This window comes from Cupressus sempervirens, chromosome 7 (assembly GCF_028749045.1).
Source record: "Cupressus sempervirens isolate cs-2001-9-10 chromosome 7, ASM2874904v1, whole genome shotgun sequence".
In the NCBI taxonomy this organism is placed as follows: Eukaryota; Viridiplantae; Streptophyta; class Pinopsida; order Cupressales; family Cupressaceae; genus Cupressus; species Cupressus sempervirens.
In genome coordinates, this window is record NC_143124.1 from 713,521,538 (window position 1) to 713,593,626 (window position 72,089).

The following is a 72,089-nucleotide window of genomic DNA, read 5'->3' on the forward strand; positions in this document are numbered from 1 at the left end:
ACATGTGGACACGCAAATCTAACATAAGCTATTTAAAGGTGGAAGCTAAGGGTTGAATCTAATTCTATCATTACAAAGTGAGCTCTTCATCAACATTCCTTTGTTTCAAGCATCTAATCACTACATGACACTAGATGGAGATACAAGGGGATTATGAAGATAGGTAGAGTACTTTAACCTTGGGGGCTTGGTATGCTTTATATGCTATGTTCATATCTAATCTTTGTCTCTTTATAATTTACACCCATTTACATGCTAGGGTTTTACTCATAGAGTAGATTCTTAGCATTTTCTAGCTCTTTTCTAGATCTATAATCTAAGTTTTGCAAGCACTACATAAACACACAATAATTTTTCTAATAGCTATTCATGGAGGTGGAAATCACCAAAATATGGGGGTTGACTAAGGAAAACCCCTTTATAGCCACTCACATACCAATTATGTCACATATATGTAATTTATCAAATTTTGGACTAGAGATCCAAAAATGACTTGTCAAGACCTTCCTAAAGAAGTTGGGTCAACTTTGCAACTATGTCTTGGGAACACGTCTATATTACCATAGTGTCTAGGCACTTTACCACCAAGTTGATTTGTTCCTAGAGATTGAAGAAAATAAGGTTTTCTTGATTTTCTATCGTAATCAGAGATCAATAGTCAGAAGTTTAATCAGAGTTTTAGATCCATAATTTTCAAAGAAAAAAGTACATTCCCTTACACATTTTGAGGTAAGTACTTTATCATTTATTTTATCTTTTAATATAGACCTATTTTCATAGCTTAATTGGTTGGTTGCATATATTTGGCACCTAGATCTATCATACACTTGTTATTAAATCAATTGGTTCAATTTATTTTCTCATTGTTAATCTAGACACACTTTACATTGTATGAAACAAGTCTTTCTTGCGTACTTCTTTAATATAATTTAGATTTAGTATTGAAATCCATATATCTAACTTGGGTTTTGTTAATCTAACTTAGGTCATATGGAGTTATGTTTGGAAGCTCCTATTTCTCTTATATTGAATGGCTTAGGGAGAAAGTGTTAAACTTTTCTTATTTAGTTTTCTTTTGTAGACTCATTGATGACATTTCCCTCCTAAACAACTAATGTCTTTTTAGATTACAAAATCTAAAAATACACATTGTCACCCTATATGAGATCATGCCACCATCTATGTACACACGATAATATTTTAAAATGAATATATACTTTACAAACATGGTTGATCTTTCTTAGAAGTAACTCTAAGGACAATAATAAACCCATTATTTAACTTGATTTATATTAAAAATAGCTCAAATAATATCTAGAACCATTCTATTTTTATATGCATCAGTTATCACAGTACATCATTCATCTTTTCTCTTCTTCCATGTTCAATGTTATTGTGTAGTCAATTTGAAGGATATTTACATGTGATAATATCTATTATGTGCATCGATTTTAATGGCCTACATGTTCCAAATTGTTGGCCTAATATTAGTAAACTTTCTCTTGATTTAAGAGAAGTCACAAGTTCTAATCTAGATATTTTGGCTTTGATCTAGATATTTTGGCTTTGATTGTAGCACAAATAGGTGCCTCCTACATGGTGTATAAGGTGGTAGAACCATATTACTATAAGTCATTTGTAAATTTACAAATAAATTGCTAGATATTGTGATCCAAAAGAGGATCCATTTCCATTTTCATCTATGTCCTTGCATCCTCCTCTACTTTCTTATTACACCAAATTGTATATGGTTGAAAAGTATAGAAATTTGAAACCCTACATTAAAAGTATTCATCCACTCCCCTTCGCATTATTTTAAGTATATTCATAAAGTCACAAAATTTACATCAATAAAAGATGAACAAGACCATATTAAATGTGAAGACCAAAGCCCACAACTACAACTAAACATATCCTTGTCTAATCATGTTACAACTTCCTTTATTATCATGATTTTGTATATCAAGTTTAGATGCATAAAATATTGTAGCATTATGTCACATTCAACAATAAACTTAATACACTACTAAGCTAAATCAAATAAACATATAATCCCTATCCCCTTCCAATAGTACTTATCTAGATTCAATTTATTATTAATTTCTTTTGACCAAAAACATTCATATAAAATATTATTTTCTTCTTGAATTTTATATAGCAATTACTTTAATTTATAAATGACTTGTTCCATTGAGTATATGTCAACTTCGTTGGACATCTATGGTTTGTACGTCAATGCTATTTGAGAATGCAATATACTGAGATTTAAAAATAAAGAGTAAAATAATCTTTATACAAAACTAAACTCCGTTGCATTTTTTGTGGATGGATATACATCAAACTTTATGCTCAAAGGCAAAAGTCAAACTTTGAGATCAAATCATCTCACATTTAGAACTTCCTTGTTCAATTTTACATGGCTTTCTATTAATGTGAGGGGGTTCGCAAGATAAAGAAAGGGAAAGAGTTTTTATAGTCCATGATATCTCACATTTAGAACTTCGTTGCTCAATTATACATGAATTTCTTTTATGTGAGAAGGGCCTTGTAGGAAAAGGAAAGGGAAAGAGCTTTTATACTCCATGGTATCAGTTATATTCCTTGCACGAGGCACACTATTGTACTACAAATGAGGTGCACACACCTTGCCTCTTACAGGATTTGTACTTGTGACCTCTCTTTTAAGAACACATGTTCTCCGTTGTTAGACTGACTCAAACTGTACTTGCAGGACATAGATATCCTCCATTAAGTTCAACAAAAAATACCCTTACAGAAAGCTCTTGATAATCAAGCTAATGGATGGACATGTTAGCCCTTGGAGTGTTGTGTATTTCTGATACTTTATAGCCTTCAAGTTCTCTTGTAGGGGTGTTGCCAGTTTCAAGGGTAAAGACTCCATGTGCTACAAATGTCTCTTCCTTTTCTGCTTTAAAAGCCAAATATAGTATGGCAAACACATACAAGAGCATGAGGGGGAACACAATTAATGCTATAAATACTGTAGCCGCCTTGGGCAGATTATGTACCAGTGAACCTCCGAAACCTATGCTGAGATAGTATATATTGATGCATATAATACCTGTTCCAAGAACCCATGCAACAACTGCAATCTACAGTAAAAATAAAAACAGGGTACATTTCAGCTTGAAATAAAATGTTAAATTCAATTTTTTCAGCATTAGCAATGATGGTGATGAGCATTTTGTTACAATCTATTAGAATATCAGTTGGTCATTTTAGATTTGATTGTATGTATTTGTTGTATCAATGTTTCAGATTGAACAATCATTTTTAGATTAGTTTGTGTGTATTTTTGTATCAATGTTTCAAATCACACTCTGTGATCTATTATCACGATATTTAAGAATGTAAGGAGATCATGGAGTGCGTTCCAAAATGTTGATGTAAAAAAATTATAGTGTATTTTTTCCATCAATATTTTAGATCACACTTGAAGATCCATCATCAAATAGTTTAAATATGCAAGAAGTCATGGAGTCTGATGAACCTTCATCTCCTTGTACTCTAAAATGTTTTGGTGATAGATCATAGACTGTGCTCCAAAATATTAAAGCGACAAATATACACAATCAAAATCAAATCCAGTTACTGATACGCACTGTTCTATTTGATAGAAGTTTGTTTTAAACAATTTAATTAAGAAAATGGTAGCTTACTGCAAGTGGATTTTTGTGGGGTCCCATCTTTGTCTCACTGCTAGTGAACTTTAAAAGTGGGATCAAAGCAAATGGAAACTCAAATGACAAAATCATCTACACGTCAAATATATGGAGAGAGTGAGCTAACTTTATAAGGAATAACAAAATCTAAGGATAAATTTAATAAATAAACTGTAATTACATACAGAGGCAATGATAATTAGCTTTCCAGCACTAGAAGATCCACTTCTGATGGAGACTAATAATCTTGGTGTTATTGCAATGTACCATGTTATAAGATTACGCTTCCATGTTTTTATTTTGAGGTTCAAAAATCCCTACGTAAAAATTTCAAGCAAAAAATGTTGTATTTTTGTAAAAATTTGACAAAGATTGTGAAGAAGTTTTGTGCATTTTAAGAAAAGTTTGAAATCATCCGTTCAAATAATCATCACTTTTGTGATTTCCCCAGAAGGTGACGTAGGTCTGTCCATCCGTGCGGGACACGTGGGCTCTGATACCAAGTTAGTAATCGTTGCACCAAAAGCCTGGACTGTTAGTAAACGACACCTCCCCATGGTAAGGGGGCAACACCAGGACAGCCTCGCTGGCGAAGACCCCATACACGTGGTAGCAACAAACTGCATGATAGACCTACATCACCTTCCATTAGGGTGGCCCACTCTGGGGACATCACAGCCCACCACGCTCTGCAGGTCTCGACCTCGAGACCTCCGGCTCTGATACCAAGTTAGTAACCATTGCACCAAAAGCCCAGATTGTTAGTAAACGACACCTCCCTGTGTTACGGGGGCAACCCTAGGACAACCTCGCTGTCGAGGACCTCGGACACATGGTAGCAACAAACCGCACGACAAACCTACGTCACCTTCCATTAGGGGCCCACTCTTTGGACATCACAACCCACCACGCTCCACGGGTCTCGACCTCGAGACCTCCGGCTCTCATACCAAGTTAGTAACCGTTGCACCAAAAGCTCGGACTGTTAGTTAACGACACCTCCCCGCATTAAGGGGGCAACCCCAGGACAACCTTACTAGCGAGGACCCCGGACACGTGGTAGCAACAAACTGTAGGGACAGACCTATGTCACCTTCCATTAGGGGCCCACTCTGGGGACATCACAACTTCGTGGTAGTAACAAACCACAGGGACAGACCTACGTCACCTTCCATTAGGGGCCCACTCTGGGGACATCACAACTTTCCAATTTTAAGATCTCTAAAGGCGATATCCAAGCCGAAAAAAGAAATTTCAAATGTTTCAAATTGAGGATTTTCTGTAGATTGTAGAAATTTGGGAATGTTATGCACATTTTACCTGCATGACATACTGACCTGCATATGTTCCTATGATAGTTGAGCTCTGCCCAGAAGCCAATAATTCTGCACACATTAACATAGATACCTTTGAGCTCCATGCCCCAAGAACATTCTACACACATTAACATAGATACCTGATTTTTATAACTAATTTGAAATGTATATACCAATGTCAATTTAGCCCATGTTTCTTGAAAGTGGTCCTGTTGCAAATTTGCAATCACTAATCATTTATTAAATCACGACAACTTGATTCTTTAGCTATACAGTTAATTGCAAAACGGAAAAAGATATTTTCAAAATTAGTTATGATGTGTGGAAATGGAAACACTCATTTCTTGAAAACAATGGTTATTGTTGGAGAAATTCAACTGCAGAGCAATTCAGAAAAAAGAAAGGAAGGCAGGATCATCTTACTTTGAGAAGAAATGAAGATTTGTTGAGGTCCAAGTTTATAATGAGTGCAACGAACAGAGCAATCGCACTTTCTGCAACAAAATACTTGTATGCCAACTGCAAGATAGAAAACCATTTTTCTATTGTTAAATCTTCTTGTATTCCATTAAATTTGATCGAACTAAGACACAATAAGTATTTCCTTGGTTGGATAAAACTCACATTAATTGCAGGAACAGAACGAGGTACTTTCCGGGAGAGAACTAAGGCAGAATGTAGAAATAAGTTGTGCCTGCAAGTGCACATGAAGTTGTAAAGAATCAAAGGGGCCTTAATAGCTTAATAGTTTTGCCTTTCAACCATTAGAACAAGATTTCTGCATCTTTATGTTCATAGTTCATTGGTTATAAAATCTATGCAGCTGAAAATATTGTTGATAAATGAGACTACACCCTAATTTAATAATCAAATTAGGGCGAGCATCAAGTATTTAAATGAATAAGTGGCAGTTTACATGTTCTAGCAACCTATTTAGATCTTCAGTGCAAAAGCAGATCCAATGACTGCAATACAATTTGATAACAATTAGTATCTGTAGGCATCCAAAACATACTTTTTATACATGCATCTATCACTTGTTCTTGACTTGTTATATTGATGACAAACTAATCCATGCGAATATTAACCTTCAGGAATGTCAGCTGAAATAACAGCCACTTCAGCTAGCATCCACAATACAAAGTTTAGTTTCGTAGGATACTCTGCTCTGTAATGTTCGGCAAGATGCATGCCTGGAACATAATCAAAGTCCCATCATTGAACATAATATATATTGACATTAAATTATCCAAATTCACTATATAGTAGAATGACCTGTACTTACTCACTATATAGAGATTGAATAATCAAGGCAAAAACTGGTGCCACAAGAATGATCCAGAGAAGCTGAAAGCCAAAAGGCAAAAATAAACCATAAATGATCTTCTTCTATAATACGAAGCCGCTTATACTTCAGTGGTCAAGAGAAGGAAGGTGGAAATGTTTTTGGTTGTTTTAGGTCTAGTCCATGGTAAATAAGGTTTTATTTTCATGTTTTATGTTACTATTTCAAACAAAAAAAAAGTCTTTTGGTTTTCTATAAGCAATTTTAAATGTACCAAATTTATATTATGTGTGAAAATATTAAAATGATTTTTATAGGAAAGTTGGATTTTAGTACAATCATTAATGTAAATTATGTGAGATTTTTGTCTAAATGATTCTTACAAACCTTCAAATTGTAAAACTTTAATTCTTTTTATAATCTTTTAAAAATTTATTTGTCAAGTCTTAAAATTTTGTGCTTAGATTTTGAAAATGCACAAATTATCACTATGTTAGAGATGTGTAGATTTCATATATTCACATTTCTATTGTAAAAGTCCATTTGGTTAACTAAACCAAAGACTCATATTTACATTATTATCTTGTTACTCACCAAATTGTAACAGTTTCAAAAAAATGTGTGCGAATGTAGTGCCTGCCCCTAAGTTACATTTTTGCTATCATTGCCAAACTCTTTTAGGTCAGTTTTATGTTTGATGATTAGTAGTATTATTTTGAGTTTATCAGATATTGTTTTAGATTCAGATGATTTATGATGAGATTACATGGTACTCTATACTTCATGTATGCATGATGATTATTATGGTGTTTTTTAGTATTGATGATGTTTAGTTAGATGGATTATCACGTGTTTTCTTATGAATACTTACCCCATATTGCATGTGTATGGTGTGTGTGTCCATTTTCTTTATGTATCGTGTTTCTGATGTGGTTAAGGAAGGGAGTCGTAGTCACCTACTAGTTGGGATCTACACGATGCACCACTTTCTGCCATTGCTTGTTTAGCTTAGAATATTGTGTTTGTACATGTGTAGATTTTATGCAGGTTGCAAGTACCGGATATCGACTTCTTTGAATTGCTAGGATGAGCGTACCCTATCGCATTATCTCAATGGTAAGAGAGGGGAGATAAATTCTTAAGTCCAAATCCTAAACCTTTAAGCCATTTGTCCTAAAAAATTAAGACAAGTATCTAAGTCGATTACCTTCCGAATGCATTGAATGACATTAATTCGTGATTATAACCGTTTAGTTTGATTTTGTATGTGTTTTTCTTTGATGGATTTTCATATGTTGTTTTATCAATCCTTGGTGAATTTTTTATTAATTAAATCTAATTAAAATATTAAAATAATGATTTAATTTAATAAAAAATTATTATGATATTTTAATATTTAATTATATTTAATTAATTAGAAAATAAATTAAATAAAAAGAATTAAATTTGAAGATGAAAGTTATAAGTTTAAATTTTAGAACGTAATAATATTTATTTAATTTAATAATAATATATTTAGAGTTCATTTTTAAATAAATGCTAAATACTATTATTATTTAAGTTAATAAATATTTTATCAAATAAGGTTTCAAAAATAAATTAAAATATGAAATGATATTAAATTATTAAGAGTCTTAAAATTTCATAAAGAATGCATCAGATTAAAATATAAAAACTTAATTAAAAAGTGACAAAAAGAAATTAATTTATTAAAAGTTTCATGGTTGCATGATGTGTGCATGAGATTAAATTTAATAAATTAATTAAAAGAGAAGTCAAGTAAAAATTTAAATAAAGTTATTTTATAATTCAATAAATGTGCACTAAAAAGATAAAAGAAAGATAGCGAAAAAGTTAATCAGGAGTTGAAGCTTGGTGAGCAAGGAGTTCTCTCAGGTGAACGCACAATTAGTGCCCCAATTTTAGGAGAGAACTCCATATCATAATTTGGGGTTTCATTTTCGAAGGACGTGAATTTTGGGAGTGATTATTGGAAGAGGAAGAAATTTTCGAAAAGGAGAGGGTTATGAGAGGAGAAATTTGTTTACAATTTTCTTGAGCGTAGCGATTAGCATCAGTGTCCAGGTAAACACTTGTGAATTATTCGCTAAATTTATTATGCTCTTTCTTTCCTGTCTTCTTCGTGTCTGTCAAATGGTTATTTGAAAAATTCTTGTGACAAATGTTTTTTTTAAATTGTGAAATATTGGTATGCATGTTGACTCTTCCTATGTGTGAAGAGATCAATGAAAAAAAACTCAATTAGAAACCCTCATTCCATAGATGAAAGAGATTAGAATTTAATTTGGGAAGGGTTTGAATTTGAAAATGAAATTTTTAAATTAGAAATTTGATTGGTTAATCATATTTTTCTTATCAGACTAAAATTGCAAATGTTTTAAAATATATATATAAAATAAAGTAAATCAATTAACATGATTTTGTTTATACATATATAAAGAGGGGGTGATGTTTTATAAAAATTTAATTTAAAAAATAAATATAATAATAAAAATAATATCTATATATGGGGGGAGGCAGGGCCACCACCCCCCCACCTCCCAACACCCCTGGTCGGGCGTTGTACCTGCTATCATAGGTACTAGACAGCAGGGAAGCCGACGACTTAATCAAATGGTAGGCGCAGTTTAAGAAAGGTAAGAAGTTTTTTATTAAAAAAATTAATTTATGTTTATAATTTTATATGTTATTTAATAAACATTAAAAATTATATTTATAATTACTATTAATTTGATTAAAGGTTAATTAATATATTAGATGTAATTTCATATATGTAAATATTAACAAGTTTTAATATTATAAAATGTTAATAAATTTTTATTAGTTATTCTTTTATTAATAAACTAATGATAATTTAATATAAATTATTATTAATTAAGAGATATAATAATATTTATTTATTATCATTAAATTAAGTTATTATTAAAGTAATTTAGAATCATAAATTATGAATTGATATGAATATTTTATATATTAATTAATTTAATTTAATATAATTTAATTAGAATTAATTAATAATGGAGGTTGTTTAATTAAATTATAGTTTTACTTAATTATTATAATACTAATTTTTAATAAAATCGTAGATTATTTTCTTTAGAAGTCATTATGCATTATTTTAATAATTTAAATAATTATTTTACCCTTGGAGTATTTTAGAAAATGGACTTAAATCAAATGGGTAATTGGACTTTATATTTGAGTATAAAAATGGGGTAAATTGTAGGGGTTAACTGGTAAATTCATAGGTAATCATAAACTTACACTGAATGAAAATTTTACCTTATTGCTTAATCCAACTACATGTTTTCAATCAAACTAAACTATGGAACCTACACTCTATTTTTTGTTTGTTGTCCATGTTTTGAGATTTCGAGGTTTGACCTAGCTTGACTAGTCCTAGGATGTTACCAGAGGCTTGGGAGTCATGTGATTGCGATGCTATGCTAGTTTGATCTCAATCTTTTTAACCCAACCATGTAATGTGTCTGGTATGCTCTATGAGATGTTTTGATGCATTGATTGTTATTGCTTTCCAATGTTCTTGTGTGACACTGAGGTGAAATGTATGACCTACTTGACTTAACCATTTTTAGTCCTCAATCAGTTATATTTGAATTGCTTTCCAGTCACTTTGATAGGACTGAAGTGTTTGTTTGCTTTGTTCTTGGTGATGTCATGTTGTGACATGTTTGACTTAACTATTATGAGTCTTCAATTAGTATTATTTTGGGATGCTTTCCAATTGCTCATAGAGAACTGATGTGAATATCATGAATTATCTTTTGATGTTTTCCAGTCACTTGTATAGGACTGAGGTGATTTTATATGATTATTTGATTTATACTTTTATGAGCTTAGGGTATGTTATCTACTTGTAATGTCGGGAAGTGACTTGCAATGGAGGTCGGGGCCCTAAATGGTTCCTAGGGTAACCCATTGTAAGTTGTTTAATAAGTAAAAATATTACACTAAATGGGAATAAAATGAACCTAATAAGAGTCTTTGTATGTTCTCGCCCATGCCTCGAGTGCTAGTACAGACTAGGATGAGAGTAGAGAGAATGTTTGGTTGTGACCTTGCATCCATAGTACGCCTTGTTAGTATGAGAGGATACTAGTGGTTGCATAGGGATCACTAGGGGGTCAGGGTCCTAAGAGATTGTCAGGGTAACTCTAGTGTGATTCATGCAATGACACTTGCCCGCTTACATAGTAAGTTTCCTATGTGTCTTTGTGTGCCTCTGGGAATTGGATGTTGACTTATCTTGGAACCTTTGAGTTAGAATGCTTTTAGGATTCCCTGGACTTAGAGTGTATTTTTGATATTTGGTTTGATATCATGTTTGGGACTTGAAACTATTTCCTCAGCATAGTGGGAGTGGGCCATTTAGGTTCCACACGGTCAGGTGGTAGTGTTTTTTTACTCTTACCATTGAGATCCGTCCATAGTCATCGTGGCTGTTGCTTCCTTGTCTGCATTTCTTTTCATTCTTTCTATGTATAATTATGATGGATGTTTATATCTTTTATAATGGATGGATGTATTATGTATGGTGGATGGTTTCATTTATTTTATTGTACTTTGTATCATGGATCCGAGGATGATGATGTATTTCTATTTCTACATATGTATATTCTTTTAGCCTTTCATACCTTGTGACATGTACAATGGACAATTGAACATTTTGAATTTTATTTCCAAGTGGCATTTGGAACAAATGTATATTATTTAAATGGACTTTAGACTTTTAATTATTCTTTCATGTGGATGTGTTATTTATTAGACTTAGTATTAATTAAACTTAAATGTGACTCAACGTCTTGGGATCCTTTAAGAATGTAACATGTTATGTATGTTTATAGTTGATTGTATGTTATTGCTTCCGCTACTATGTGTTTGATGTGTATGTTATTCTTTCTTGTAAAAAAAAAATGTTTGGCAAACTTAGTAAAACATTAGGTTATTCCTTTTGGATCCCTTGGCGGGGTGTTATAGCAAAGAGGTGTCACTTATTGCTCACATTTATAAAAGTTACATATTTTGTTGCTCCCCTTTAATCATTCTCAACACAATTAAAAAATTTCCTAGGTTTATACAAAGCTGATGTACTGTGCACCAACCTGCAAGTCAGTTTACATTGAGGCACATAGAAAAAATAGCAATAAACAATTAGTTATTAATACAAAAACATATGTAGAAAGGTATCTAGACAGGTGATTAGACATTCATAGTAGGTTACGGTTTTTGGGATCAAGATGTGCTATACAAACTAGAAATCTAGGTCCAATAAATTTTCATAACTTCCTCCACCTTGGCTTCTGTAATAGTTTACAACTTATAAATAATTAGAAGTAAATATATTAGACATTTGATAGTATAAAAGGAAGGAAAAGTTGAAGTGAAGGGTGTCTTTAAACATCACACACTAAGGAAAAATTAAGCTAGGAAACTTTAAGTCAACTTTAACTATTTAGCACTTTTAGCTTAAAAAAAAAGCCTAAGTGTATTGTGTTTAAGTCACTAGGAAGTTGAAGAGATTGCTTACCATTGTGAGATAGAATAAGGAAAAATAAATTAATGTATGATCTACAAAATGAACATTCATGACATTCCAACTAACTCTAAAAGACTATGATGTGACTTCAAAAGTCTCACAAGAGACAAAATCAAGGCTTCGAGGATGGTGTAGAAAGAAAATGTATACAAACTAAAATTAACTTTTTTTTTCTAAAATTTCTTAAAATGAAACTAAAGATCATAGTGTTGCATTTCCGCATTCAATTTTTTAGAATTTATTTGCACTAGAATTTAGATCAAATTTTGGTGATCTATCTCTTCAAAGATCAAGATGTACAAGAGAGAGGTACCTAAGCTGAACAAGGAGAACTCCCCAGCATGGAAAAGGTTGATGAGATTGAACTTATTTGGTATTAGATATTTTACATCCTACTACTTGGAAAATGAATATATTGAGGTGCCTCGATCTATGAAAATTGAACAAATGAAAGAGAAGCAAACACACAACTAAATGATGATTAAACTTTCAACAACCCTCAAGTACGTAGAATTTGATGATGTGAGGGAATGCATTACTACTAATAAAATGTGGGACAAATTTGAAAAAATCCATGGTGGAGACAATATTGTATTGAGAGATAAGGAAAACATCTTGAGAGGAAAATTTGATGACATGAGAATTTAGGAAGGTGAGAAAATTGGACAGTATTGTAGTTGAATAAAAAAATTAGTGAATGTTATTAGAGGAACTAGAGGACATATAACTAATGAGATTGTGATAAGTAAGGTATTGAGGACTTTAATTCCTATATATGTAATCAAAGTATCTACAATTCAAGAATTGATATGTACACCTCATAATGATCTGACCTTAGATAGTTTGATTGGTAGACTTATTGCATTTGAACTGTCAAACTTTTATAATTATTCCCTATTAGTGTTGAATCTTCATTTAGAGCACAACTAACCCTTGATGTATCTAAGAAAAAAGAAGAAAAACAAGTATCTAGAAAGTGACAACGGATCTGATGATGACCTTGATGAGTTTGAAGCATTGTTGGCAAGAAGACATCCTAGAGGAAAAGGAAAATACAAAGGTAAACTTCGTATTATTTATTTTGCATGTAACAAAGTTGGTCATATTGCTACTAGATGCTTTGATAGAGATCTAACAAAAAGGAAAGGAAATATTTCAAGCACAAAGGAAGGAGAGATGAAAAAGGCAGTAGAGATAGAAGAGACTACAATGACAAAGGTAAGAAATATTGATATATTGTTGAAGAGGATGGTTCTAATAGTAATTCTAATAATCATGATGAAGAATTTGTTTATGCTACAATGAAAGATGATTCTAATAAAGATGAGAAAATTGCATTGATCTCACATGTGAGTAAAAATGATAGATGGGTAATGGACAGTGGTTTCTCACATCATACAACTGGTGATATAAGTAAGTTTGATAAGCTGGAATATTATAATGTAAGTAGCATTAAGTTTGGTAATGATGCACCATGCTATGTGAAGGGAAAATGATCAATTAAAATGAATGAAAATATCAAATGTGACAATGTATATTTGGTTGATGGTTTGAAATATAACTTGTTGAGCATAGCACAATTGATAAGTTTGGGTTATAGATATGATTTCCAAAGAAAGAAGGTAATTATCTATGATGCTATTGGTGAACTAGTTGGAAGTGGAGAGAAAATAAGAGATAATTTGTTCTATCTAGACCTATCTGAAGATACTTTTCTATTCACACAATGTGAAGATGTTTGGTTATGGTAGAAGAGGATATGCCTTGTAAACTTGAACAACTTGGCAAGCATTAGTAAAATGAAAAGAGTTAGAGGCTTATCAAGACTAAGAAAAATAGATAAAATGATGTGCAAACAATGTCAGATGGGTAAAATGACAAAGTCTAGTTTCAAGAGCAAGACCTATTGTTCTAATGATATTTTGGAGTTGTTTCATACTGACTTGTGTGGTCCTATTGGAATACATAGATATTATGGTGATGACTACTTTATTATGTTTGTTGATGACTTTAATAGAATGAGGATTATGATTTTTCTTAAAGAAAATACTTAATTGGTATCTTGCTAGAGTGAAGACATAAAAAAGAAAGAGTCTAAATTTTTTGAGATCAAATAGAGGTGGTGAACTCATTTCAAATGATTTCAACATATTTTGCAATGACAAAAGAATCAAGAGGAAAATGAGTGCACCAAGGACACCACCATAGAATGGTATAGTTGAGAGAAGAAATAGATCAATTATGGATTGTGCAAGAACACTAATGATGGAAAAAAAAATTTTAATGAAATACTGGAGATAAGCAGTTAGCACTGCAGTCTATATTGTGAACTGAGTTCAAGTGAAGAAAGGAACAAAAAAAACACCTTTTTAACTTTGGTATGGATATGCACCAAATGTGAATTATTTTAAAGTCTTTGGAACCAAATGATACATATTGAAAGATGCAAGAAAATGTAAAAGTGATGCAAAAAGTGATGATGGCATACTCCTAAGTTAGTCCACTAAGAGTAAATCTTATAAGAGTTTGAGTTCTAACACTAAATTTTTTGTGAAAAGTGCAAATATTAGAGTTGATGAATTTGTAGAGAAAATTCAAGAAGAATGTAAGAAAGAACCTAAAGATTACAAAAAGTTTTTCTATATCTATAAAGGTGAACCTAGCACCATACCTGAACTAAAAAAGGTGGTTGTCTAGCATCAGAAGTTAGACATTGTTGAGGTTCTATAGAAGAGTTATGTCAAACATCAATATTCTATCAAGCATCAGGCTATAAGAGCCAAGTCATAATCTATGACTCCTGACTAGTAGATAGAGGAAGTTGAGTTGTAGCTACAAATAATAGAAGATGTTGAACATGCAGAATCCAGTGAACAACAGGAGGAACCAAGACTTGAACTTGTATTGGAAAAGTATGTGAGATGCCATCATGTACTAGATCAAATTATTGGAGATAAAGATTTAGAAGTCATGATAAGAAGAAGACTGAGAAATGACATATGTTTATTAGGTGAGTTTGAACATAAATCTTTCAAAGACACTTTGGAAAATGAAAATTGGATTAAGGAAAAGAATGAAGAAATTGAGAAAATTGAGAAAAACAAGATATGGTTGTTAGTACCTAGACCCAAAGATAAGAATGTGATTGGTACTAAGTGGGTGTTCAAAAAAAAGATGAATGAGAAAGGTGAAGTCACAAGGGACAAGGAAAGACTGGTTTGTAAAGGTTATGCACAAGAGGAAGGGTTTGACTATAGTGAAAGATTTTCCCCAATTGCAAGGTTGGAAGAAGTGAGGTCTTTTCTTGCATACGCTACTTACAAAGGATTCAAAGTGTACCAAATGGATCTAAAATTGACATTTTTGAGTAGAATTCTGGAGGAAGAAATCTATATTGAACAACTTGAGGGATCTATTAACCCACAAAAAAAATGGTATGTAATTTACACAAATCTTTATATGGTTTGAAGCAAGCCCCTAGAGCATGGTATGAAAGGTTACACAATTACTTGGTGAAAATTGGTTTTTCAAGAACTAATGACAATATAATTTTGTATCTGAAAAGTGAAGTTGAAAACAAGATATTGCTAGCCAAAAAATTTGTTGATGACATCATATTTGGATGAAAAGCCTCATTGAGCAAGTCATTTTCTGATCAAATGAAAAAGGAATTTGAAGTGTCAATGTTTAAAGAGATTAAATTCTTTATTGGTTTGCAAGTTTATCAGATGAACAAAGGTATTTTCATTAATCAATCAAAGTATATCAAAGAAAATTTGAAGACTTTTTGTATGGAAGATTCAACACCAGTTGGCACACTAATGATGACTAGACACAATTGTCAAACAATGATAATTCTCCTGAGGTGAATCAAACATTGTATAGGTCAATGTCTGGGAAACTAAAATATGTTGTATACAAAAAACTTGACATTGCATTAGCTATTGGAATAGAGATTTATATGATGGAAATAAAGATAATACTAAGATACCTAAAAGGAAGAGAAGGCCATGACCTACAGTATAAGAGAAGTAACAAATTTGAATTGAAAGATTACACAGACAATGATTGGTAGGAAATATTGATGAGAAAAAAAGAACAAGTGGAGGATCTTTCTTCTTGGGAAGAAGATCGATTTCATGCACAGGTGAGATGCATAACTGTATTTCACAATCTATAACAGAGGATGAATATGTTGGTGTAGCAATGAATTGTTCAAACATTATATGGATCAATCAATTTTTGAAAGACATGAAGGAAGAGATCATTGAACCTGTTGTGACTTATTATGATAACACAAGTTCTATAAACATATCAAAGAATCATGTGATACATACAATGGCTAAGGATATTGAGATCAAGTATCATTACTTGAGAGAGTTTGTACAAGAGAAAGAAGTGAGACTAGAATATGTGAATACAGAGGAATAGTTAGATAAAATATTCACTAAGGCACTACCTAAGGATGCTCTTGAGTATCTAAGAGGAAAGCTAGGGGTCATTCCCCTACCTAAAGTAAACTAACTAGAGATGTTGTATTGCATCAAATGTTGTAAATTAGAATATCATAAATATTGATGTAGGAGATCATAATTTAGGAGCTACCTAAAGTTGTGAAAAGGAAAAGTAAGACACTAACATATCAGAGGATGAAGCTACAAGAAGTTAATGTTGAGATGGCATTTCTATATCAACCAGACTAGTGACATAACGATGTGTGTATGGTATGTTTTTGGCATTGTTGTCAAAGAGTATTATTGATCAAGTTACCATACAAAGTCAAGAAGGGAGAACATTATTAGACCGCAAAAGATGGAGATAAGTATTATCAAGTTACCATACAGTATTGATAGATATAAAGAGGGAGACATATGTTGCTCTCGCAAAAGAGTATGTACTAAATTAATAGAGGGAACATCATAAGATTGATTGAATGAGAATCAAAATGAAACTACGAAAGAGAGAAGCCAAACATAGAGGGAGAAGACAATATACAATATTGAAGTTTGAGTGGTAACTAGTGAAGTATGAGTGGTGTTTCCATCAATGCCAAAGAGGGAGATTTTTGGAAACTATAATTGGAGAAATTGTTATGTTGTCATTGATGTCAAACCTATTGGTAAGATAGAGTATCAAGCCTACTAGCTAGACATTTTACTAATAGTGTAGAGTGTCATATCATTTTAACGATGAAGAGGAATTGAAAAGAAGAGATTATGAAATGACCTAGTGAAAGGTTGGGTTGATATGTGTTAAGTATCTTGGAAATACAATGGGCATTTGATAAGTTAGTCCTTGACAAGATAACGTGTTTTTCAATCAATAGACAAGGAAAAGAAGAGAGTTGGATAATGCTAAGAGTTGAAACAAGTCATAAGGATAAGCTTGACCAAGTATCACTATTTCATGGTCAATGAAGGAACTAAAGCAGAAGATTAAGGAACTTAAGTCTAGAAGATGAGCAAAAATATTCAAGTTGAGTGATAGTTATTTCTATTAAAATTTATGAAGTGTAGAAGTGACAGAGTGTAGTAATGGCCAAGAAATCATGTTGATTCCAAGTAAGACATTATAGTAATTGCCAAGTTGCACTATGTTGACTGAGCTAAAGAACACAGTGATTACCAAGTGACAATGAAAGTTACAATTTGAGAAAGATTTGATTTTGAGGCCAACATAGTTGAAATTTTGAATTAGTTAAAGTGCATGGATTATAAGGACTAATGAGTTGTCATATTTGATACACAAGGAGAGTTTGATATACAATCAAAGACAAGGATTTGATTAGAAGTTTCTAGACGAAGAAGGTGAACAAAAAGGTAGAAGGATTTGATGAATATGACCTAATCCTAAGATCAATGGTGATGTTTAAGCAACAAAAGATTGAAATTACCTATTTGTGGAGGGATAAGGAATAAATTTAAAGGTTGGTTAATTGTTAATTTGTGATCTTAAGGAGAAGTTGTAAAGAGGAGAATAAAAGAGGTCAAGTTTGAAGATTATGTGAAGTGTCATTGCTTGAGGAGATGACAAGTAGATTAGTGATGGTGATGTTAATGGAGGCCAAAAAATGAACCAACAAAAGAGTGAATAGAGATATAAGTTTTCAAAGGGAGTTGTACTTTATAGATCAAATGTATTGTTATATTCTAACCATTGTATCAATCCAAAATCCTTTAATGATATTCTAATAGAATGTTATAAAGTCCTCTAAGAAGACCATTCCTAGCACTGATTAAATCATTTAACATGGTCATATTTAATAGTGTGTTGTATAACCTTTAACATGATTGGTTCTTATCTGAGCTTACTTCAGAAGAGTGAAAAATTGGTAGCATGTTACTTGGTGGTTTTTCTCAAATTGGGTTACCATGTTAAATCCTGGGGTCAAAGTGTTATTTTCATGTGTGGATGTTATTGTTTTGCATGATATATTTTATAGTACTTTATTTATTAGCAGACAATACATATAGAGACAAAGAGTTAAGATATTGCATGAAATGTTAAATTGTTGGTGATATGCTATAGAGACCAAGTGAACATTTGTGATTAATTAATTTGCTTAAAGTCATTAAAAGTTGAATTGGTAGAATTGGACCTAAGGGTAATTGATTCACCCCCCTCTCAGTTATTCTGAATTATTATAGCACTCTTGGGAAGTCTATTGTCATTTCTCATTCAATTTTGGTGATGGATATTTATTTTTGGAAGGATTAATTTATAAAAATTTTGGACAAGGAGTTTGAGTTGCATTGTTGAAACTTGTAATTGATCATTGTGGAAGTTTGAGTTGATTTTTCCCTTTAATAAATATTTTGGCATTCGATTGGAGTGCATTGGTTTGAAAATTTCATGAAGATTTTTTTGGAGTTTTTGTTGTTTATTGGAGGTTGAAATAACATCTTCATTCATTTTTCTTCTTTCTTCTCCCTTTCTTCTTTGCAAGACCTAGGTAGAGCTTGAAAGCCTCTTGGTTTTTAATTATCATCATTTTGAAATCTAGTTGATGTTGACAAATCATGATTTATTCCAACTTGAAATGGTGATTGAATTGTAAAAGTAACACTTTCAATTTGTTTATTTTTTTCTAGTTCCTTCCTAATTTTTAATAGGATTATTTTTAAGTTTTCATTATTAGTTTTATCTTTATATATATTTGGATCAATTGATCAAGTTTGCTAATAAAAACCAAAGATATCTCAAATGGGTCTCTACATGATTTTCCTTCTAGGACCAAATTGATACCCAAATTGAAGTCCTAATTCCATACTTATAGTTGCATATTTTGTTCTATATTTTCTAATCAATTATGTTACATAATATTGAATTACATTCAATAATACATTGATTATATTTAATTCTTCATTATTGCATCATTTTCTTTGCACTTGCACCATTTTGATTGGCAATTGTATAGTTTTAATGGTAGTTTAGGGTTTTGAAATCTATTAGACTAACCTAATGTATTCTAAAGGTTTAGAAAGCTATATAAGCTCTATTTTATGAGTCAATTAAGTCTAAGAGATAAAAGTGGTGTTTTTAATTAAGGAAAAGGAAGGCTTTTAAGGGACTAAAAACCCTTTACATGCAAATTTTGAGATGGGTCTAGAACCCCACAAAGGAGATACACTGCAAACTATTAAGCATTACAAAATAGTAGCCTCAAGCCAACAAACACGCAACATCTCAACAATAAAATTGGACAAAGCACTAGATGTCCTGAAGAACAAGATAACCAAAGGATAAAGTCTTATATTAAAATATAAGTATCTAGAGAAAGGAGACCTATATGGTTTTGAAGGTACCTCAAACTATACCATTGGGTTCTAATTTGGCTCCCAAAACCAACATCATAATTTGGCTCAAAAGATTAAACATCCAAAAACCAGAAAAAAAAGTCATGGGATTTTGGATGGTTCACCAAACTGTAATGGGATTTAACCTAACTCCTATAGCTGCCATGGGTTTTAGAATGGTTCCAAAAACCATAAAAATCAAGTGCAAAATAAGAAGTAGAGAGAAACTAGCTGAAAGAAAGGGTTTCAAGATAAACACCAAAGAACATCCCATTGTGATCATGAGGGAATTCCCAGAAGAAAAATAAATTTTGTATAATTAAACTTCTCTCCACCTAGATAGAAGGGGATCACACCTCTATAAGACCATCTAAATAAAGAGAAATACTTCTAAAACCACCAGTCCTCCCATCAACCAAAAACAAGAGAAAGCTACTCTTGGTGTTTTCCAACCTTACATACAAAACACATCACCACCTTCATAGATGATGAAACTTCCTTAATAGGTAATAAGGGTAAGAAAGACAACAATATAAATAACCAAACAAAGGAAAAATCATCCCAAAAAATTGACAACCCCCTTAACCAAAAATAAGAGGCTATAATGAGCCCTTGAAATTATGAACACTCAACTGGCCACACCCACAAAAGAAAAACCACATCTTACTAGTGGGGTAAACCCAAAGAAGGGAAAAACCTACCATCTTCTAGTTGATCTAGTCTAAACCTATAGCATATAAAGACTAAAAAATTCCTAGAAAAGAAAAGAATAACCTAGAATCTCTATTATTAATCTTCATAGGACCAAAACCTTTGAGAGGACTAGAATCACACCTACAAAAAGAAAAACTAAATTAAAAGAAAATACATAAATAGGGGAAATAAGCCCTACTAAAGGGATGGGTGTGCTACATGCTTCAACATGAGCCATCTAGGTAGCCACCACTACACAAAATGATACATTACTACACCATGGCTTGTCAAAGATCACCAAAACCTAGGCATCACTTGCACATGAAGATGCTCCACTCCAATAAATGTCAACTCTAGTAGTCATTATAGGTTAGAGAAAGCTAGTCTCCAAAAATAAACTACAATGATCCCTCTCACCAAAAATATTCCCTAGAAGAGAAGAATAAGGAAGTGGTATTGCTAGAGAAGAAAGAATCCTCAAAGAGGACAAGGGCACCAAAGAAACCCAAGAAACATAAAAAAGAGAGGAGAGAACCCCAAAAATAATAAAATCTTTTAAAACCAAAATAAGAAATAGGTAAACCAACCCAAAAGAATAGCAAGACCACCCACCAAAAATAAGACTCAATTTAAAATAATAGTTGCAATGCCTATCCACAAGGAAAAGATCCCCATTGCCCGAATAATAAATTTTATCAAAATACTCCAAAAATCCATAGTAAAGCATACAAAATTTATAAATGTGGTAGAAAAAGATAATGATCCATCTGCGATTGAGAATTTTCTACCAAAAATGCCTAGCACATTTCAAACTCTCATTATTTCCAAACCTCCTCTCACACCCATTTTACAAAATGTATTTGTATCGAAAGAAGTTATTTGAAGTTACAAAGAGATAAAATAATTTTGATTTCATTATGCTTATGTGTTTCCTCTTCAAGATCTAGCATCCATTGTTGGTCATCAAGGGAGGAGATCTAGATTTCATATTCTTCCTTCAAATACATCTATATCTATGGCTTCATGAGTTGGTATTGAAAAATCCATTTCATTTGTGGTGATTTCCTACATTCACAATTGAAGACTTAGCATCAACACCATCTATCATTGCAAAAGCCTTCCCAACAAGGGTTTCATCAAGCGAGGTGAATTATTTATAGGTTGTCTTTCTTCCTCACATGTTTTATATTTCATTTCATTTCAAGGTTCCTCATCTAAGGCTTGATCAAGGAAATTATTTTCCCAGCAAAATGACTTTTTTTTTTCTTATGTGCAAAATCAAGATCAGAGTTTTGGATGTGGATCTAAGTATCCTTTTCATAGAAATCTCATGATGGGCATTGATTTTAGGCACAATTCTAAATAAACCTAAGCTAATGTGAATGTCAAATTTAACATATACCCTCCATCATGATGTATATGTTGACATAGGTTGATCTATACCTAGCACATATCACTTTCTAGGTTTTAGATTTAGGCTATGTTTTGTCACCATTGTTTCTAGAATACCAGTTCTAGGCCTTCAAAGTTACTTACTCTTCATATTCTCCAGCTAGTTTGTATTCTCATTCGCGCATTTACATTTTAGATATGAGGTCTTGCATAATTAGGTTTTTATATGTGTTTCTTGCAATTAAATAAATTAACCCTAAGAAAGTTAATCAATCTAGCAATCAATTCAATGTAAGCAATTTAACTTCATGTAACAAATATAAGATGAATTGATAGTGCACGAAAGATACTAGTTTCCATACTTCCTTAATGTAATTTGAGTTTTTCTTTAAAATCCTTCATCTTACTGGGTCTTACTAATCTAATTTGAGTTATATTGAGAGTTATACTTGGAAGTCTCTCTTACTAATCTAATTTGAGTTATATTGAGAGTTATACTTTGAAGCCTCTCTTTCTCTCATATTTGATTGTTAGGGTGAAGATCTCATTTGATACACACATCTTATTAAGTGATTTCATTATCCCCCTCAACATTTTGGTGAGCTTAACATCTTACCTACATTTTGATCTTTATTGTTAGATTTATTGATTTATGGAGTTAAATTTCTTTATATATTCTTTGTACATCTAGATTTACTTTGTATGCTCTTGTTTTTATTAGTGGTATTTAAGTCTTTTTTTTTGTTCTTCTAGTTAGATCTCATTTGAGTTTTCTTGTGTAACCTCCCCTTTTATGATCTTTATCACATTAACATATCTTTGTTTTTAATTCACAAAATGACATTAGAGATAATATTCTTCATACTTAATATACTTATTTTTAACAATAATGTGTAGTTCTTCATCATTAACAACTATAAGTGAGCCAAGTTGAGATAACCTCTCCATTGTCTCCTATCAATATTGATAAGAGTGATGCAACATCTCATCCTTAAAAACTAAAAATTATATTAAGATAAATAAATCATCTAATGTAGTAGATGATCAAGTGGTAGCCACATCTAAATTAGGCGTGTCTCCCTTTTCATCTATTTTAAGACCTAATCCTGCATATACTCCCTTATTTTATTCTTTTCACAATGTGATGACAATATCTCTCAATGACAATATCATAAAGCTTCACATCATTAGATCATTTGATGCTAGTACATCCCTTCCTAAGTCTTATGATGCTAATGATTGTTGTCACTATCACCACCAACCCAATAATGACATGGAGTGATGTTATTCTTTGAAGAATGTTATCCAAGATCTCATTAATTTTAAAGCTATATCTATTTATTCTATTATTTCTTGAGGGAACAAATTTGTAGCAACTCCTAATCAAAATTTGAATATTTATCCCAATCTTTTACCATCTCATTCCTCCAACATTATTTTCCAACCTTCTTCATCTAAAGAACAAATTAGTTATGATAATGATGTGGAAGAGGATAATCATTTTGTTAGCCACATTTAACATGTCCAACTCAAACCTATACTTAATCCTCCATCTAAAACTAAATCTCAACTTTAACCAAAAATTTGTATTATCTTTGATCATGTTGAGAAAATTAACACACTTAATGGTCATCTTTACATTACTCCTAGGGTAGCTCATATCCTTTCCCATGGCGCTTTAGTTTATCCTTCTTCCATGGTAAATATTATAGTTAAAGAATATATTTTTAGTAAATGATTGTATAAGGATGTTTATTATTTAACTAATTCATGGATTCAAATATTCTCATGATAATTATATATCTCTTCCTATCACAATTAGAGGTAAAGTTGTGAATATTGTAGAAGTTGCCAATCCAACTTTATGAAGCCAAGATCACTTGCATAGAAGGGTAACCTTTCACTGAGAGGAATGGACTAACAAAACAAGGTTCTTGACTTTGAAAATGTGAAAGATTATATTTTCAAATCAAATAAATGAATAAAGTATACAATGATAAATTTTTAAATAGGAGATCAAGTAATCTAAAGTAAGAAAGTCTAGAAAAGGAAGAAATTTGATAATTAATATAATTATTAAATGTTACTAATGCATAAAGTGAAATTTTAAGAGAGAAGTAAAGGTAAGGTGATGATCAAGTCAAGTTGACTTAATAATTAACTTATTATTTTATTCTAACACCCCCTCTAAGATAAGAAAAAATGCAAATATAAATAATGCATGAAAATAAAGGAAACTACAATGTTGAAAGCAAACTTGCATATCAGAATATGGCCTAATGACATACCCAATCACAAGAAAATATTTGTAAAGTAGAGAAAAGAGAAAATCACATGGGAAAAACTCTACTCCAAAAAGAGATGGAAAAAATGTTGAAAACTAGTGAAGGATTGAAGAAGCCTCCAAACTACAAAATTTCCTAGAAAATAGGAACAAAAGAATAATCATAAAGAACATCATCGAAGCATGAATAAGTTGTAAAATTTTTTCAAAGAATAACTGCTAATTTGAATAACTTCAACTAAAAAAGAACATGATCAAGTAGAGAAGACTATAATCTGCATGAGTGCCTTCAGATGACACTACTCAAATCAAGAGGCACACAAAGGTGAAAAATTAAACTCAAAGATACAAATGGCATAAAATGCGAAAGCATAAAGAGCTAATTAATTGAACATGGAAGATCACTTCAAAAATAGGAATGGAAGAGTGTCCACATGTTAAATGATCTATCTGACCAAAATGTATGTGTACCCATCCACTGCATATGCCTAGTACATAGAAGCACATGCTATATACATAGTTCACTTTAATGAACCAGTGAAGAATTAAAACCAATAGGGGAAACCCCCAATAATGTGGACAAGGGAGATGTGACAGACAACTTAAAAAGAATGGCTAACAAGAAATGCATGTCAAGGGACTAGGAACAACAAGATGCACAAAAAATGAATAATATTGTTGTGAGATAATCACACTCTTGACACATATTATGAGGATAATTTTGTGGAAGGAACACTCATGTGACAAAGGTAGATTATAGAAAAAGGTAAATATCAACCCCCCTTGCATGACACTTTATAAGTAGTGTGTGTACAATAAGGCACAAGTGGTAGATCCAAGTAGACAAGGCATATTGGCACTTTATCTTAGTGTCTTTGCATAAAAATTCTTAGAAAATATTTCTACAAAGATTAGAAGAGACAAAAGGATAATAAAATAGAAAGACCAACCAAAGATAAATCATCCCACTTAATAAAAATGATCTTCAAACTTAAAACATTCAAGATATTCACTAGAGTGCAAAAATGTAAAAAATTGAACAAAATATACCTAGAGTAGAATCTAGAAAAAAGGACCCATATCACTAGAAAATCATAGAACCAACCTTCCAACAATATGATTTTTTTTTAAAAGTAGTCTGAATGATCAAGTTACATCTCTTGGAGTGCAAAAAGAAGTTTGGCTTTGATAGAAGAAAAGCCATAAAAAATGCAAAGTCAGTAAATAAAACCTCCATAAATGAATAGAGATTGAAAAGAGCTTTCTAACAATCAAGATTAATCAAAAAATACCTTTCTATGCCCAAGATACAACCAAAAAATTAAGGGTGCTTCAATAGGCCCAAAATAGGCTTGAAAGGTGTTGACATGGCACAAGCATTGGCAATATATGAGGTTAAATATGATGGCCATATGGGCATCATTACAAAACAATGATCAAAATATTAGAAGATTAATTGAAAAATAGTTGGTGCCAAAAACAAATATGGTGTTAGATTATGGTGACTGATCAGGAAAGTACTGTACATACTTCATAATTAGTGGGGTTTGGGCCGTGGCCGATGTTGTAGTCGACATATTATGGATGACATATGGCCAACATGTTGTAACCCTAAAATGACATAAAATACTTGTATAAAAGGGTTTAGGGTTAGGTATTTTCATTATGTTGTGATGCGAAATTGGTTCTTGCGGTGGTATTGAGTTGTAAGGGATTATAGATTGTAATCAAGTTGTAATCATTAGATTGTAATAAGATCGGACTTGTTGTTTGGTGGATGTAGCCCCGGGATTGGGTGAACCACGTTAAATCTTGGTGCCTTGTGTTCATTTCTGTGTGATCTCTTATTTTCTATTATTGGTTATATTTGCATGTAGTTTTTATTTCTATTTTTGGTTTATCCTAACAAGTGGTATCAGAGCCTAGTTGTTTTCTAGTTATCCTCTATAGGAAAGTTTCATAGTTGAGTGGGAGTCTCATGGTTGAGTGAGAGCAATGGTAGATGAGGGTAAACTGAGGGTTGATAGGTTTAATCAGTTATCGAAGATGCAAATGGAAGACTATATGCATCAGAAGGATTTATGAAAACCGTTGGAAGGCAAAGCCAAGAATCAGGGAACTATGTCAGATGTTGAATGGGATCTTTTGAATAGAAAGGCACTCAGAAGCATTCGGTTATGCTTGGCACCATTAGTGGCATTTAATATTACAGAAGAAAAGATGATAGAAGAGTTGATGAAAACCCTAGCGACACTGTATGAAAAGCCCTCCGCTTCAAACAAGGTATTTCTCATGAAGCATTTATTTAATATGAAAATGGAAGAAGGTGGATCTATTAGTTTAATACAATTACTAGTCAGTTATCTTCTGTGGGTATCAATTTTGATGAAGAAATTAGGGCTCTCTTGATTTTGTGTTCTTTTCCTGAAAGCTAGAATGGCTTGGTAATGGTTGTGAGTAATTTTGTTCTTGGATCTAGTACCCTAAAATATGATGATGTGATCGGTGTTGTTTTGAGTGAGGAAACTCGTAGGAAATTCTTAGGTGGATCTACATCAAGAAGTGCTTTGAATGCACAAAGTAGGGGCAGAATGACTAAGAGAGGAAGTAACTCTGGAAATCATGGGAAATCAAGAGGAAAGTCAAAAGGGAAGAGGTCTCAATCGAGAGGACCAAATGACTGCTGGTACTACGGGAAACCAAGGCACAAAAAGAAAGATTGCTAGAATCGAAAGAAAAATGAAGAAGATAAATTAGATGGAGACAAGGAGGAAAATGTGGTAAGTAACAAATCTTAAGAGGATGCTTTGCTTCTGTCTTTAGAAAGTGTTGATGATTCATGGGTTTTAGATTCTTGTGCTTCATTTCATGCTACACCTCATAGAGGTTATTTCATTGATTATGTCCAAGGGGATTTTGGGCTTGTTTATTTGGGGGATAATGTACCCTGTCAAATTGTTGGAAAAGGAAAAATTAAGATTAAGTTGCAGAATGGGAATCATTGGCTACTACATGAGGTAAGACATGTTCCAAGGCTGAGTAGGAATTTAATTTCAGCGGGGCAACTCGGTGATGAGGGTTGTGTAGTTACTTTTAATGATAAAAATTGGAAGGTTTCAAAAGGTTCCCTCGTAGTAGAAAAAGGTGTGAAAGTAGGCACCTTATATCTTTGTACAATTCATATTGTTCCTTCTACTTTGATTGTTTTAGAGAAAAATGAATGTTTAGGAACAATTGTTGCAGTTAAGAAGGGACAACAAATAGCTGCTGTAGATTCTGATACAGCGTTGTGGCACAACAGACTTAGGCAGATGAGTGAGAAAGGTATGAAAGTACTTCATTCAAAGAAAGTTTTACCAGGTTTGAAATGTGTTAATATGGATTTCTATGAGAGTTGTGTATATGGAAAATAAAAGAGAGTGAGTTTTGTAAAGACTAGAAAGGAAAACAAAAAGGAGAAATTAGAGCTTGTGCATACAAATGTATGGGGAGCAGCTTAGGTATCTTCCCTTGGTGGCTCTTATTATTATGTTACATTTATTGATGATGCAACTAGAAAATTATGGGTTTATTTTGTTAGACAAAAATCTGATGTATTTCAAAATTTTAAGAAATGGAAATGCTTGGTTAAAAATGAGACTGGTAAGAAATTAAAATGTCTCAGATCTGATAATGGTGGTGAGTATTGTAGTCATGAATTTGAAGATTATTGCTCCACTAATGGTATTCATAGGCAAAAAATTGTTCCAAGGACTCCACAGGAAAATGGAGTGGCTGAACGCATGAACAAGACTATAATGGAGTGCGCAAGGAACATGAGGTTGCATGTTGGATTGCCCTTACACATGTGGGAGGAGGCTATCAATACTACAATATATTTGATTAATAGAGGTCCCTCTACTCCTTTGGGTTGTGGTATTCTAGAGGAGGCATGGATTGTTAAGAAGGTGAGTTATTCTTTTCTCAAGACCTTTGGTTGTGAAGCTTTTGCTCATATAGACTCTGAAAAATAGAACCAAGCTAGAAGCTAAATCAAAGAAATGTGTCTTTGTTGGATATGGCATTAATGAATTTGGTTATAGGCTTTGAAAATCATAAAATTGTTAGAAGTCAAGATGTCATATTCAATGAGAAAGTGTTGTACAAAGATCTATTGCAGCAACATGAGAAGAAAGAAGATGATTATGTAGTGCTGGATGATACTCCAAAAGTTGATGTTCCATCCATTCCTCATGATGTGCAACAATTGCAACAATAAATACCACACACACCAGTGAATGTTAGATGGTCAACGAGGCAAATTAGACCTCCACAAAGATTTTCTCCCTCTTTGTATTCTATTTTACTTACTGATGCCGGTGAACCTAAAAGTTATGATTAAGCTGTGTAGGTGGATACTAAGATTCAGTGGGAGTTTGCAATGAAAGATGAAATGGACTCTTTGCTAAAGAATAAGACATGGGATCTATGAAAGTTGCCTACAGGTAAAAAGGCTTTACAGAATAAGTGGGTTTACAGGTTGAAAGAAGAGGAAGGAGGTAAGAAAAGATTTAAGACCAGGTTAGTTGTAAAAGGATTTGCACAGAAAAAAGGGAATTGATTTTGATGAGATATTTTCTCCTGTTGTTAAAATGACTTCTATCCATATTGTTTTAAGTCTTGTGGCTATTGAAGATTTGCATTTAGAGCAATTGGATGTTAAAACAACCTTTCTTCATGGTGATTTAGATGAAGAAATATATATGGCTTAGCCACAGGGATTTAAGGTCAAAGGTAAGGAGAACTTAGTGTGCAGATTGAAGAAAAGTTTATATGGCTTGAAGCAAGCACCTCGGCAATGGTATCTAAAATTTGATAGGTTTATGCATGGGCATGCCTATAATAGGTGTCATTTAGATTATTTTGTTTATTTTAAGAGGTTGGATGATGATAGCTACATTATTTTATGTTTATATGTTGATGATATGCTTGTAGCTGGGTCTAACATGGATCATATTAAGGGACATGCATTTGCTATGAAGGATTTGGGGCCAGCAAAAAAAATCTTTGGTATGAAGATTTGTAGAGATAGGACAAATAGAACATTAATGCTATCTCAGGCTAATTATGTTGAGAAGGTGTTGCAACATTTCTCTATGGAGAATGCTAAAGCTATTAGCACACCTTTACCTGGTCATTTGAAATTGACTAAGGAGATGTGTCCTAAGACACAAGAAGAGGAGGATAAGATATCCAAGGTACCCTATGCTTTAGCTGTAGGAAGCTTAATGTATGCTATGGTATGTACTAGGCCAGATATTGCACATGCAATGGGAGTTGTTAGCAAGTATATGAGTCATCCAGGATTTGAGCATTGGAATGCTGTCAAGTGGATTCTTAGATATCTGAGAGGAACATCCAATAAGTGTTTACACTTTGGGGGCTCTACTACTGATTTATAGGGCTATGTTGACTCAAATTTGGTAGGGGATATCGATACTAGGCGGAGTACTACAGGTTATGTCTTTACTGTTGGTGGGGCAGTCATGAGTTGGGTTTCTAGGTTACAAAAGATTAATGCTCTATCCACTACAGAGGCAGAGTATGTTGCTGCTATAGAGGCAACCAAGGAGATTATATGGCTTCAGTTCTTCTTGGAAGAATTGGGACATCCTTAGAAGGATAATTATTTGTTCATAGATAGTCAGAGTGCCATTCATCTTGCAAAGAATTCAGCTTTGCATTCTAAGATCAAACACATACAGTTGCGGTACCATTTCATTCGATCAGTTTTGGAGGATGGACAGCTAAAGCTAGAGAAGATCCATACAAATAAAAATCTAGTAGATATGTTGACAAAGGTTGTAACAAGGGAGAAGCTAAACTCCTCTTCAACTTTGGTTGGTCTTCTAGACTGAACATGAATAAAAGAATAGTAGAGTCTAGGGTGGTTTGATCCAGTGGGAGCTCCATGTGGTAGTGGTATTGCTACCAGATCAGTCTCCAAGTGGGAGATTATTGTTTAGTGTGGAGCCTAATCAGTCCCCAAGTGGGAGATTGTTAGATTATGGTGACTGATCAGGAAAGTACTATACATACTTCATAATTAGTGGGGTTCAGGCCGTGGTTGACATTGTAGCCAACATATTATGGTCAACATATGGATGACATGTTGTAACCCTAAAATGACATAAAATACTTGTATAAAAGGGTTTAGGGTTAGGCATTTTCATTATGTTGTGATGTGAAATTGGTTCTTGCGGCGTTATTAAGCTCTAAGTGATTACGGATTGTAATCAAGTTGTAATCACTAGATTGAAATAAGATCAGACTTGTTGTTTGGTGGACGTAGCCCAGAGATTGGGTGAACCACGTTAAATCTTGGTGCCCTGTGTTCATTTCTATGTGATCTCTTATTTTTTTAAGTTATTGGTTATATTTGCAAGTAGTTTTTATTTCTGTCCGTGGTTTATCCTAACATATGGTGGCCTAAAAAGGTGAATCGTCATCTAGAAAAAATCATGGGCATTGTAAAAAAAGGATGTAGTTGGTCATTGATGTGGTGGGTAGGGTTGTTAGGGGTTGTTGCAAACCACTTGACATGGAAGCCTGAGGGGAGGTCATGCCACATGATGTTGAGGGTGGTGAGCACAGGTGGCAGTGCTAGTAGTTGCATTATACATGGAGTAGAGAATTTGGGAAGTGAGGCCTAAGGAGTGGAGCCCACATTGTGACAGTCATGAATCAGTAGAGGTATGAGCCCGACCGCTTTAAAATTAGCACCCTCTTTTAAAAAAAATATTCTTTAAAACCCAATGCTATATTTAATATGTATGTCCTTTAAAACTTGTGCTCAAAATTCATATGCACTTTTAAAGGTGATAATTTTTAAATTCTTTTGATAGTAAAAAAATGACTTAATTTTTTGTGCCTAAGGCCATATGACCTTGGGGAAAAAAGTATTTGCCTCATAAGCCAATTGTGTTTAAATATGACAAATTTAATATGAAGATAAAGGTTTTCAAACATGAAAAACCCAATGAGGAGGTCTATTTTGGATCAAAGTGCTCCAAAAATAGGTGACTCCCTATTTCACAAAAAAAGAAGTCCTGTCTTAGAAAGCCCCTGTTACCCAAAAATCTTCAAAAACCAAAACAAGTTGCAGCCGGTCAATTCTCTGATACCATATAGAAGTTGTCAATATAACTTCATGAAGCCAAAATCACGTACATGCAAACATAACTTATCACTGGGAAAAATTAAATAACAAAGTTTGGGCTCTGAACCTCTATATGCTTATGTTTATACATGATATGTCATTGTTCTTGGTGATCTTGATATACTTTTTAGATGAGATTCACATTTGGTTAGTATTTTGGTTAAGTATGAAGTTATGATTTTAAGGATTTCAATTTTGCATGGAGATGTCACTCCAAAACCCATTGTGGAATTTTATTCAAGTGAAAAAACAATTAAAATAAATTGGGTTGGGTTACTCATTAGTCATGGTAGTTATGTTTCCTCTCATTTCTACGTATGGTCCTATATGGCTTTTGGATGGGTTGGAGAAGGCCTAGTAGCCAATGTGAGTTAATTGATAAATAAAAATTCCTTATCCTTATGAAAGGTTGTCAATTCCACAAGTTCTACCTGGGGGTTGGCATCTAGAGGGGAATATTGTATGGCCTACTAAAGAAACCGAGAGAAAAAAAACTATTATGTTACATTGTTTACTAAACAATTTTTTAATTAAAAGTTTATACAACCTCAAGATAAAAATGTTGAAACGATATCACACAAACTTATTATATACACATATGCAATACAAATAGAGTTCCCATTTCTCAAGTGAGATACATTTGTGTAAATATAATTAATTATATGTAATGTTAATTATAACATCCACAACTATAGTGAAATAATTGATATATGATCGCATAATGAATACATAAGTAGAACCGATACAATAAAGTGCATCTAAAGACACAACACCCACTGCACATGCCACATGGTATGTACTGATAAACCAAATACATCACATATATAATACATCATATCATAGGATCTCAAGATACAAATACATGATACATGATTATATAGATACAACAACTAATTGTAGAGAATGTCTCCAAGAGATAAGAATAAGAATAGTGTAATAACAATAATAGATCATCCAAAACTGATAATAATCTATTGGGGAGAAATGGTAAGAGAATAACTACCTCACGCCCTCATGGTAACCTAATTAGGTTCACTCCTATCATGTTGGGGCAATAACCAATGGTCCACACATGGATATCAAACCACAAAATAAAATCTTAGGTAATGGATTTTGAAAGCTCTATACCTCAAGGGTACCACAACTAGTGATAAGAAAAGATAATAAATGTCCAAACAGAAATTGACCAATCCAAAAATCAACAACCATATACCAACTCTAAATCAAATACCAATACCAATGAAGAATAACCATTGAGGGAACAATAAATTCCAAATTAAATACCAATCACAAAAAATAATAATAACTAATAAATAAATAAAAACTATCAATAAGTACCAACCTCCAATAGTAAATAAACCCACTAGATGAAATTAAAATTATATAGAGGAGATTTAGGCTACATATTAGGGAGTGTCACCAGATGGTCAAACTACTTGAGTTACCCTGGACTAGTCTCTCACTAGACCCCTGACCCTCAAGTGTTGAGTTATGCTAGATTGGTCACTCTAGATCCCAAACACTCAATGTGACCCATGTGAAACAAAAATAGCCTCTCATGAAAATGAGAAATACTAGTCCTAATATTTGATCCCAAATATTAATTACTAGGATATGACTTATTACCAAACTTATGATAGGTTACCCTGACACTGGCCACTTTGGACCCTAGACCCCTATTGTAAGCCACTCCTTAGGATGTACTTAGACAACCTCCCTTGAGCTCACAATAAAAAATGTGTTCCATAACTTGATGCATGAGCATCTTGGGTGTAAGATAAATCTTGTATCACCCAAAAATATTTTTGTTTTGTCTTTTCAATAAGAGTTATTTTAGTGCAGAGTTACTATTTTTGGAAGCTTACTAATTTTAGTAAGTTGATAATTTGAGATCAGAATGTTATGATTTCATCCCTAGAGGTTCATCTTCAATATATTGACATGCTAGTAAAGTTTAGCCCAACAAGGTATAAAAACTTTGAACTTAGTTTTGAAGGATTTAGAGGCTCCAAAAAGGGGTCAAAACTTAGTAACCTAGAGCTTGCACACTTAAGAATTATAGAGCATTTGTAGCATTTCTAAAATGGGGACATTTTAGTCAATCAAAGAAACTGGCAATGAGTATAGTCTTTGAAAGTCATGCAACTAGAAATGAGCAAAAATGAAATTTCTTCAAAATCTCTTTTGAGTTATGAAAGTTGTTGTGACCTAATCTAATGTAATAAAATATGAATAATAATAATATTTTAGGGTTGGTTGGCCTCATTGTCTATGTTTTAAATTTCTAGAACCTTCTTGGGTGGTGGAAAATTGCCTATATAAAGAAGGCCCATAGGGTTGTCTAGTGCAATTCTAGGGATGGTTGTGGTGGCTTTGGCTTCCAAACTCCTACAAGAAAATGCCCATGAGACTTTGCATGCTTTATTTCTAAAATTTGTAATTCCATACTTTTGGAGATAATAGGAAACCAATTTTTTGTTCTTGCAACTTGTTATTTCTCTATTTTTGTTATGTGTTTATGTTATTAAGCGAAGTTCCCTTCATTATAACCACAAAAGAATAATAATCAATTTTGGTTTCATGGCATGCAACCAAATCTCACAATGGTTCTCAAACCCAAAAATAACACAAATGCTCTCAAACCATATACGAAAATATTAGCCTGAAATTAACCAATACATAAAGTAACAATAACAATTCATCATAAAAGAAGATACTTCATGAGCCTCTTGTGAACAACCCTAATTGGCCAACTAGGTAACCCAAAATGCATCATGAAATAAACATCACAAAAATTTAAAATTAACCATATAAAACCATAAATTTCTAGCAATATAGTTCAATTTTCTTGTTTACAAAAGTTTGACTTGACCATAACATTGTGCATGAAAAAGTAAACACATAAGTCTTACTCATAGTTTGTTAGTTGAATAACAATCATATATCCAAGAATTCTCAATCACAATTATTGGATTATATTATTAATGGTAGGATATTGATTTAAATTTAAGAGCTCCCAACCTTAGGTATACCTAACCCTCATTAATAAATATTAATTTATAATTTCAAATGTAATAATAACTAAAGTTTACAATTATAATTTTAAATTAAATGAAATTAAATTTTTTATAATAAAATTTAATATAAACCTATAGTAAAATGAGCTTTAATTAAATTAAATTTTAAAAAAATATAATTCAAACTGTTTTAAAAAGAAATGATTAAAATATCTTTATTTTACTTTTTAAATTTTAATAATTTTTGAAAATATAACTTACCCCCTTTTTAGGGGGACTACTAAAGGTAGCCATGCACCAGGGATTTTTTTAGTGGCAATTATTCGCCAATTGGTGAATATGTCCCGATTGGGCTACAGAAATTGGCGAAAAAAAACACAGTATACTAGTTGACCGGTTCGCCTAGATTTTGTAAATACTCATATAGTGGTCGGAATGTTCGCCACTCTTATTACATAATTTTAGTTTGGTAGTCAAGTTCTTTGCCCATATTTCTCTTTAATGTTTACTCTTATTTGCCATGGAATTAATTGAGTGTCTCTTTCGACGATCATCATTTGCCAAATTCCCATTTTCCTATGTGAAATTTTTATTTGTCCTAGGACCCAATTCGCCATGCATCACACACAATGGGGTCCCAAATTCCCGCCCTATTCGCCCACTCGATTACTTGAAATTATGCGGGGTTTGCCAAATATTAGTTCTTATCATATGTAACGGTTGGCCCATTTTCCAAAATGAAAATGGTTTATTTGTAGTTGTCTATTTAAGATATATGAGTTTCATTATTGAAACATGCCGAAAGAAGGAGCCTTCTTCATAGTATTGTGATCAGTAGAGAACTAGAATGACTACAACTACGAGTCCATAGTATTTTATTACAAGCTTAATTTGATGGAGATGTCATAGTCAAATTTAAATAGGAAGAGGAGTAGGACTAATGAAGGTGGAGATGTCCAAGAGAGGCCAACGAAATGCATAAATATATCTTCATACTTTGGCAGGGGTAGACACAAAAATGTTGTCAAAGTAAGGAAGGTACATCATCAGAGGATCCTGTACAATCTCAACCTACACAGAAGTCCATTCAACAAATTGGGGAGCCTAATAAATCTGGTGACAGAGTTGTAGAACCTGATATCTCTAATGAAGATGACCTTGAAGAAGAATATCCAGTAAATAACCAGTACCAGGACGAAGCAATTAACAGTAACACTAAAGGGAGAGGAAAATTGAAAGAAAAAATTGATCGTCAATGGGAGATGGCCAGGAGATTTAAATTTGATTGGGCAGCAAAGTTTCCATTCATTGAGCCCGTGGAAAATCCAATTGTAGGTGAGCCACCAGTAGAATGCAGATGTAAAATTTGTTGTTGGAAGTATAAAAAGGAAAATCGGTTGCAGCTTAATAATCTATATGTAATTAATGTTTATCATTTAAATAACTTGAGCTTTGTTCATTTTAAATTTTAAATTTTTGTCTATAATCTACATGTAATTAATGTTTATCATTTCAATCATCCAAGCTTTGTTCATTTTGTATTGGTAATAATAATAAGATATCTTTCGGCTTATTATATATAGTTATAGATAAACTAAACTGCAATGGTATTGGTAACTGTCGATAAAAAACTGTCAAAAATTAGGTGTACAATTTGGGAAGTGGTGTGTGGTTAGTGGTAGCATACTAGTGAGAGAATGTCACTATCACTGACATGGCATTTAATTCTTTCTAGGTACACTGTACTTCACAAACAACTTACCTTGATATCTATCAACATTTCGGTGACTACCTCGACAATTCTTCTTCCTTTAAGAGATGTTGGCCAAAATTAAACCTCAGCCATTGATCTTGGATCATCAGATGGTCTGAGTTCTCAAATAATACATTTAACATAATTATAGTGGTCACTAGTAAATTAGGCCCCCATTTTCGACCAAAATTTTTGACCAAAGGCTTATTTGGGTTGTTAAATTCATTTTTTTTGAAAAAATGGGCCAGATATGGTCGAAATTTTGACCTTCAAAACATAAGATGTGGATAATTAAAAATGTCACTGCAGTGTTGCAGTGGGCGGGAGTTTGGTGCAGGGTCAATAGGAGAGGAGAAAGAAGGTAAGAATCTGGTCATTAGATATCATTCCAAGTTTGTTATCTATCAAAAAGTTGCAGAGGCAGATTCCAAAGCTATTCAATGCCTTTACATTTTCTCTTTCTCTTCTACTCATCGCAATTTAAAAAATAGAGCCACTGTTAATTCTTTCAGGTCACAAAGTTGTTTTATAGATGATGATGTTTCCCATAAAAGATTTCTAAGAAACCTATTGCAATCAAACTTGAAAGAAAAAATTGTTTTTTGTAGCAAACCAACTCCTCTCTTCAAGGGGATTTTAGGTCCCCCTAGGCTTAGTATACATGAAAACAAGCTTGTTATGTTTACTAAAATCTTATAAATGAATGCTCAATTGAAACCTTTCTATACTGTGGAGACTAATAAAATGATGTCTCAGTATATCAAAAAACCTTGATTCTTTCAAATACAAAAACATGATTTAATCATGATATGAAAATGAAAAATCATATGGCTTGTGCTTCTGAAAATGTAGAATTTAAAACCTAATGACTAAAAATTCTAATCTGAACACATATCATAGGGTTGAGATAAGAAAGAGTCTGCTATTTGGGATGAACAATGTTGGTTGCCAAGCATCCTGGTAGAACTCACACCTGGTGGACTTTAAACCAAACCAAGTTTTTGCCTAAAATGTTAAATATCTTTTGAAGAAATATCATCAAACAAATTCCTTGCAAAAATCAAATGCAAACTCCTTGCATATGAATTTCATCAAAAAATTGTATGATTATTGAAATCTGTAGTTAGTAAGAAATCACGAACCAAATAGGTAGTATTCAAGCTTAATTTCATCAAACATAGCAAGGCTTAATACATCAACATTTAATCAAACACATATAGTGATAAAAGTTTCTGATTTTTTATCATAAATTTTCATACAAATGACTGATAACCATGCAGTTTACTAGTGCACAATCATAGTAGTATAGCGATAGTTGACATGAGAAAAACTACTTCAAAACCTATCTATTTTGTGATTTCATTTAATCAAACGTATAGCAGAAGTCTTTTGAGCTTGTAGCTCAATATTAGACTACTAGAGACATTCATGAAATGAAAAATCTTTAATTATTACATCACCTTAAAAAGACCCCAGGAGTTTTCAGATTTTACAATACCTCAATGCTGCAAACTTAAGAAATTTAACTAGTCAATAATATGTTCTAGATGAAGGCTTGCAACTATAAAAGACTTGGATAGTTGGGGTATGATTGGGACTGCACAGACTGTTTATTATCTTTCATCTCTACCCATGTTCTCAAGCTTTGATGTGAATGGCTGCCTCAAACATCTGTTCCAAATCATCCAGTAGCTAATAAACCTTATCAAATATGAAGGATAAAGTTTCAATATCCTGTATTTGGACTTCCAGACCTACTTCTATTGCATGTCCTATTCTAGCTATTAGAAATTCGTATTTATCTCCGAAATTTGCAATTTAATCCCAATATGAATTTTGATTGAATCCACTAAACTGAATAGATGGGTTTTCATCCAATTTTCACTTATTTTAAGGATATTTGTCCTTAGATAATCCAGTCACTAATTTTCAGCAACAATCGAGAAAAAGTTTCAACATTCAATTCTCATAACATATCTCAAATGAAAGGATGCCCTTTCTTATATAGCTTTTTAGTTGATGAATGCTTGTACTTCTAGCAATGTGGGATAAAAGATTCTTTACTTTTAATTCCTCCTTATGAAGTAGATATTCTTTAATTTTGATTCCTCCTTATGAAGTAGCTTCTCAAACCAGCTGGAATAACTTAAAGTGACTTTGCATTATAACTTTATTATAGTCACTTTTTATTTCAATTAATGATATGAACTTAATAATTACTTTCTTATTAAATTATTACAATATTTTAAGTCCACCATTAATCATTATAAATGAATTCTGACTTCACCAAGACTTAGCCCACTATATTTACTGCTAACCAGGGTGATTTAAAAAAAGTAGTAAGGGTCCATCTCTATCAACCCTCAATTTACTATAATTAGTAAATCTTTGAATACCTGATCAAAACAAAGGGGCCAAAGATCATCACTGCAATTGAGGCCAATCTAGGTTCCCTGTTAAATATAGAAGTGCTAGATAAATGACTTACTATAATTAGTAAGTTTATCAAACTGAACCAAATGAAGAGCAATCATAAATGCTTGTGTACTTCAAAAGGGTAAAGGCCTCCCATTCTACCAACTGGGAACCCTTTAACCATTTGACTTAGCCTATGAGGGCCAATGATAGGCTAATCCAAACCACCAACCAAGGTGAGATAAAAGGGGACATTACACATTCCCACACAAACATTTTAAACCAACTTTACAATAACCAACCATGATATAGTTTAAAGTATAGATAATACAAATTCAAAGGAATGAATGTTGTTTGCTTTGTTGAAGGACACTCATATAAGCTGCAACATCATTTTCCATATAATTACAATATTCAAACTAGAAATTGGGAGGAAATGAAAAAAGATGATTTATTAATCCAACACAAAGATTGACTGCAAAGGTTTTGGCCTTTGTACAAAAGAAAATCTAAGTATAGGTAGATTCTGTAGATTCAATTACAAATTGTTAGAATTTCAATAGCTAGGAGTCATATGGTTCATCCTCTAGAGAAAAAAATGAATCAACTTTTCTAATTTTCTTGGATGATTTGATTTTCCCTCTTAGATTTCCTTTGACTATCTTTTCAACTTTTGCAACCCATTCGATCTGCCAACATTACTTGTTTGATTCAAAGGGGTTGGTGCCTTTCACGTTTCTCTTAATTCATTTACTATTTTACTTGATTCATTTCACCTGTAGCCAAATTAGTTGTCAATCAATAAATATACCACATGACATTGATTGCTTTCTTAATTTGGTTAGTAGATTTAAAAAATTAGTTTGAGTTTTCTTTTCCAATGGCAGATTTGCATGTTAGGAATTATACCTGATTTTATTATTAGAACATTTATCAAATTCAATCCTAGGGTGATATGACTTGTCTACCAATGAGAAGCTAGATGCTAAATTTAATCAATATATGGGTTCTTAGGTGTAACCACCTCATCAAAGACAACTCCCACAACTACAAATAAACCTTGGGTAGGAAATGCTAGAGGCACTATCGGCATTAACATTATCATAGCTTTCCTCTAACAATGTCAGTTGTTCACTCTATATTGTTGAATATGGAGAAGCAAAAATTAAATCATAGCTTTTCATTAACATTTTAACCATCTGAATAGAAGTGCATAAGTAAATAAAAAACACACAACACACACCACACAAGAAAACCAAGACTTTATGTAGAATACCCAAGAAGGGAAAAACCATGGTGAGGATGAATTCAATATATGAAAGAAGTATTACAAGAGGCTCACTATTGTACTTGCATTCTATTGATGTGATTTTTATGACCACTTCAACATGCAAAATTGAATACTTAGTATTCCAACTAAAAGACCAAATCTCCGACAGTCTCTTGAATAAGGAAGCTCGTATGCTAAATGATGTATACACTATACAGATTGTGTGATCAAATGAGAATATTTTAGAGTTTCTTCTAGTTGTGGGCTCTCATTCAATTCTAATGATGTGATATGTTGGTACCACAAAGAGACTTATGCTATTCAATCAATGGATATCAACTTTGCAAATGCAGACAATTTCACAATTGATGCTCTTCAACTTCCTCTAGAAAATAAATTGCAACAAGGAAAAGGGTTTAGGAATCTAATCAAGCTCTAACAATGTAAGAGACTATTAATGGTGAGATGCAACTTTTAACCAGTCCACACTTTTCCGTGTTGACTATGCATAGAAGGATGCCTACATCTAAGGATGCGGGAGTGATGTTCATATTATTAGTACTAATCAATCTTTCTTAGAATTCTTGATAGGAAACAATGAGGTTATGCGGCACAGTAACCATCTCATTATGCCACCAATCGTGAGTTGCACCATCTAGATGCAATGTTGCAAACTTAATTGCATGTACTTTTGTCATTGCATGAAGAGTCAAGAAAGTGTCTAATTTACTAATCTAATCTCTATCTGCAACCTTCATTCTACCATCAAATGTATGAAGTTTGAGCCTACTAGTAGCATGTTGAAGATCATTATTTTGGTTCCTTGGTCTTCTTTGTTGCCTTGGCCTGCTATGCTATCTCTTTTTGAGTCATGAATCTATCAAAGGGCAAGTGATCTTTAACTCTTTGTGGCAATGCCTCCCACTCATCATGCATGGCCAAGAAACTATCAAAAAATGTTGTACCTTCTTCTTCTACACTCCCTTCCTTAGATTCTCCTCAAGAACATTGGATGTGTAGGATTTTCATAGGTGCCTATAGAAAATTTTCTTGCCCAAGGGGTCCCATCTCCACTATCATGCTCTTCTTGATTGTGATTTTTTCCTCTAGGCAAGACATCTTCCATATAGATGCGGCAAGCTACAACAAAAAATTTGTTACCAGTTATTTGTCCCATTGCAAAATCCCTGAATATATCCATTGCCTCTCTTTCTTCATTATTTCTTGCATTTCTAGGTGGACTACCACCTCTCCTATGACCCATTATCTTTAATGGTAATCTTGTAACTGATCAACATGTTGTTTTGTGCTTCCCCTATGTGTATAGTACCTATGTGGATCAAATCATTGTAGCTACGTATGAAACCCCAACCTTGCAGGATGATAGGAAAATGCTTTGATACTGCTGTGATGAACCCTACTAGTTCTCTTTATCCAACCTGTGACTGTTTTTGGTTTGTTTTTACAATGTTTTGGATTTTATTTGTATTTTTTAGAATATATGCTTTTTTATGCTTTCCTTTTTTTGAAAATAATTAAAATAAAACACAAAGCTTTCATGAAATGAAATCTGAAACTACTTGCAAATCACAAGCAGGAGTTTCTTTCTATTTATTGATATTTACATTGCAAAGTAATTGCAATTGTTAAATACTGAAATGAGTTTTCATCTTGGATAAAGAACCTGGAATTAAATCACATGCCTTGGAGATTTTCTAGAAACCCCTCCAATTTGTGCAGAATGTTCTATTTATAGCTGGGAATCCAATAGGATAATAATGAAGCATAACTTCTAGGCAGTTTGGCCTAGAAACCAGATGTTGTGCTAAGGGTCTCGTGTGGGGCCTGTAATGTTGTATGACTACCTTTGAAATTTTCATTTTTAGTAAACAAAACATAGCTGAAGACCAACCTTGGGAAGTATCTGCAAACACACCTTTATTTTAATTACAAAGCTCCTTAACTTCACTAATTTAACTAAAATGGACCTCTATATGAAGCCCACAATCAAATAATGATTCAACTAGTTTTTTCATAGCTTTTAGATTGCACAAACATTGAAGATATCGTCCTTCAATGCTAAAAATGTCTGAAACCCTAGGTCACATTGCACTCTTCCCTGGAACATCCAATATAAAAGTCAAAACTCATTAACAAAAAATCAATCAATTTCATTTCTAGGGCTTTTATAATTCCTCAAAAAAGTTTGACTTATGAGGCTTCACCAATATGTCACTTTAATGACTTATATAACTATTTTTTGTGTTTGAATTAAGTTATGTCATTATTAAAGGCATGCTTTTCCATTAAATGTAATGGCTCCTCAATAATACTTTATGAAGATAAGTAATAAATTTACAATATAACCATTATAAATAGCTTTATTACTATTACTATAATTTTAATATCTCATTGATTACTCATCATCTCTCTGTCTCATCTAAACTAGTTGGTCAACCATTGCTTCCATTGCACAACCAAATGCCTTACTAAAAATATTAATGGTTCTCTTTATTAACACCTAACCTACTATAACTAGTAATTCCCTAAATATTTGATAAAATCAGTAGTGCCAAGGGTCGTCACTGCGTTGAGATTGGTCCAGGTGCCTTTCCAAATATAGAAATGTTGGATACATAACTTACTATAAATTGTAAGTGTAGCTAACTGAAACAAATGAGGAGCAATCCTAAACACTTCTGTACTATAGAAGGGAAAGATCCTCTTGTTTTGCCAGATGGGGCCCTCTACCCATCAACCTTAACCTACAAGGGCCAATAATAGGTCAATCCAAACATAAACCATGGCGAGCTAAAATGAGGACATTACACTTTATAACCAATCCTACTTTCAAAAAACACATAGGACACTTCAACAAACACTTTGACTTAAATACCTTTAGGAATTTTTGGCAAATTGACCACATTATGGAACCATGGGAAAGGTATGATGACACATCTAAGCAACTCTTGGCAAGGGAATGTTCATTTGGTGTTTCTCAAATCAAATATAATGGTTAATCTAATTTGACATTCAAACACTTTCCAATACTATACATGAATTTGATGATCAACAATTGTGCATTTTAGGCATGTAACATTTATCCTTGTGATTTGACCATGTGTTTTCATTATGAAAGTCTCTATGATTTAGCATTCAAGGTCATCCCATTTGACTTGACAGTCGTAATATTTTATTAATATTATGGGATTTCAATTATAAGACAAATGTATTAAATACAGTTTGCTACCTACATTGCTTCTAATGTTTTAAAGAGTATAATTTGGAGATTAGTTATCATACAATTCTCAAGGTGGATATGGAAGACCAAAAATACCTTAAAATTTGAGAAAATACTTGCATAAAAGCTCTTGAATTCCCAACTCAAACTTTGTTACTTTAGAGAAGCAATTATTTGGATTTTGTGCATGTACAATTGCTACAAGAGTCCATGTGGCTACTGTAACTGGAGAGTGTACAAGAGGGGTCTATTGAAGAGGGATAACTTGTGATCTTTACAAATACACTAGAATGTATTTCAGGTTGGTTCTACTCAACATATAGAGAAAAATGTTCAAGCATTCCTGTTAGTGGATGAGAATCTCTCTCACTTTTGTTTTCATGTTTACTTTTGAAATGATGATTTTTGCTAGTTATTGTAGACACTTCAAAGAATGTAATCCATGGTTGATCTGATATGATTACCAATTTTTGTAGTATTATGGAGCTAGCAAGGGAACAATTGTATTGATTTATATGACTGATTCTAACATGAATTTGATTGAAATTTGTATTTTAATTTATTTTAAATGTGTCCCAGTTGGGCACAACTTTCAATAGTTTGTATGGTCTCTTTCACTTTAAACTTGATGATAGATGATATGTTATAGGAAATGATACCTCAGATTTTGTGGAGCATAGAACTATTTTCAAGTTGACAGCTGTATTAAAATTTAAAAAAATTGTTCGCTTTTTACAGAGACTACTCTCTGCAGCAAAACAATAGTTAGGGGAGATCATCTCAGCTTTTGAATTTCTAGATCATTCTTCTCTAGACATGGTAAACAAAAACTTCAATTTAGAATTATCTGCATGGTGGCAATTTTTCAATAATGATATTTGTTTATTTAATATTCAGACAAGGAGACTTTTGAAATATGTTTTAGTATTATTTTTCTCCATACTAACCTATTTGACATTTTGTCTATTAGTGCTATATGGACTAAAACCCTTAAAAGTACTCAAATAGAATTGATTGGAAGTATAAATGAATGCCATTATACTTGACTTGGTGGGGGTTGTAAATAAAGTCAGTTATTATAGTTTCCCCCTGGTAGAAGCCATAACTTTCACTATGATATGAGTCAAAAAGTTTTTGGCTAGCTTCTCCATTGTTAATGTTTTGGCCATAAATGAATGCCTTGAGTTCTTGATGTTTGATAAAAGTTGGATTATTGTGTGCTCAAAATCCTTTTTTTGGAAATGCATTATCATCTTTATAGTTACTGTTCTTGTTTGTTAAATTTCATTTGCACTTTTCTTGGAGACATATGCCCACTATGAGCTATTTCTTAAAAGACTAAGAATTGTAGAATAGATGAATAAGATTTATTACTAAATATTTGCTTCAAATCTTGTGTACTAGTACCCACAATGATGTGTGGAGAGTAGTTGTGTAGAAAGTTGTTCTGATTTTCTGATTTGGAAGTCCCTCTCTTTCGCATATATAAACTACTTCCTAACAGCTATAGAAGTGCAATCCTCAAATCTTGTATTGATTTATTGTTTAGTTTCTATGAAGTTGTGTGCTCTATTTCTCATGGATAATGTGAATGTGATCAAAATTGTTTAGATGGTTTCTGAGTTTCATGGGCTTTGAGGTTATTGAGATCTTCATATTTATCCTAAGAGAGTTCTTGAAGGAGGCATGAACCATTGGAATAAGAGTGATAGTGACAGAATGGCATCATTATAGGGTAGTTATATTCAACTATTATGCTCTCTTTTTTGTTTATGTTCTTTGGTAGCTTCCAACAAAATGAATTGTTCAGTTGCACCGATTAGGTAATCTAACTTAAAAAAATATTACTTTATCATCGAGACAAAGATACATTGAGGATTGTTTCTTTCTCACTATTATAAATCACATTTTACTCAGCTCTGCAAGTATAGAATCGTTCTAAATGATGTTTTAGATGCTATATGACTGTTCCATCTTCATTTTTTATTGCATAAAAATCAATTTGTAACAATTAATGACAATTTCCACCTACAGTAGAGGTGTATGATCTATTGGAGCTCAAGATAGTTATTGTAATGCTAAAAAAGCAGTTTTTTATAGTTTGTGTTTTTTAATGTCATTAGAAGACATTTATTATTTGAGTTTTCTAATAATTGAATGGTCATAAATTAAGGGAGGATTTTGTGTCACTATGTAGTAACTTAGTTTTGGAAGATCCCTTTTTTGAACTGTATCTGAAAGTGTACAGAAAATTCTCGAGCAATCTAGGAAAATAATATCAGCTTTAAAGGAAGATTACAAATAGGAAAAATTTGCAATTAAAGAAAGAGTACATAATATCAAAACATAATAAAGCAGGTTTGTATGCATGTAGTGTTATTTAGTAGATGTAGTTTATAGGATATTCTTAGATGAGACTTATATTTGGGATTTTGTATGGTGAGCAGAAGCACTCTGACTGAGCAGGCCTACACACCTCTCTCTAATTTGGAGAGATTTCTTAAAGACATTGAAGGGTTATTTGCTAAAATAGGTATGTTGACCAAGGCCTTTTCAAAGATTCAAAATATTTTATGACATTACAATGTATAGATTGTTAGCTGGATATTTTTATTTTGATTGTGTCAATTTATAGAAATGGAAATCAATATAGGGAATGGATTCAGAATTTTGTACCCTGTAAAGTAGCACTTTAGTGTGTAAGTAATAGTTAATAGAATAGTTTTGTAAAAGATGAATAAAATTTGTAGTGTCTACTTGATATTATTGCATGTCTATAACTCAAATTGTTGTCAATATAAGAGGGAGAATACCTTTCAAAATTTGTAAGAGTTCAAAATGTAGCCAACTCAGTATTATTAACAATCTTGACTTATGTCCTAGCACATACTTTTCATAGCAAGATGATTGTGTAGAGAAGTTGCAGGTGTATCTCATGCACTGAGAAAATAGAGTCAAAGCCATTTTTGACATAAAACATTACATATCATGCTTTCCCATATGCATGTCCATCAATCAGCATTCCAAGCTCTATTTTAGGCATTCTATCAAAAAAATTGATATCTTACTAATCCCATTGCACTATGCATTTTGCAAACATCTAGGCCTTGTAGAAATTATAAGATCATTTTAGTTACATTTGAAAACATTAATTAACAAAAACCATATGTGCAGATATAAACATTAACCACAACATGTCCAATTTATTTGTAGGTATATTTTTCTATGAAGAAAGACCACGCCTGACAATATGAACCTAGAAAAAAATAATGAGACAAAGGCTACACTATGAGCTCAGTTCCAAAAAAAACCTGATAAATGTTATTGTCCTTGCAAAAAGTGTAAGGGCTTAAAGAATCAAAGAATTCTAATCACAACAACCCAGAGTCATTGTAGGCAATATGGTCATGTTGAAGGGGGCCACAATTTTCGTCCATTGTTAAATGTGAATTTCCTACTGGAGGAACATGGAGGTGTGAATATCCAAGCTAAGAATAACACTCCCATGGAAGAAGATGATAATGTGCCAGAGGACATGATTGAAGAAGATGGTATTGTGGCAGGTGATGAAGAGGCTCACAATGATGGTACTAGCAAATCGGATAATAATGATGAAGATGGTTTTGATATACCTTTACTTGAGAAGGCACATGAGCCCTTATATGAAGGCTCCCAAACAACTCTACTCTTGGCTATAGTGTTGTTAGTGAACTTAAAGGTTATGAATAGTATATCCAATGTAGGAATGTCACGTATGCTAAGGTATGTCATTTTTGTCATCTTCAATGTTAGCATACAATTACTATTCATTATATTAACAATGCATATTTTTTTATTGAAGGTTGATTAGTGAGTTTTTGTTACCACCATCAAACATATTTCCTTGTTCGTACCAAGAATTATCTAACATTATGGATCAGATTGGAATGAAGTATCAGACAATACATGCATCTCCCAATGATCACATTCTATATCATAAACAACATGAATTTGCAATAGAATGCCCTGATTGTCATGTTAGTAGATATCAGTCAGATCAAATAACAAAAAAAGTGCCTCACAAGGTTCTTCAATACATTCCCATTATTCCACGTCTTGAATGATTATTCAGGTGTGCTAGCTTGACACAATTTATGGATTACCATGCATGCAATAAAAGTCAGGATGACATTATGCAAATGCCTGCCGATGGTTCTGCATTTAAAGAGATAGAAGAAACATGGTCATACTTTAAAGAAGAACCTCGTAATTTGAAACTTTCATTAGCGGCGGATGGTGTCAATCCATATGGAGATATGAGATCTGTTTACTCAGTATGGCCTATTTTTGTTATTAACAATAACATTCCTCCTTGGATGTCCATAAAGAGGGAGCACATAATGTTGTCAATGATTGTGCTAGGTATTTTTTTATTTTATAGTTATCTAAATTAATTTATAAATAGTGCATGAAAATGGTTATAATAATTACATAATTTTTATGTTCATTCAATTGCTAGGTAAATACCAAGTTAAAGATATGAACATGTATATTGAGCTACTAATTGACAAGTTGTTGAAGTTATGGAATGGCATTACTATGTATGACATCTCTAGACCGATAGGACATCAACAATTTTAATTACATGCAATGCTTGTATGGACAATACATGATGCCCCTGGGCTAACTCATTTTTGCGGTATGTTATATTGTTAAGATCACATATTTTTGATCTGTTATAGTGCTTACACATTACTATCGAATTCTTAAGTTGTGCATGATAATTGTACATGGTCTAATTATACATGATCTTTTAGGTCTTCAGACAAAGCAAAAATTTGCATGTCTAGTTTGTGGTCTGAAGATGAAATGTCATCATTCAAAAAGTTTAGGAAAGCAGGTGTTTGATGAGTTTAGACACTTTCTCCACAATAATCATAGGTATCGAATTGCTGAAAAACATCTTTTCAATGGGAAAGAATAGACATCATCAAGGCCATGAAGAATGACACCTCATTTATGGAAGTTGGAACATGATCGACTAAATCGTCGAGGTAATGTCCAATTTTTCATTTGAAGTTTACAATTTGTATTTTGATATTGTCTTATATTTACCAATGTTGTAATTGATGCTTGTGAAGGTCATCAAGGCATCAATGACCAACTTCCTAGAGGAATGAAAATTTATCCTACTCAATTTAGTAGGTTACCATACTACAAAGATCTCCCAATCGCGCATTTGTTTGATGCTATGCATATTGAAAAGAATGTAATAGAGACACTTTAAAAAATGTTGGATGGAAGGTGTGATAGAGAACAAATTGCTAGAATTTGTTTTGACATTCATGAATCCAATCATGCACTAAAAGTTTTCATCGAATCAAATAGGAATGGAGACCACATAAATACAAGTGACCTTCCTTGGTTATTAATGGAGCAACAAAGCGATGCATTAAAAGAAGTCATAAAAAAAACAAAATTTCCAATAGGATTTGCTGAAAATATAAGCACTCTTCTATCAAAGAAAGGTGATTTTGGGCCAGGGTTGAAAACACATGATTGGCATACCTTCCTCAAGGTAAGTCATGTTTTCTATTTACAATATATTTATAATATTTAATGTAGTACCAATTGCATTATTTAATAATATATTGAAATGATCATTTTTTATTGATTGCAGTTCATCCTACCTCTATCCCTTCCACAATAGTTTGATAACAGTATTAAACAAGTTATATATGATCTTGGAAAATACATGAGTTTAGAAGGGTGTTTTTTCTTAGATTTGTAACTTTTTATTTGAAATCTATTGTATAATTTTATTTGAAATCTCTTTTATGTGTTTTTGCGTGTTGAATCTCTTTTAGGTGGTTATCATCTAAAGAAATTGATAAAAAAGATATAAAATATTGGAAGAGAAAAATTCTACAGCTTATGTGTGAAATGCAAAAGTGTTTACCTCCAACATTTTTCAATGCTCAAGAACACTACCTCATACATCAAGTTGAGGAGATTGAATTGTGTGGACCTATACAAGCTAGATCAATGTGGATGGTTGAGAGGCACTTGAAATTTATGAAGGGCTTGGTTTGACAAAGAGCACATCCTGAGGGTTCTATGATAGAGGGATATATGATATACCAGACCATGGTGTATATTAGTGAATTTCTTTCAAAGTTTGTAGCAGGTATCCATGTAGATCACATTTGGGATCCCAACTATAATGACAAATTCAAAGGGGAGTACCTGATAGGGAAAGGTAGATTGAGGAGGGTGAGAGGTAATTATAAGTTTTTTCTGTAATTTAACAATTCTTATCCATCATCAATATATATAAGTTATTTCTAACTGATGTAATTATCTTCTTTATAGTTGGTCATGAGTGGGATGCACTACACTTGTATATTGCAAACAATCTTGATTGGATGACAGTATGGATTGAATAGTCTCAAGAAAATGGTTGCTCATTGACATGAGATGGTGTTGCATCAATCGTTAAAGAAGCTCATCGTAATGGAGATCCCAATGTTACGCCAATGGTACTTGATCTAATATATGGCTTAAGAGATACAAAGGTATGCATAAGATTACTAATCATGAGACATAACTTTAATATCAACTCATAGATCAATGAAAAGATTCTTGATATGTTTGAATAATTGTAGGTCAAACACCACAAAGATATATACTACCATGGCTATAAATTTCACACAAAAAAGTTAGATGAAATGAAGAAAACGTGTGATTCTGGGATAAGTTTTGTTTTTGCGGTCACCAATATTTCATCTAGAACTGACATACATCCTCGACAATATGAAAATTGATACTATGGCATTTTGGATGATATACTTGAGTGCAACTTTAATTCATTCAAAATAGTTTTATTTTTTGTCAAATGGTTTAGGTTACGACTGAATTGAAATGATCCCAATAGGACTATTATTGAACATGATAGTAGATTTACTATGATTAATACAAGGTCATTTGAGCTAGTCGAAGATGAGCTCTATGTTCTTCCAAGCCAATGTGAGAAAGTGTTTTACTTAGGTGTTCCACACAAACCAGGTTGGTCATTTGTTGTTAGACATGACCCAAGAGGAAGGTTGGTAAAGTATAATGTGATTGAAGAAGAAGATATTGAAGAAGCACAAGAGGAAGTAAATGATTATCAGGAATGAAAGTTACCCAGTGATGAAGAAGAAGAAGAAGATGGTGATGATTTTGGTCATGCTAATGATAATGGTGATAATGATGATGATGATTCTAATGAAGATCATGATCATGGTGATGAAGATGGTGATGATCATGGCGATGATGGTCATGATGATGATAGTGATCAAGAGGATGATGATGGTGATGAAGATGGTGGTGGTGACGACGACGATCAAAGTGACAAGTATGATGATGGTGATGATGATGATGATGATGACATGGATGAAGATCATGATGATCAATGAAATTTCTAGGTAGGATCAATGTCAACTATGATGGGGTCTTGTATGACCAAATATTTCTTTCCAAACCATATGTGCACATATAAACATTAAGTAGAACATATAAAAATTTTTTTTAGATATAAACATTAGTAAAGCTAAATTTTTAACTTAAGAAAAATGATTTACATATGCAATCTACTTTATTATTAATATTTTTTTTGGTAAGTCTATTACTTTAATTTCGCTGCTGATTTCTAAGACTTGCTAATTTTTTTCACAAGGTGATATGGATGCACATCTTAGACACCTTCAATAGAGGTAAATATTAATTATTGTAAATTTTAATGTTAATATAGAAACAAATGTCATATTATTATGTTCTTTTCTTTCTGGCTTTGGAGTTATTTTGATGAAAGTATATGAATATTTGATGTCATAAATGATAGGAAAAAGCTACAACGATCGATGATCAAATGCAATCTGAAATACGGGTGTCATATCTACATGACATTGGCCTTAGTACTAACCCTATATTCATCACCTAACAAATTATGCAAAGATACACTGATGAACTTGTTAACATTATCATCAAGGGTGACAAAAGTGAGGAGAAAGAGGCACTGAGAATAGAATTGGACCATAGAATCCAATCTTTGAAGGTAAGCAGTAATTTGACTAAAGCAATAATAGAAGTTCAATAGATATTAATATTTTATAGTATCTTATAGATCATGATATCTAATTTTATGTGTTCTTGTATAGACATATGTGCCAGTTGCGATATCACAAGGTGAACATGGACAGGGTTGTTGCGCAGTACCTTCGTGTAAGTAACACTTTGTTTGTTTTGATCAACATTATAGCACTTACCTTTTTTTTCGTGAAAATTTCTCGATAGTATCCCATTTGATCTTTATCCATTGCAAATGTCTTTGCTAACAATATTCTATTCTTCAGCTCATGATGAAGTGTAGACTCCTCCTTTGGTTGGCAGTCCACTATTGTCTGCTGCGTTGTCGGCAACAAGGACCATGCAAACATCATTGTCTATGCCCACTAGAATTGGTAAAACCTTGTTTTTCTATATTTTGTAATGTGCTATATTTTGTAATTTCTTTCTACAAGTTGATGAACAACGAAGTAGCATATCAATGCTTAAATGATGTCTACAAAAGCTTGCATACACAAACCACACATACATACATACATACATATATATATACCCACACATAGAGAGACATGGACATATGCAGGGAGGTAGACCAACAAAGAGCAGTACTACTAAAGCTGATCCATTTCCTAGAGCAGTTTGCGTGATTAGTATTGGTTCGTATGAAGGGACATTGTTGCTGAATAAGAAAACTATGTTTCCATTAAAAGAATGAAAGCTTCTAGGTGCTTTAAAATTGATATTATTTAAAGTGTAAATTTAGTTTACTTTTACATTACTCATTTTGGAATGATAAATCCTTTATTTTTTTGTAGGTAATAATGCTTTCTTTGAACATCTTTTTCATATGATATTGAGACTATTTGGACCCACCATACGTAAAAGGTACGTAGTTTCATATCATTGCTACATAATTTTTCTTTTCTTCTATTTATTTTAATATATTAAAGTTAATGATCTAAAAATCTATTTATTTTTAAAAAGGTGGAATTTACAAGCTATGGAATTAAAAAATCAGCTAATTGCATCTATTGAGGAGAAATTTGGAAAAAACATTTTTGACACTGGCCTACTTCTGAAAAGAGTAGCAAAGCATATAAAGATTGTGATAGATCAATATAGAAGGGCTCTTAAGGATAACCCAAAGTACAACCATCCTCTTATGATTCCACCGATGGAGTGGAATGAAATAATAGAAGATGTAAAGGAGAAAAGGCTATGTGAAGATAGAGATAATGAAGCAGCACAGGGCAAAAAGAGGTATGTCATTATAGTATTAAGTACATTGTAATCATGCACTAATTATTGATATTTGTAAATATATAATCTAAGATGTTTGAAATTGTTCATAGATTGCAGGACACATCCGTGGCTACAAAAGCGAGAGTAGAAAAGGTTGGCCAACACAAAATTGGCTCTGGTGGCTATATGAATCTCCAGACTCGACTTGTAAGTAGAGCAATGATTTTTTTTTTTTAATAAATATAATATTGCAAATAGTTTTGTTTAATGAAACCATACATGGAAAACTGACATTATCAAGCAAAAAACACAGGGCACAGATTTCAATGTGGAGGTCACAGATGAAGATAGAAAAATTTCCTTGTAGGAAGGTTATAAGGTTGTGGTTGCACGCCTACGTCAAGAATCTATAAGCCTTGCCCAAGAATCCAGTGCACCAAATGATATCTCACAGGTAAATTGGTCAGATGAAAAGTAAATGAAATTAAATAGTTGAGAAGATTCTTTTTTGGTATTAGTTATAAACGTAAATTGACTACATAACAATGTGCATAACATTTTACTGTAGCCTTCATATCCTAGCATAGAACCTGCTCATGATGAAGGCCATGATGTGCATTATAGTGGTGGAGGTATTAATTTGCTATTGGAAATTAATTATGCAATTATGAATACAATTTAACATCTTCAATTGGAATTTGATGTGTATCCTTTTTTTGAATATTTCAAAGCATGTTGAACATCATGCTAAAGGAGTGGGCCATGTTCCAAGTGTTCAACATGTTGACGCAGTGGCAGATCAAAATGTTAATGTACATGATGTGGCATTGTCAGGTAAGAAAAATGCATTTTATGTTGTACTCGTACTTAATTACAAACTTGTAACAGTTAGAAAAAGAAAAAGAGTATGTCAATTTATCCCATTCACTTGTTCTTGCAATAGAGCCCCCTTTAGTGCATCAACCTCCTACTCCTCCAAAGAGAATGAGCCATCATAATTTGACATTACATGTTCTAAAAGAGGAGGAGAATAATGCAGATATGGATGCTCCTATGAGCACTTTTGTTAAGAGGGCTCAGAAAAACAAAAAAAAGAAATGATGTTTTAAAAATCTTCTTTGATAAACCTTGTTGGATAATGAAAGAACTTTGTTTTAAGTAATTATGTATGAATGATGTGTATTAATACAGATTTTTATTTTATGTTAATGAATATTGTTATGTGTTAATGAAGTTTTGATTAGTATTGTGTATTAATGAATTTTATATCATATTAATGAATGTTATGTGATTGTATTGATTGAATGTTATAATTCATAAATGGATGAATGAATGAATGAAGTATACATAATTAGATGATAGTGGGTACTTTAGATTCATGTTAGGGGGAGGGGGGTGAGGTCAGATGAGCTTCCACCTTCATGTGGTTGGCCTTGTTAAGTAGAGAATATTATAGTATTCTTGAAACCAAGTGAACCTCAAACTAACATAAAATGGACACTTTGCATGTCATAGGTCTAAAATGATCCACAACTACTACTGCCCATAACATCATTTCCCTAGTCCTGAACCCATGCAAGAGCAACCTGGCTTGGGCACCCTTTTCTTAAACTGATATTACTTATCTTTAGGAATAGATCTTGGTTTCGCTCAAGATTTTCACCTTAAAACCTCAGATTCCCCTATTTAATAGATCAATTATTATGATATAAAAGGAAAACTCATTTGCTCATTATTAGATTTTTTTTGTTTTGCTAGGCCTCGGTAAAGAGCCAAAGGGATACAATCTTGCCCTCCAAAGCCATACAACCTTGATTATTAGACACATATTCTCCAGTGAAATTAGAGGTTTGAAATTTTGATTTTGTTTTTTCTGAGACAAATTCATTGACTCATGTTACATTAGCTTCATAAGAACTCATCTCTCATGACAATAAGTTGGAGTAGTACTGTAATTAGTGACCTTCTGCAAAGGCTTAATGCTTCACCTTATGAGCATCATCTAAATGTAATGAGTACTACATGTTTCCTTCATTCTTATGAAAAATGAGTTCTTGTGAACCACTATTAAAATAACTTGTGTCAATGTGTTTCACTAGAAACCCACACAATTGAATCCTTGTAGAAATTTCACAATTTGACTTGCTATAGAAAATATTTCATACAATTTTGGAACTTTCTCTGGACTACATAAGCTATGACCCAAACTACACTGATAATATGGAAGAAGATACAAAAGAGAGTAATGGAGAGGAGGATGAGTACATTAAAATTTCTTAAGAGAATTATTTGCTTGAGAAAATTTAATTTTTGCACAATGGTGTCTTTTATTTTCATGTAATTATGAATTTTATGACCAACATGTGAATACTATTCTGTTGATATAGAGAGAGTGCTAATGAATATAGCGATGATGAGGATATCAGCTGGAAGGTTTGGAGGGCAGCAACTAAGTGTTTGTTTGTTGTGATAACATCTCGTCCAGAAATGCTATTAAAGCTATATGAGGAGGCATGTGCTTTGAACCTTTCTCAATTGTTGCTGGGAGATATTTATCATTTTCATAAAAGTTGACTCTATTTTTCCTATACATTTTCCATGTTTTTTGACCTTTGTGTGCCCAATAATTTTGGCTTAGTGTCTCTTCAAAGTTTATGGTTTACCTCTAAAGAGTGACAAGAATGGCCCTTTGTCTTTGTTAGAGTCAAGAGGATACATAAATTCCATTCTCTTGGCATAACACTAACCTGCTAATTTTATGCACAAATAGGAATAAATTGACTTTGAAATGATATATATCAGTTGTTATCACATTTCAAAATGTGGTTAGCTTTAAAAATTCTTTTATAAGATGTTATATGGAATGATTGCCAGCTAACACCTACCAAGGAAACATAACTTGCTTCTTCCCACAGTGAATTTTGCTCAAGGTTTTGGCATTGTGAAGTTTAGCCCAGTTCTTTATGTGCCAATGGAAATACTGAGAATGGTAAGAGATGGCACGGTTACTCTCGTTGATCTTATTTCTTTTTTGATAAATATATCTATTGCATTTTCCTTGGTTTGTTAAATGGGAAGTAATCTAAGGGGAGAAGACTTTGTTATGTTTCCAAGTAAGTGTTTTACAAATATAAAATGATAGTATTATCTAGACTTGCACAATACACCAAATTTTTCTTTGCTTCAAGCGACTTGGAGGGGTGACTTGGTGAGCTGACTTGACGAGCCGACATGGAGAGCATACTTGGTGAGCGAACTTAAAGAGTCAACTTGGTGAGGCGACTTGGTGAGCATACTTGAACAGTTGAGTCGGTGAGTCAATTTTGGGAATAGACCTAGCAAGCTGACATATTTAGCGGCCTTAAAGAGGTGACTTGGTGGGGCAGATTGGTGAGCCTACATAGAGAGCCCCACTTGGTGAGAAGAGATGGTGAGTCGATTTGGTGAGATGACTTGGAGAGCTAACTTGGTGAGCAGACTTAAGGAGTCAACTCATTGAGGCAAATCAGTGGGATGGAACATGAATCTAGGAGGTAGAGGGATACAATCTTGCCCTCCAAATCCATACAACCTTGATTATTAGACACATATTTTCTAGTGAAATTAGAGGTTTGAAATTTTGATTTTGTTTTTTCAGAGACAAATTCATTGACTCATGTTACATTAGCTTCATAAGAACTCATCTCTCATGACAATAAGTTGGAGTAGTACTGCAATTAGTGACCTTCTGGAAAGGCTTAATGCTTCACCTTATGAGCATAATCTAAATGTAATGAGTACTACGTGTTCCATTCATTCTTATAAAAATGAGTTCTTGTGAACCACTATTAAAATAACTTGTGTCAATGTGTTTCACTAGAAGACCACATAGTTGAATCCTTGTAGTAAAATCACAATTTGACTTCCTGTAGAAAATATTTCATACTTATCAATCTCAAGAATTGATATGTAAAATATATTTCTCACATCAAATCAAATTCAAGATTTAACTATGTAGTTTTTGGAGAAAAATCATTGCCCAAAATTTAATAAATGAGATTAAAATAAAAAACCTATCATAGTAGTATAGATTTTGAATCTTAAAACTTACAGCGCCATGACAAAATAGTATTTTGGTGCAAGGTTAAGGGTTTGGAATCTAAAGACTTATAGTAGCTTCTATGGGTACAGTAATATCCACCTTGTGCTGGTAATAAAGATCAATGTAGTCTATATCAAGCCTCTTGAGGCTTGCTTCACAGGCAGCCCTGACATATGCAGGATCTCCCTTCACACCAAATTCTCCATTACTCCAAGTCAATCCAAACTTAATTACAATATGCACCTTCTCTCTAATACCTTTCAGAGCCAATTTAGGAAGGAACAATAAAAGCATTATGCACAGTGTTAGAACAATCAAGCTCAAAGAATTAATAGATTAAGAAATGGAAATAGTAAGAGTTGGAAACAAGATATGCATCTTGATAGCTCCTTTTTTAGAATAGAATTTTTTTGCATTTTGGTGAATTTTTAAAAATCTTGTCTTGATAGGGTCGGGATCATTTCTCAAAATTTTAGAAAACCCTAGTCATTTCTATAATCATCATCTCTCTTTAACCCAAGGCCGTAAGTATGAGCAGGTTTTCATTTTAAAGAAAGGAAAGAATCCTTTTTTATTTGATCTTTTTTGATCTTATGACAAAGGAATTAACGTAACATCGTGGGCTTATGTTGTGGTCTCTTTGATCTCATGATTGTCCTTGTATCATGTCATCGAAGGGGAATTTCATTTCTTTTCTGATCCCACGGTGATCTTTATATCGTAAGATTGTATTGCGTTGTGTCTTGCTAATAAAAGGGGTCTTTTATGATCCCATGATCAGTGTTTGCTCATGGAATTAGGAGCAGAGGACAAAGGGGATCACGATCCTATGATAAAGCTTTTGTCGTCAGGTCGCAAAGAAGATAGATGGGGCCCGACGATCTTACGAGGCGTGTCGTATGAACAGAGAATTAAATCAAATGGGTTAAGACATTACGACGAAGGCCTTGTCATATGATCGTATGATGGATAAAGATGTGTTATGATGATGAGACACCCTATTTTTGTAGGATCGTGGAATTCATGAATGCAAGTGTGTCACTTGCTAACATGACAGATGTTAGATTCCTATTGAAATTGAGTTAGTATATAGATGCTAGATGTGTTTAGAATCAGCATTAGTGGGACCAAGGGTAGTGAGATGGCACATGGACAATGGTCTCCAATCTTACGATAAGTTCTTTCATTGTAAGATCTCAGAACTCTAAGGAAGGGTTTCACAATGATGCAACTAGGGTTTGTCATAGCATCGCATGGATAATTTGTGCAACCATGATGTAATGGTGTAATATTTTCAGCTTAACCATAACATCGTAGGACAAAATATGATAGGTTGTGATGCTACAAGGCAGTGAGTTCAACTACAATCGTGGGACTATAGGACTTATGACTATGACTTATGATGCCTCAAAAATGTTTGTTGTGGGATTGTAAAACACACTAAGTAAGTTGCCGATGCTGTAATAAAGGAGTTATTGTAGAATCATGAAAGAATGTCATTTTTGTCAATTGCTCGATGTGAAGTTTTTTATAGGACATCATGGGATCGGAGAGCCCTTAATATAATATTGCGATATTACAAAAGGTCTTTTCAGTTGCCTTGTTGTAATATCGTAGAATCTAATCTTTTTAGTAGACATAATGATGGGAAAAGAGTTTTGAGCTTCTCAGCCAATCAGTTTTGAATGCAGTACAAAAAGTGCATAGTTGGAAATCAATTTGGCACCTCCTAAGGCTAATAGAATGGATTACGATCATTCTCAAGCATGTAGAAATCAATATGATTTAAACATCCATTTAAGCCTGTCAACTTATAAGTTTTTTCCACTATCACTGTTCATCATCTATAGAGTCACATTCTGAGTTCATCTTGTGTTGCCTGTGTGAGTTATATCATTGTTCATAAGTTTATGTGGGAAAGTTTTCTATAGTTACTAAGTTTCCAATTACAGATTCAAAATTTTAGACCAGGAGGTGGAAGAGATTTCAGCTAAGGAAATGGCAGTATTAGAGATGTCAACCTTGAAGGGAGGTAAAACTAGCAATGGGTAAAATTGTTCCTTGGATCCACTAATGCCAACTCTGCTGATGATCATATTTTCTTTGATCCATATGCCAACTACAGAGATGCTAGGTGCCTTGGTACTAATGGTGCTGAGATTTTCTACTTTTTCTACTGCAACTAGGATAAAAAGGTCCCTATTTGCAATCCTTGGAAGAAGAACCTTGCTAAGCTGATTTTCCCATAGGTATTCGTGGATGTAGATTTAATGAAAGATCTATTTAGATGTTATAATCTTGCCACAAAATCTTTCCACAAAAAAGATTGAATTGTTCTATGCACCTTGGATAGAGAATCTTTCATTGAGGCTTTTTAGTTGACTGGGGCAATGGGTCAGCCTCTGGATTTGAAGGACTTACAGAGAAGGTTTGATGCAAACCTGACTGCTTTCACTGGAAAATCATTGCTACAACATATTCCTAGATAATTGAAAAAGGTGGGTGATTACCCAAAGAAAATACAGGAGAAGATGCCTATGGACAAGTTTAAAAATTGTTTTGTCAAGACCATATATGGTGTCCATAAGGTCATTGGAAAGGATGAGTCTGATGAAGTCTAGGGAGGTGAATATATGCTTGCTAGAGATGTACAAGATGCTTTCCATTCCTGTGAATATGGCTATGTTAGTCATATATTAGATATCATAAAGGAAAATATTGCTTGGGCAAGGTCTAGAGAAATGAGGGAATTCACTTTCCCATACTACTCTTTGCTGATGCACTTGATCCTTTATAGGAATGTAGGGTACATCAGCTCTGACTTTATTGATCAAACCTCTGATCTAGAAGGAGCTTTGCCAATACAACTATGGACATGGGTATGGGATAACTCTTATCACTTTTCTGACTCTCTGTCATTTTTCAATAATTTTAGTGCTATTATAATGAAGATGTTAGACCAAGGATACTTTAAGGCCCTTGAAATTCTAAAATATCCCTTAAGACCATTCCTGTTGCCTAATGGGAGGAAACTAGATCATAATTGGGGGATATCTTTTTGTTTCCTACTTTTTCTTTGATGAGAGTGTATGGTTGTCCTCAGCCACCCCACATTTTACCAAAATTCATCCCTCCTAGATTGGGGATTATTGAATTTATTTGGAAATTATTCATGGTTAATAGTGAATACTTGGGCCATAAGGTACATAGGGGAACCTTTTTGTGTAGATGCTTTAAAATCGGTGATTTCACCATCGGTAAGGAAGCCCTAGAGCTTTCCATGCTTTTATGCATCATTTCAACTTGTGCACTGGCCCTTATAGAATGTATGATCCTGAGGGATGGATGAGGGCTACTTTAAAAGAAATGAAAAACTATGTGCTACCCAATTCCAAAGAATTTCCCCATGAAGACATCATTCCAAATATAGTAGCAGAGGGGGAGGCAACTGATAAACTTGCAAAGCTGGATGATGTACTAAGGGTAGAGAGGGAATTAAAAAGAATTGACCCCCAATTCCCAAGTTTTTATATGGATATCCCTTACCCTCATAGAATCAGGAAGATGGTCACAAACCATGCTGAAATAATGGCTAAAATGCCAAAGGGTCCAGTAGGAGAGGAAGAAAGGGTGTGCCTAGACAGCCTTGAACTAGATGTAGCCCTAGAGGTAGAAGAGGAGGATGTACCCCAAGCATCCTTGATGGCAAAGGGGCATAAAAGATAGAAGATTGTATAGGTCCCACCTTAGGTCAAGCAAAGAACATTGAAAATTTTACCAGGGAATAGTCAGTATTTTGTTGATATGAGACAAAATTATCTCCAGACTAGGGTTGATGTAGCAGAAGGCAGTCTAACTGACCTAGAGTTAGCAACATCAAGATTGGATGATAGGATCATCCAGGCTCAACAATTTTTAGAGAATGATGAATTCATCAAATCGAATGAATTTAAAAGTTTTTAATATAAGATAAAATAGAGTGAACTTGTCCTCCAAATGAAACCTAATGAATTAGATGAGTAGAGGATGGAGTTGATTGAAAAGCTACACTCATATGATCCTGAAAGTGAGGTAATGACCTTGGAAGAAGCTAGGGATCTTGTTCAGAGAAGTGGCATGTTACTAGTACTTGGTTGGGACCTGGAGCAAGCATTTATGCTTGATCAAATTAAAAGACAAGAGAATTCCATCTCTTATGAGGCAATTGGTGCTGGTGGTTTGAAGAGGGGAACTGGTTTTAACATTGATACCAAATCCTTGGCAGTTTGGAGTATGGCCCCTGCTTCTAATAAACCAAAATTGATGGATGTGCAGAGCACAAATTAGGGAAACATGATAATTTGGACTCTATAGGGTAGCTCTAGTAAAGAAATCTCCAAGGCACTGAAACATTTCTCATTCATAAATGAGGCCAAGGTGGAGGAGATAGAGGATAAATTATCCCAGGCTATACATGACTAAATTGATGTTAGGAAGCTCTATGAAAATGAGCTCAAAACTAGTCATATATACAGAGAAAGAATTGTTGAACTAGAAAATAGAGTTAGGGCACTTGAAGATGAAGTTGCTTCCCTTGAGGAACAACTAGTACAAGTAGAACAAAGAATGGCTCTATTTTAGGGAGGAGAGGGACAAGGAACTTCAGTGCCAGCCAAGGATACTGCTCAGGCTTTGGTACAAACTGAGGACACATAAGAAGAGCAATCCTCACAGCCTAGGAGGATGAGTACTGACACTCAGTTAGTATAGCAAGGAGGAGATGTAAGAATTTGAATCATTAGGTCCATAATGAGCCATAGGGTTGATACTCTAAAGAACCTATCTCAATAGGCTCATAGCTCTTTTGTTTCTTTGTAGAGTGCTGAGCAAGTTTGCAATCAAGCACTTTCTTGGTTAACCCCAACTTTCAACCTTTGGGGACCCTAAATGCAATTTTTGGATAGATTAATAATGCTGATGGCTAAGAAGCCTGACTTACTAGATAAAATTTTCACAGTCAAGGAAAGCCTAAAAATGGTGAAAGAACTGAGTGACTTCTTTTCTGGTAAGTTATTGGTTATACAAGGTAAGCTGAGGACACTATCAGATGGAATGGAACCTTTTATACTATCAATTATCATTACTACTAATGTAGTAAAATACTGGCAGGAGTGGTCAGCTTCTTTTGATGACATTTTGACCGGGGAGCCTACATCAGCAATTTTTGAAGATACTTCAGATTCCCCTTTCCATGTTCTAGTTGATTCTCTTTTCAAGATAGAGATAAATTTAAATAAATTCATTGCTGAGTCTAAGGAAATTATGGATGCTAGGTGGGCCAAGGCTACTTAGGATTTACAAGGGGTAAAGGACACTGACTGGCCCACCAAGAGAGAAATTTATGTTTGGGAAGCAGTGTGTGAAATAAAGGCCCTGCCGACTATAAGTAGCTAAGATATTTTATATATTTACAGAAAAGGTATAGAAGATAGAAAAGATCAAAGGCTTCAATATTAATATTTTTCTGCTTCCTCAGCTACTTAATTTTTGATCAATTACTGTGGAAGATTGATCTTTTGTATTTATTGTGTTCACCTTCGTACAATTTTAGTTTTCCTTTCAAATTTTGACAGGTGTCCTCCTCTCATCTATAGCTTGTTGCAATCCTATTTATGGATTCCCAAGATGAGAAGTAGAGGTTGGTTGTTTGTAGAATTTTTGATATGCAATATTATTATTTTGCAGTCCATCCAGAGTGTGCTGTAATTACTTGAATGATTTCCAAGACAATGCATTTTTTTGAATACAAGGAATATATTCTGAAAATAGTTGTCTCTCTATGTGTTATAGTTTGAGTCTTATCAGTAATATAAAATGAAATGGGAGGATTTATCCTCAACCATCCTTGAAGTTTTGTCTCTTTTTCATATGTCCATAACCTTGAGACTGAGTAGATAAATTATCTTTTCAGTTAAATGCAGTTTAAATGATTGTATATCTCTTACTGATTGCTATTGATTTGAGGAATTAGGTAATTGCTTTCTATAATTGATAAGGTTTAGGGTTTATGAGAAGGATGAGAATCAGAATGAAACTAAGAGTTTGATGATAACTTTCTTAATCACAAAGTCGATGAAAAAGGTTTAAGTTGCTAACTATTGACTCTGTAGCCCAATGGATAAGACATTGACCCGTCTAGAGGTGTGAAGGCATATTGGAATATTCATGTAACTGCAGGACATTTATATAAAAATCAATATCAATTTTCCCTTTTTATGTATTAAAGAACTAAAATTGTAGGTCATGGCTTGTTTTCTAACTCCTTTCCTTGGTTATAATTAGCTACTACAATTAGGAAATTTATTTAGCAAATCACAAAAGAATATTGACCATATATGCTATAAGGGTTAGTCTTGCATAGAAGAATCAAGTCATTGAGATGTATCCCTTAGGTTTTCCCACCTTGGTTTAGCAGAGCCTAAAGTGAAGTGAGTCATGTTGACTCTGTTAATTGGTCCAGAACTGAGATTTAGCCTTGCTGAACATAGGATTTAGCTCATCCTTAGGATTGTCTCTAGTCTTTGTTTCTTGGTATCAGGTTTAACTCTACCTGGTATGTTCTTTACAAGAAAGAACTTGAACACGTCTTTTGATCAATCAATGGTTTTAACAAATGCATCTTTTGAGTAATATTGATCACTTTTCAGTGATGGGTTATATAGTTTTCAGCTATGTAAGGATTAGGTACAATTGATGCTTCTGTATCTCATAATTATGTTATAATGTTGAATTACTTTTCAGAAGAGTCTTCTAGTGTAGGCTAGAAAAGAAATGTTAGAACTTAAGTATAAACATACAAGAGAGCTTGTTAGGTTTGTTTACATGAATGATCCAATGTTTTCCAAGACGACACAAAATAAAACAACATGTATGGTAGAACCATTTTTTAAATTGTAAAGGCAAGCTTCTTGACACCTAACATATAGAAATTGTTATCCAAATTTGTTCATCTACATCACCACTTATCAGTTACAACAGTAATCTTAAACTATATCATAGTAGTAATTGGGAGCCAGGCATGCTCAAATCAACATGTATGGTAGTCACAATCAAACATGGATTTCAAGAGTTTTTAAGGAAATGAAAGCATTTCATTTTATTCATGTTGCCTATCCAAGAACCTTGAATGGCACAAATAAATCGTACTCCTTTTTCCATATATTCTATCTTGGCTATATTTATATGGCGTGTCTGTATATTCTTTTTTCTAACATGAGAAGTCATACAAAATATTTGGAAATACCTTCATCTCTAAGTTACAAGGCATAAAATCATGCTAAATTGCTTTAATCCACTTTAGGTTCAGATTTCTTGATTATGCTTTGCAAATATTGATACACTGTTATCCTCTTTTGTAAATCCAATTTGACATTATTTGATTGGTAGTTGCTTTGTATTACGTATTAATGGTAGTCCATGTTCGGAGAATGTAATCCCATCTTTGTTATATAAATAGATTTCGCATAAGAGATGTTGGTATGGTTTTTATAGAGTAGGTTAACAGCTCTGTCTTCTAAATTATTTCTTATAAATGGACATTTGGATATGGTGATATTAGTGAAGGGTCTATATTGGTCAATATGATTGTGTTTGAACAGACAAGCAAAGGAAGTAATCAAACCAATTAAGAAATGCATTACCAATAAGAATCCTAAGATCTAGATTCTTTCTTTGACGGTTAGTATTGAATAATATTATAAATTTCTATATACATTTTGATTTATTTTAAGTTATCATTACTGAGATATTTGGTTGAATTTTGAGTGCAAAAAATATACTATAGTAAGAATTCATTTATGATTGACTTTAATGGATAACTTTGATTTCATATTTGCCTGGTTATTTTTGTAGCTATTAGAGACACTTACAAAAAATTGTAGTGATACTGTCCACTTGCAAGTTGCCGAGAGAGATGTGCTACATGAAATGGTCAAGATAGTAAAGAAAAAAGTCTGGAAAAAAAGCTTTTGTGTAACCTGCACATGTTTTTCTGGGTTGTAGCTTAAACAATTTTTGGTTTGTGCTCTTAGTGCATATTTTCAGCAGTCCTTTATGTGGGTTTTATTTGTATTTTATTTTGCAGCCTGATTTAAATGTTATAGAAAAGATCTTGGTCCTGCTAGATACATGGTAGGAAGCTTTTGGGGGGCCAAATGGAAGATATCCACAATATTATTTTGCATACCACGAGTTACAAGTAAGGAAAAAAATAAAATAAATCTTAAGGATGTTCAACAAATCTCATGGTTTTCAAGGGCAGGTTGAATATATTTGACTGACTCTGCCAAATGGTAGGGTAAAACATTGACCTTGATATTGACCCTCATTTTTGTTACCTAGATTTTCTTTCTAGCTCGCATACTTCAAATGCCATTTGGAAGTAGTGTATATTGTTAAACTATTCCAGGATGCAGTACAGTAGTGATGTTGGCATAATGACATTAGTTAGTAATTAATTTCATGCTGCATGTTCTTAGTTTAATTTGAAGTTTTATTTGTCATTTTAGAGCCCAGTGGCTCTAGGGCCTTGAGTATGGACCTGAGAGAGTGCATGAATTGTTTGTTATTGTATGAATTGTTTGTTATTGCATATTAAAATGTGATTTCCTGCCTCAATTTGCTACATTTGTAGATGCTTTAAGGCTTTCCAGAAAACAAAAATAATTGTGTTACAGTTGCTCAAGTATCTTCTGCAGTCACTCCTCAAAGATCTATTTTAAGTTTTTATCTTAACCAATGGAAGGCATCAACTCCTTATGGAAATTGCCTTTTAGGTTCCTAGCTACCAAAAATGGCATGATTCTTCAGAATGATGGGGCTCCTGCACAAGCAACATAATGATCTCTTTATGGGATATATTGGATTTTTCCCAAAACTAACAAGTCCCACAACACAAGTTATTTATAAATAGTATTCTATATATAAAATACGGAATTGCAATTCAATTTAGAGAAAATTGTATGAAGCATTTATGATCATTATACAAATGATATTGAAAATAGAACACCCTAAATTCACTTGTATCCATTTCACTGCATACTTCTAATAGCTGACCATATTAGGAATTCAGTGGAAAAGCTTGATAGGATGTTGGGAGAGTTGAGACTTTCCTCCTCAACTAAACTCAAGGGCACATAATGATTGTCCAAGTCATATGGCCCCTTGGGCCACGAGAATGGCAGGACATCTATCATCTTGTAGTTGTCATATTTAATGACAGAACCGGTACTGGTGCATCTTTTTATCAAACATTTTCAAATTGATCCCAAATATGATGTCTGATCGAAATCAAATAAATAATTATTAATCTTATGTTCCTTGTTAAGAGGATCAGAGATATTCTTCCTCAACCAAGGCCAAGGGCATGGAATGAGCCTCTGAGCAGAACCCTTAGTCCATCCATCTCGCGATTGGCATACTTGATGAGGGAAGACCATTAATACTGCATCTTCTTAACAAATTTATATGGAGATTAATAGAAGAATACTTGCATACCAGTAAATTTCTATTATATTCTTTATTATTGTTATTTTATACACCGATTCTTTTCTTATTCAAACATGATAGTTTGATTTCGACGAGGTTTTGCAAATCCTCAAGACCACAAGATAGATTAAGCATCAATAAGTAATTGTGAAAGATCCCCACCCAAACCTGATCCAATTTTTCCATTTTGTTTGGTTTGATGTATGTTTTGGACTCCCAAGAATGGTGATGTTTCTAAGTTTGGCAATTCTGATCTGACTTTGGTTGAGTTCACTTTGATGCTTGTTTACAATAACACATTACAAATGATTAAAGGAAATGACTATGCAATGAATCAAAACATGTATAGCTAAATAATCTGGCAAAATATGAGTTTATTGTTTACTGCTAAGACTGAAAAGAGAGATTACAGACCTATTATCAGTCACAAATCAAACTATAACAATTCAATCCATAGGTTTTAATGCCATATAATCAACATGTATCACATCCAGATGTTAGCTAGCTATTGTAGGCTTTTGTAGACCACTTTGGGACTAGTAAATGACCACTTTAAGGTATGATATGAAGTATGATCTGCAACAGAAAGACTAATATTATCCTACATGGGTTTGATATGCAATTTCCAACCATCATATTCAGTGCCACAAATCTAATATGCACTTTCAGCCACTATATCCCTTCAGATATGATAAGTTTGAATGACACTGTAATTTGATTTTTTAATTTGATTCCAATATTGAAAACTAAGAACTCAAATGACTAGTACATTGTGATCCTGTTACACCAAACATCTGGAAAATATCTCCTACTTACTAATAATATATTGCTGTGTTGGGTAGTTAATGGTTGGTTCTTATGGGAAAAATGGTTTTAGAAGCTAAAAAAGTGAAGGCCTTTTGAAAAATAATTGAATATTGTAACTGATATAGAAAATATAAAAAACACAATATAATATTTGTGAAATTTTATGTTACTTAAAAATGTGATTCTATATTTTGTTTCCATTTTTTAATCTTGTAGTCCACGTGTTCATCAATGTATCATCAATGGCCTTTAGCTATATAAGCTATAGTCTTATTCTAATATATGTCATTTCCCCTTGCAGTGGAGTTGTTGGGTACAGGTTTGAACCCCATCTAAATGAAACTATTCCCCTACTTATTAACTATTGTAAAAGTGCATCTGAAGTTGATGAGGAGCTAAGACAATATAGCTTGCAGGTGTTAAAAGAGTTTGGTTGTAGAGAAATTATGTATTTTCATCTCACACTATTTGTTAACATTAGTGGTTCCATTTTAAAAGTTCATATCATCTGTATTGAAAGTATATGTATGTTTTGTGAAATGTATCTTCAGATTTCATTCTTGAAATAGAAAACCCTGATTATTCAAAAATCTATAAATAATCACCTTAAAGATGCAATTTGCAGGCATTGGAGAGTTTTGTCCTATGTTGTGCCATAGATGTGGCTATTTATTGTGATACGATTTTGGAACTTTCTCTGGACTACATAAGCTATGATCCAAACTACACTGATAATATGGAAGAAGATATAGAAGAGAGTAATGGAGAGGAGGATGAGTATGTTAAAATTGCTTAAGAGAATTATTTGCTTGAGAAAATTTAACTTTTGCACAATGGTGTCTTTTATTTTCATGTAATTATGAATTTTATGACCAACATGTGAATACTATTCTGTTGATGTAGAGAGAGTGCTAATGAATATAGTGATGATGAGGATATCGGCTAGAAGGTTCGGAGGACAGCAGCTAAGTGTTTGTCTGCTATGATAACATCTTGTCCAAAAATGCTATTAAAGCTGTATGAGGAGGCATGTGCTTTGAACCTTTCTCAATTGTTCCTGGAAGATATTTATCATTTTCATAAAAGTTGACTCTATTTGTCCTATACATTTGCCATGTTTTTTGACCTTTGTGTGCCCAATAATTTTGGCTTAGTGTCTCTTCAAAGTTTATGGTTTACCTCTAAAAAGTGACAAGAATGGCCCTTTGTCTTTGTTAGATTCAAGAGGATACATAAATTCCATTCTCTTGGCATAACACTAACCTACTAATGTTATGCAAAAATAGGAATAAATTGAGTTTAAAATGATATATATTAGTTGTTATCTCATTTCAAAATGTGGTTAGCTTTAAGAATTCTTTTATAAGATGTTATATGAAATGATTGCTAGCTAACACATGCCAAGGAAACATAACTTGCTTCTTCCCATAGTGAATTCTGTTCAAGGTTTTGGCATTATGAAGTGTAGCCCAGTTCTTTATGTGCCAATGGCAATACTAAGAATGCTAAGAGATGGCATGGTTACTCTTGTTGATGTTATTTCTTTGTTGATAAATATATCTATTGCATTTTCCTTGGTTTTTTAAATGGGAAGTAATCTAAGGGGAGAACACTTCGTTATGTTTCCAAGTAAGTGTTTTTATAAATATAAAATGATAGCATTATTTAGACTTGCACAATACACCAAATTTTTCTTTACTTCAAGTGACTTGGAGGGCTGACTTGGTGAGCTGACTCGGTGAGCCGACATGGCGAGCAAACTTGGTGAGCGAACTTAAAGAGTCAACTTGGTGAGGCGACTTGGTGAGCATACTTGAACAGTTGACTCAGTGAGTCAATTTTGGGAATGGACCTAGCAAGCTAACATTGTCAGTGGCCTTAAAGAGGCAACTTGGTGGGGTAGATTGGCGAGCCTACATAGAGAGCCCCACTTGGTGAGACGAGATGGTGAGTCGACTAGGTGAGATGACTTGGAGAGCTAACTTGGTGAGAAGACTTAAGGAGTCAACTCATTGAGGCAACTCAGTGAGTTGACTTGATGAGCAAACTCAGAGTCAACTTGGTGAGTGTACTTGAATAATTGACTTGTTGACATGACTTGGTGGGGTGACTTGGCAAGCCCACCTAGTGAGCGTGCTTGAACAGTTGACTTGGTGAGCTGAACAAGTGAGCTAACATGGTGAGTGGGCTTAGAGAAGCAACTCAGTGGGGCAACTTGGCAAGCACACATAACGATCCAACTTGCCGAGGCAAGGTGGTAAAACCATTGGGTGAGCCAACTTGGTGAGCTAACTTAAAGAGTTGACTCGTTGAGGTGACTAGGTGGGGGTGACTTGGTGAGCTGACTTAGGGGGCAGACTTGGTGAGCAAACATAAAGAGTCAACTTGGTGAGCGTACTTGAATTGTTAGCTTGGCGAGCTGACATGGCAAGTTGACTTAAAGTGGCAAGTTGGTGGGGCAAGTGGGGGTGACTTGGTGAGCTGACCTGGAGAGTTGGCCTAGGGGGTAGACTTGGTGAGCGAACTTAGAGAGTCAACTTGGTGAGCATACTTCAATTGTTAGCTTGGCAAGCTAACTTGGGGAGCTGGCCTGATGATCTAACATGGTGAGTTGGCTTAAAGTGGCAACTTGGTGGGGCAAGTTGGTGAACCGACTTAGCAAGGCCACTTAGAGACACGAAATGGCGAGCTGACTTGGTGAGCAAGCTCGACGAGCAGACCTAAAGATTGACCTTGATGAGGCACTTTGGTGGGGTGACTTGATGACAGAACTCAAAGAGTCAACTTGGTAAGCATACTTGAACAGTCAACTTGGTGGGGCAAGTTGGCAAGCCAACTTAGCAAGTCCAATCAATCAAGAGGAAATAGTTGAGAGCTTATAGTGACACAATTTTTAGATGATCATATGAAATGAAATGGGCATGCGAGTATAAAGAAACTAGAAAGACATTGTGTACATATGAAGGCATGAAATGGATGGTTTTGGAGCACTTAGCACAGACACTCAACATTTAGTACATATCATCATTCGAGATCAAATGGGTGTATGGGATTATATGCATAGTGAATAATAAAGGAGGGAATTGAACCCTCCCTAAGGCTCACAGTTGTTGAGGTCCACTTCAGCAATGGCCCTTCTTGTGAGATTGCTATCTAAAACCTTTCTAATGAGATAATGTGTTATCAGCTCTTCATCAGTGGGATGGAACATGAATCTAGGAGGCAAAGGGATACAATCTTGCCCTCCAAAGCCATACAACCTTGATTATTAGACACATATTTTCTAGTGAAATTAGAAGTTTGAAATTTTGATTTTGTTTTTTTTGAGACAAATTCATTGACTCATGTTACATTAGCTTCATAAGAACTCATCTCTCATGACAATAAGTTGGAGTAGTACTACAATTAGTGACCTTCTAGAAAGGCTTAATGCTTCACCTTATGAGAATCATCTAAATGTAATGAGTACTACATGTTCCATTCATTCTTATGAAAAATGAGTTCTTGTGAACCACTATTAAAATAACTTGTGTTAATGTGTTTCACTAGAAAACCACACAGTTGAATCCTTGTAGTAAAATCACAATTTGACTTGCTGTAGAAAATATTTCATACTTATCAATCTCAAGAATTGATATGTAAAATATATTTCTCACATCAAATCAAATTCAAGATTCAACTATGTAGTTTTTGGAGAAAAACCATTGCCCAAAATTTTATAAATAAGATTAAAATAAAAAACTTGTCATATTAGTATAGATTTTGAATCTTAAAACTTACAGTGCCATGACAAAATAGTATTTTGGTGCAAGGTTAAGGGTTTGGAATCTGAAAACTTATAGTAGCTTCTATGGGTACAGTAATATCCACCCTGTGTTGGTAATAAAGATCAATGTAGTCTATATCAAGCCTCTTGAGGCTTTCTTCACAGGCAGCCCTGACATATGTAGGATCTCCCTTCACACCAAATTCTCCATTACTCCAAGTCAATCCAAACTTAGTTACAATATGCACCTTCTCTCTGATACCTTTCAGAGCCTATTTAGGAAGGAACAATAAAAACATTATGCATGGTGTTAGAACAATCAAGCTTAGAGAATTAATAGATTAAGAAATTTAAACAGTAAGAGCAGGAAACAAGATATGCATCTTGATAGCTCCTTTTTGAGAATGGCAAATTTCTGCATTTTGGTGAATTTTTAAAAATCTTGTCTTGATAGGGTCGGGATCATTTCTCAAAATTTTAGAAAACCCTAGTCATTTTTATAATCATCATCTCTCTTTAACCCTAGGCCGTAAGTATGATCAGGTTTTCATTTTAAAGAAAGGAAAGAATTTTTTTTTCTTTGATCTTTTCTGATCTTACGAAAAAGGAATTGATGTAAACATTGCGGGCTTGTGTTGTGGTCTCTTCAACCTCACGATAGTCCTTGTATCGTGTCATCAAAGGAGAATTTCATTTCTTTTCCCATCTCACGGTGATCTTTATATTGTAAGATTGTATAGCGTTGTATTTTGCAAATAGAAGGGGTCTTTTACAATCCCACGATCAGTGTTTTCTCGTGGCATCAAGAGCAGAGGATAAAGGGGATCACAATCCTGTGATAAATCTTTTTTCGTCAAGTCGCAAAGTAGATAGATGGGGCTCGGTGATCTTACAAGGTGTGTCGTATGAAATGAGAATGAAATCAAATGGGTGAAGACATTACAACGAAGGCCTTGTTGTATGATCGTATGATGGATAAAGATGTGTTACGATGGTACGAGACCCTGTTGTTGTAGGATCGTGGAATTCATGAATGCAAGTGCGTCACTTGCTGACATGATAGATGTCAGATTCCTGTTGAAATCGAGCTAGTATATAGATGCCAGATGTGTTCAAAATCAGCATTAGTGGGACCAAGGGTAGTGAGATGGCACATGGATAATGGTCTCTGATCTTACGATAAGGTCTTTCATTGTAAGATCTCAGAACTCTAAGGAAGGGTTTCCTGATGATGCGACTAAGGTTTGTCATAGCATTGCATGGATAATTTGTGCAACCATGATGTAATGGTGTAATATTTTCAGCTTAACTGTAACATCGTAGGACAAAATATGATGGGCTACGATGCTACGAGGTGGTGAGTTCAACTGCGATCATGGGATCGTTGGACTTATGACTATGACTTATGATGCCCCAAAAATGTTTGTCGTGGGATCGTAAAACAAAGTGAGTAAGTTATTGATGCTGTGATAAAGGAGTTATCATAGAATTGTGAAAGAATGTCATTTTTGTCGATTGCTCGATGTGAAGTTTTTTATAGGACATCATGGGATTGGAGAGTCATTAATAAAATATTGCAATATTATGGAAGGTCTTTTCAGTTGCCTTGTCATAATTTTGACCAATGCCTAATAGTTTTCTACCAAGCATTGGTCAAAATTT

The 72,089-nt window shown here is 33.3% G+C and overlaps 1 pseudogene; it reads right to left on the minus strand.

Moving 5' to 3' along the window:
• Positions 1 to 2,795: 2,795 nt before the first annotated feature.
• LOC149549220 (metal transporter Nramp6.1-like) lies at positions 2,796 to 56,623 on the minus strand (annotated as a pseudogene).
• Positions 56,624 to 72,089: the final 15,466 nt, after the last annotated feature.